The sequence below is a fragment of the Apium graveolens genome, chromosome 9, assembly GCF_009905375.1.
Source record: "Apium graveolens cultivar Ventura chromosome 9, ASM990537v1, whole genome shotgun sequence".
NCBI classification, from domain to species: Eukaryota; Viridiplantae; Streptophyta; class Magnoliopsida; order Apiales; family Apiaceae; genus Apium; species Apium graveolens.
Window position 1 is genome coordinate 132,935,822 of NC_133655.1, and position 71,675 is coordinate 133,007,496.

The 71,675-nt window shown below is 36.5% G+C and overlaps 6 protein-coding genes across 8 annotated transcripts; 2 read left to right on the forward strand and 4 right to left on the reverse strand.

Moving 5' to 3' along the window:
- Positions 1 to 4,630: 4,630 nt before the first annotated feature.
- LOC141685587 (uncharacterized) lies at positions 4,631 to 7,648 on the reverse strand. Its single transcript, XM_074490679.1, has one exon. The coding sequence runs from the start codon at positions 7,646 to 7,648 to the stop codon at positions 4,631 to 4,633; it is 3,018 nt and encodes a 1,005-aa protein (XP_074346780.1).
- Positions 7,649 to 13,351: 5,703 nt separating this feature from the next.
- Positions 13,352 to 15,667, reverse strand: LOC141682947 (caffeoylshikimate esterase-like). Its single transcript, XM_074487635.1, has 2 exons — positions 15,020 to 15,667; positions 13,352 to 13,957 (listed from the first exon to the last, which is right to left on the reverse strand). The coding sequence occupies exons 1-2, from the start codon at positions 15,560 to 15,562 to the stop codon at positions 13,511 to 13,513; spliced, it is 990 nt and encodes a 329-aa protein (XP_074343736.1). The 5' UTR covers positions 15,563 to 15,667; the 3' UTR covers positions 13,352 to 13,510.
- Positions 15,668 to 16,002: 335 nt separating this feature from the next.
- Positions 16,003 to 21,171, reverse strand: LOC141682946 (uncharacterized). The gene is made up of 8 exons (XM_074487634.1): positions 21,079 to 21,171; positions 20,761 to 20,882; positions 19,184 to 19,319; positions 18,873 to 18,954; positions 17,842 to 18,017; positions 17,385 to 17,522; positions 17,136 to 17,275; positions 16,003 to 16,501 (listed from the first exon to the last, which is right to left on the reverse strand). Exons 1-8 carry the CDS (start codon positions 21,102 to 21,104, stop codon positions 16,269 to 16,271), a joined length of 1,053 nt encoding a protein of 350 aa, XP_074343735.1. The 5' UTR covers positions 21,105 to 21,171; the 3' UTR covers positions 16,003 to 16,268.
- A 20,612-nt stretch (positions 21,172 to 41,783) lies between these two features.
- Positions 41,784 to 46,332, forward strand: LOC141687339 (putative cytochrome c oxidase subunit 5b-like). The gene is made up of 6 exons (XM_074492580.1): positions 41,784 to 42,056; positions 42,155 to 42,243; positions 42,327 to 42,377; positions 45,299 to 45,365; positions 45,479 to 45,558; positions 45,846 to 46,332. Exons 1-6 carry the CDS (start codon positions 41,912 to 41,914, stop codon positions 45,921 to 45,923), a joined length of 510 nt encoding a protein of 169 aa, XP_074348681.1. The 5' UTR covers positions 41,784 to 41,911; the 3' UTR covers positions 45,924 to 46,332.
- Positions 46,333 to 48,641: 2,309 nt separating this feature from the next.
- LOC141684494 (uncharacterized) lies at positions 48,642 to 51,942 on the forward strand. Of its 3 annotated transcripts, none has more exons than XM_074489502.1 (9): positions 48,642 to 48,757; positions 48,852 to 48,966; positions 49,894 to 49,936; positions 50,025 to 50,094; positions 50,279 to 50,383; positions 50,609 to 50,759; positions 50,894 to 50,976; positions 51,362 to 51,455; positions 51,573 to 51,942. In XM_074489502.1, the coding sequence occupies exons 1-9, from the start codon at positions 48,727 to 48,729 to the stop codon at positions 51,655 to 51,657; spliced, it is 777 nt and encodes a 258-aa protein (XP_074345603.1). In that variant the 5' UTR covers positions 48,642 to 48,726; the 3' UTR covers positions 51,658 to 51,942. The 3 variants fall into 3 exon arrangements, with proteins under 3 accessions (XP_074345603.1, XP_074345604.1, XP_074345605.1); XM_074489503.1 differs by having other exon boundaries at positions 49,894 to 49,930; XM_074489504.1 differs by having other exon boundaries at positions 48,667 to 48,757; positions 48,864 to 48,966.
- Positions 51,943 to 52,476: 534 nt separating this feature from the next.
- On the reverse strand, positions 52,477 to 57,188 carry LOC141686591 (monothiol glutaredoxin-S15, mitochondrial). The gene is made up of 6 exons (XM_074491616.1): positions 57,024 to 57,188; positions 55,386 to 55,520; positions 55,149 to 55,248; positions 54,416 to 54,482; positions 52,885 to 52,963; positions 52,477 to 52,804 (listed from the first exon to the last, which is right to left on the reverse strand). The coding sequence occupies exons 1-6, from the start codon at positions 57,084 to 57,086 to the stop codon at positions 52,748 to 52,750; spliced, it is 501 nt and encodes a 166-aa protein (XP_074347717.1). The 5' UTR covers positions 57,087 to 57,188; the 3' UTR covers positions 52,477 to 52,747.
- Between the last annotated feature and the right edge of the window lie 14,487 nt (positions 57,189 to 71,675).

A 71,675-nucleotide genomic window follows, 5' to 3' on the forward strand; every position in this document is an offset into this window, starting at 1 on the left:
ACAAGTCTGAGGCCTTTGAAAAGTTCAAAGAATATAAGTATGAAGTGGAGAAACAACCAAACATAGTATTATAACTCTTCGATCAGATCGAGGTGGTGAATACTTTAATGGAGTGTTTCTAGATTATCTCAAAGTAAATGGTATAGTCTCCCAGTGGACTCCTCCAGATTAGTATCTGAAAGGAGAAATCGAACTTTGTTAGACATAGTTCGGTCCATGATGAGCTATGCAAATCTTCCAGTATTCCTATGGGTTATGCATTGGAAACCTCAGCATATTTACTGAATAAGGTGCCTTCCAAAATCTGTTCCTCAAACTTCGTATGAGATATGGAAAGAAAGGAAACCGAGTCTTAAACACGTTAAGATTTGGGGATGTCCAGCTTATGTCATGAAAGTTGACCCAGATAAGCTCGAATATCGATCCGGAAAATGTAGTTTTGTGGGATATCCTAAAGAGACTTTAGGGTATTATTTTTGCACCGATCATCGGGTGTTTGTCTCCAAACATGCTACCTTCTTGGAAAAGGAGTTTATCCTTGAAGGAAATAGTGGGAGCAAAATTGAACTTGATGAAGTTCAAGAAGCACAAACTACTACAGATCGAGTGGAAACACCTGTTCAGACTGAACAACCTTTTGTGGAACAGCCCATTCATAGGTCAGGGAGAGTGTCTCGCCAACCTGAGAGGTAATATGGCCTTGTCATTGAGAATGACAATGAGTTGTCGATCATTAATGATGACGACCCTGTGACCTATAATGAGGCTATGAGTAGTGTTGACTCAGAGAAATGGTATAGTGCCATGAAATCCAGAATGGAATCTATGTATACGGTATACAAAAGATAGATTATAGCAGATGGCCAGGTGGAGACCTTTAAGGCCAGGCTTTTGGGAAAAGGATTCAAACAAAGGCAATGGATTGACTTTGATGAAACCTTTTACCTGTAGCCCTGTTAAAATCAGTTCGGATTTTGCTTGCGAATGCTGCTTACTACGACTATGTGATCTGGCAAATAGCCAGATGGTTTTCTTTCCAAGGGAAATGAAAACCTAGTGTGTAAGCTGCTGCGAACCATATGTGGTTTAAAGCAAGATTCTCGAAAGATGGAACATTCGTTTTGATGAGACAATCAAAGAGTTTGATTTTATCAAAAAAACGTAGATGAACCATGCGTCTACAAAAGGGTTAGTGGGAGCGCGGTAACATTTCTTGTATTGTATTGAATTAGAGTTGACACACATAACAACATAGCAGACCCACTCACAAAGCTACTTTATGAAAGTCACTTTGATCGTCATAAAGACAAGATGGGTATTAGATACCAGAGTGATTGGCTTTAGTACAAGTGGGAGATTGAAAGGAATATGTCCTAAGTCCAATCATGTATAAGAATTTAGGAATAACTTTTATGTAATCTGTTTTGATTTCATTGATATTAATAAAAGACTTGTTTTGTTTTTATTACGGGCTTTATCTATTTAAGTGTTTAAATAAGATATACCATAATTTAGAGTAAAGCTTTTTATGGATTATGATGAGATCATAATAGTGAGACCTAAAAAGATGATAACTCTAAACTTAAATAGTTCCTGGTCATAGGATTACTAACTGGTAATTAATAATCCGCAAAGATCGGTACATACTATGCTTGCTTCATTATGAAGGATGTCTGTTCTCATAGACATTTGTGTGGTGACACTATAGCTAGTATGTAGGTGCTTATTATAGAATAAGTTCACTGAACATGACTCGCACAGCTGAACAACTGATGGAGTTCACTCACGTGTCAGCAGTTGTTCACATAGTGATAGTTGTACAAGTATCCTTAAACTTTAGGTCATCATAGTCATCTTGTGTACACTGAACTATACTTTGGTTTAGTTCTTAGTCTCCAGGGACAATTATTAGGGCTCTTCTGGGTATAGGAATTTGTACATGAAGATAGTGTATGATCAATAAGGGATCTACCCCTTCCAGTGAAGGAAGCAAATGTTCAAGGCTGATCCACTTATGCTAGTTCAGGAATCTCTGGCCAGAGTGAATGAAATTAGAAAGGAATTTCTAATTTGCATAGAACTACGCATAGTAAATGGTAAGCAAGTGATTGAATTAGATAAGCTTGACACGAGATCCATGCCTTGTATTTAATCGGGACATTGTAGGGTAGAAGGAATTTATTGTACGGTAACTATTCACTGAATAGGTTCTTGGTATTCTAAGCAGTGAATTCATATTATCCGGATAGTCGCGATATGCTGAGAAGTATCCCTCACGATGTAGAATAAATGTGATTAATTAATTAATCATATTTAATAAATTAGAGAATTTATATAAATAATGATAAAATAGTTTTATTATTATTTATTTCTACTACCGGCTTAATATTGAACCTACAGGGTCACACCATAAAAAGAGAATGATTTAATGGTGGAGGAATTAATTAATAATGGCTAATAATTATTTATTTATGAAATAAATAATTAATTGGCAAATTTAATAATTGATTAAATGAGATTTAATTGATTATAAATTAATTAAGAAAAGTTCTTAATATTATTAATTAAAGGATTTAATTTTTGGAAATTAAATCAAGAGAGAGAATTATTTCTAAAGTGTTTAGAAAAAGGATTAATGATTAAAAGGTGTTTTAGTTATTAATGAGAATAATAAATGGGATAATAATAATAATAATATTTATGGGAAAATTTCAGCTGAAAATTTTGCCTATAAATACACTATTATAGACCCTAATTTTATTCTAACCCACACAAAACCCAAAAAGTTTGGAAAACCCAATTCTTTCCACCTCCTTCCTCCTCCTTAACATCGTTTTCTTGGTAGATACCGGTGGAGTGCTTCACACTTGAGGAGCAACTGCTAAGGATCTCTGATCGTTGTCTCCGAATTATTTTTAAAGGTTAGATTCGATCCCTCGAATTTTTATTCATGATCTGTATGCTTTTATTTGGATTTTATATGTGTAAAAGTATTTTTCCATGCCCCCGCTGCGTTTAAAATCCAACACGTGCTTCACTACGTCCAGCATGTCCACTTCCTCCAACCTCGGGGTAAAGGGGCATCCCATAAGGGGGTTAGTAGTAACAACAGTTGAATATTCGTACCCGATGGGTCGAGAATTCACAGGTGCATGTACTTGTTGAACTTGAGGATTCGTACCTTGAGTAGCCGAGGGAACCGTCCCTTGTGGCTGAGGTTCAGTTGCCCCTATCTGGGCTTCTCCTTGCGTGGTTGCATAGGTTGAGTGAGGAGGTACCTCCACAGTTGAAGAAATCACTAGGGTTGTCCCCGTTGGTGTTCCTCCTCCAAGGGGTCTAACTGTTCTCCGTGTTTTCACCATGGTTATTGTTGTGCTTTCCCACAGACGGCGCCAAATGTTATAGATAAAAAACTAAGGTTATTATTTGCTGTATTTATTGCTAAGATTCGGGAGCTCAAGGCCTTTAATGGCTGATCTCGTGTTTCGTAGCTTAACTCTGCCTTCACGAGATGCCTACGTATCTCTGTGAATTAGATAATCAAGCCAAAAAACGTAGTTCTGATTTGTGGGGTGAGGCCCCTTATATAGATGTTGGGAGTCCTTGAATTGGACTTGGGTTAGGAGACTTGGTGGGCAAGTCTCTGAATTAGAATGGACTTTGGAGTCCTATATAGTAGGAAACTGATTTCTTATCCTTCTAGGTCCCTTAGAGGCTAATCTGCAAGGATTTATGTCCTTATTGGGACTCTTCTCAGTAGCTGATTTTTCTCTTATTAATTAATTACGAAATTAATTAATATTCAGGGTTTTTGGGCCTTCTTTGTTCCATCAGGACTGATCTGGTCCATCAGGTATGATCAATGTGTTAACCTTTTTGGTCTGAATGTCATACATCTTCTTATTGGGCCTGACAGCCCAAATCATGTATAATTACTGTAATATTTAATTACATAATCAGGATTTATTTATCCCTATTAATATTATTTTTATAATTAGAAATTCTAAATTTTAGTTTAATTTAAAAATAATTAAAATTATTATTTAAATATTTTGCTAAATTTCAATTTTACCCTTCACAATATAAATATTTTTAACAAAATGGTTAAAAGGATCTATATTGTATTTGATGTCTAAAGTTAAGTGTTGCAAACTGTATTTTTGAAAGTAAATATATAGTTTTGTTATTTAATGAAAGGCATGGGTTGCAAACTGTAATTAATTTTTAGATTAAATGCTATTCTTTGTCGTGATGGACAGAGTGTAATTTCCAAATTATTCCATACACTCGTATCCTTCTCAAGGTTAATGAAAAGGCAAACATTGAGCCATCGAGGTTTACAAAAGTCATTCATCTCACATTTTTTTGTCCTAAAAATGTACCAGCATGATTATTTCTTAGAAGATGTGATAACTTAACCAATAGTACATGGCTTAGCTATACACCAGTTAGATTTGTTAATTTGCATTGGAAAGACCGGTAATAAATCTGTTTGTATAGTACAAGTAGTATATTACACAATCGCATGGTACAAGCATTAGAATTTACACTTTCAAAGGACATGCCATGAACTTAAACAAGATCACTAAACATAAACTTAACATTTTGGTAAAATCTAGGGAAAAGGGTACTAAAACTTCAAATGAGCTTGCTGGACATGAACTATGATTGCAAAAGCAACCACAATAACCATAATCACAGAATTCTCAAATTTCGTGAAGAACACTGAGCTAGTGATGGAGTCATACTTGTGGAAGTAAGAACTGAAAATAGGGTCTCTGATGTAATCATAACCTCTAACAACAAACCTTAAACCAGAGAATCCGATGTAGTACACTTTACTCAATGACTTTCCTTGTACTTTCCACTGCAGATTTCCCATTATCTGAGGAAGCAAAAACAAATCTTGAACAATGGCCATGTACTTTTCAAGATCATTCGCCCATTCGGGTACCTTCCCGTAAGTCCTTGAGTTTGTGATGCTCCCTGTGTTCGTCATGTTACTTGTGTAAACAGCAAGAAATCCAAAGATGTGAATCAAGAATGTGAGCAAGAAATTTCTTTGTTCACTAGCAATTTTCTCCCACGATAAAGATTTTTTGTGCTCCTTCCGCGAGTCCCATACCTTCTGAAAGAGTCTAAGAGTGAGTATAAATGCAACCAAGAGGAGACATTTCAAGGCACAGTCTAGCCTTTCAAGCCACAAGCTTTTCCCACTATTAATTACTCGGCTTTCAGGATACTGGTACTCTTTCCATTTAAAGAAAATCTCGGTGTTCATGACTAGGGGAAGTGTATAACCTGTAATCTGTATGCCAAGCATTACTAAGGAAATGATGTGAATGGCTTCAACTTTTTGGTCTACATAGTACAATTGTCTTAGTATAAATGCAATTGTGGATAACAGAATTACCACTCGAAGAATCAATTCGAAGTTTTGGCGAAATGCCACCTCTATGAAGTTGTCTTTGTAATTGTATGTAACGAGAGCAGTTTTTAAGCTGATAGGGCTAAAATAGAGTGGGTTAGTCTCTTTTCTTTGACTGATAATCGAGACCTTAACAGTTGGATTTACCAACCATCTTGTAGTCTTTGATGTATACTCTACCTTCACCTCTATCAAACAATCCGTATCGTTTTCAAGAGTAAGGTTCTCTTTTCCAAACTTCATGGAACTTGGGACACTTCTGCAGCCTATTAGATGCATTTTCCCCTCAAATGGATCATATAAGCCCTCAACAAGTAGCTCTGCAACATGGCTATAGCGCGTTCCAGTGAGGGAAAGTTGTGCTGAGATATTTATATGCAATCCGTATTCAGTAAAAGCAGAAGGTTTGTCAGAATCAGCAGCCGTCACTTCACATGTCTGCACTTTCTGATGTTCCCATTCAAAGTAAAAGCCAAACATGGGTCCTAAAGTTAGAACCTCTAGTTGAACTACCTGCCCCAGAGGGGATCCATTGTACAAAATCTGTGGAAGAACACTGGTGCTGAAACCTAGTTCACTTGATAGAGATGAAAGAGATGTTATGTTGTTTTGATCTTTTAGGAAAGGATACCTGAGGATCGGAAATTTGTTGATGAAAGTCTCATATACAAGCTTCTTGTCTCTCTTAAGAAGTTTGGTCGCCAGTTCAATCTTGGAATACTTGTAAACTAGATTAGACTTGGTGTATTCATTATAGTAATTCCAAAGATCTTGAGGCCGGAGTTCTTTTTTGAAGATTAAAGAAGCATAAGGATCTGTATTGCTCATGCTAGAAATTGTGCCAACGAAAATTTTCCTTTGGGTGATGGAAAATGTCTTTGGGAAATAGATGCAAATTCTGGAGTTGCATTGGTCTGAACCCTTTTCAATTCCCATACAACCAATCATGCAGAGTTTACCGGTTGAGGAATCCCATGTTCCCTCTGCAGAAATTGTCATTCCAGAAAGGCCTGACCTTGACTGAGAAGTGAGACGATTCTCCTGCGAGGAAATTGCTCGAAAAACAGCGAATACCTTTGCAGTTTTCTGCTTTTTTGAATTTTTATTGCCAAGAACACAACGATAATTTGCCACAATTAGCTTAAATTCATCAAGTGTCTGATTTGTCCCTTCCAAATTTCTTTCCAGCACAAATGGACCCAATTTGTTGCAGTACTTGCTGTTGCAATTTGGTTTTACCACCATGATGTCAAAAGCGTCTGAACTAGCAAATCTTTGGAAAACATCGCAAAATTTAAACCCTTTTGAGATATGAATATTATCATCTACCATAGTATCGTGGCAAGAGGAATCCTTGCAAGCACTGGCCACAAGTTCATCTGATGAAAATTGATATTTACTGTCACGACTCATAAGAGAAGAGATATAGACATTATCAAAATACATGGCATCAGTTTTTCTGTGCAAACTCCTCATTTCTCCAATGATTGCTCTGTTGGTTAAGCTGAAGTTCTGAGGATAACGAAGCACAAGCATGATCTGATTATTCTCAAGATTACGAGACTGATCTCTTTTGCAACTATGATGTTGCTCCCAATATTCATAAGAATTAGCATAGATATCCGAGTAAGGAAACAATGAAGTTCCTAACAAGCACATCAATCTCTCACCAGTTTCTTGAGACTCCACATAGAGTCCTTCAAACAGCATCGTAAGATCAGAGTATCCGGGACTCTTGTGAAACCAAGGTGACCAATTTTGAGGAGAGTAAGACATAGTCCTGTTTCTTGTTATCCCTATAGATAACAATCCACAAAGACCAACAGTTGTATCGTTCTGATAAGCAAAATCAATGCCCATAATATAGAAAGATGCCAACTTTAGGAGACTTTCGAAGGCTGAAACGTTGTAATTAGGCATGTCAGTATCGTCAAAAGGCATTAATGGTGAACCGTGAGGTTCCTGCATCCAATCTCCATTCTGGAAAGAAATGTCTCTTGCTGTACGATAAAATTTATCGGATCCAAGTTCAGCTCTGGAAACAACTGAAGATAAAAGAGGACTGCATTCTCTTTCAAGCTCTACAGAGCGTGTTAGTTTGCACATACTTGAGGGATCATCAGGCTCATCATAAGTATCAGAATTTGAAAATGAGGCTGTGACAGTAAACCAAACAATTACAGAGATTGAAATAAACAGGAGACTGTGTACCATAGTCATGGCTAGAACTCTGAGATTTCAAGCAGCGCTTCCTGGTAACAAAATGAGTTGATGGATTGAGTTTGGACCAAGTTCCGGTAGAAATAGCCGATGATCCCTATGTCATATTGTAAAGGCATGACCAAAAACAAAGAGTAATGCTACGGCCACAAAAAAGGTTACAAAAAATTGCCACAAAATGACATGGCATGAGTGATGTGGCATAATAAAATAATTCAATTGGTGCTAATGCTATTAATGTAACTATAGGGAGTTTCATTTATATTTAATCAACAAATATCTGACATGTGGCATTTGTAACTATTTTAATAATTTATTTTATACCTCTAGCATTTTCCAAAAACAAAACCTTCTTAATGCCTTGGATTATTCAAACAGATCTTACTAATTATCACATTGCTTAAAGGCTTAATGACATTTTTAACCTCGATGTTTGCACCATTGTACCCATAAAGCCGTAAATTTTAAAACCATACATTTTCGCCCCTCCGATATCCAAAATATACATTTTTAACCTTGGACCGATTTGATTAAAAAAAGGCCCAAATCGGCAGGGTTATCTAAGTCTTTTAACATTGGAGACAGATAACATACTTATACAGACGTATATATAGGGCTGAACATTCAGGTGGTTCGGTCCAAAACCGAACCGAACCGAACCGAAAAGATCAAAAACCGAAGTTCTGTTTTTCTTCGAACCGAACCGACCAAATTTGTATTATGGACCGAACCAGAACTGAACCGTAATAATTCGGTCGGTTCGGTTCTTAAAAACCGAATTTGTTTAAAAATTTATTATTATTTATGCAATATGTGAGTTAAATTTAAAAAAACCCAAAAATATGCATCCATTGCTAAGTCAAGAATTATCAAAACTTCAGTAATTTTACAAACAATGTAAGAAAGAAATAATTTAAAAGTTTAAACCAAGCCTAATTTCATAACCATTACAAGTTTAGTAAAGTACTATTGGAATAATTACTGAACATAGAATTTTAAAATATATATAATTTTGGTTTAGTAGTCGTATGTAATGTAGGTGCTGAAACTCAATTGTGGTATGTTGTTGTATAGATTAGAGAATAGAGACTGTTCAGTGACTTCGATTACTTTTAGTAATTTAATAATATTCTTAAATCTTAATTTATGATATATTTTAAGATATTATATATATATATATATATTATGTCTAATTCGGTCGGTTCGGTTCTACCCGAATTGTTTTAAAAGGGAACCGAACAGAACCAAACTTAATTTCGGTCTGGACCAAAAAAACCGAACCGGCCAAATTTTTAAAAATTTCGGACCGAACCGAACCGAAATTGAACGGTTCGGTTCGGTTTTTCGGTTCCAGTTCGGTTTTGTTCACCCCTACGTATATACGAACTGTTTAACCCTTCTTTCATCTCCTTTCATCCATTATTTCATCCGGATCAAATTCTTGAGCTTGACAGGGACTCCAGTAGCGTGGATAATCAACTGTCGAAATATGTATTAAAAAACTAGGTAGTAGTGGAGGTTTATGAATCATACCAGCTTGGTGGTTAGGCATACAAAGATGATTGGTTGTGTCTGGGAACATAGAAACTGAAGAAGAAACACCGAAATTCTGCTCATAATTGTAATTTTCTGAAGACGAAGAGCTGTGAATGTGAATATTAGCATTATAATTTTGGATCTCGACAAAAACGGTCTTACTTTTCTTTTTAAGTGCCATATTCCTTCTATTCAAATGCTTTTCACGGATAGAAGGTCTAGTAGTCTTCAATGGATATAGGTTCACTTATATACATACTACAGATTTGTGTGAGTTTTCAAGCAGCTGTGCTGGGGAGAGAGGGGTACCGGCTAGTACTAACCTTTACTTGGCTAAGGTTTGTGTATATTAGGCCATGTCAATTCATCGCATTAATAACAGGTTTATTTTAATATCTTAGAACACGACTTGCATGCAGGCATTGTTCCATAGTTCTGATCCCATGACCAGAAGTCGCCCTTTGAATTAACGTGTACTCAAGTCATACCAATCATTCTTCAAAACTTATAGCGACCGTAGCATCTCTCAAGTTTCGTCTTAAAATCCATGATCATGGATCTACTTTTTGCTATAAAGTGAAGGCATGCAATTATAATAAAAATTGTAGAATGAAATTGTTACACAGTTGTTTTGTTTTTTTTATATATTATGATGATGATCATATGCCCTAATAAACATAACTTATGTTACTAAATTTTTGCAAGAAAAGATATTAACAGAATTCTCAGACAGCATTTGACATGGAAGCAATGAATAATATTATTGCTTCTGCACATGGTATCAATAATTTGCAACTGATTTTACAATTCAAATGGAATTATTATATTTCATTTCCTGACATCCCTAATTAGTTTAATACGTTCATGTCTCCATCAAATTCCTCATCATCTAATTTATGTTAGGAGTTGTCCCACATCTTTTGTGGTAGGGGCAGTTTGCTAAAATATAAGCAGCCAGATAACTCCAATTAGTTAGAGGCCTTTTGGGAGTGACCCAAAAAAATAAGGATTGTTAGGAGTTGTCGCACATCGTTTGTGAGAGGGGCAGTTTGCTAGAATATAAGCAGCCAGATAACTCCAATTAGTATGAGGCCTTTTGGGAGGTGCCCAAAAACAAACCCGTGCGGGCTCGGCCCACAACGGACAATATCATACTAATGTGGAGTTAGGCCTGCTCAGCAAGCCCAACAAGTGGTATCAGAGCAATGGTTGTGACGGTCCATAACAATCTCACGTGGGCTCCAGAAGTGACCTAGGAAGAGGCAGATGGGCTTGCCCCAGAATAGGCTCAAGGAAAAGGCAGACGGGCATTCCAGTATGGGTCTAAGGGAGCAGATAGTCAGATGGACTTTCAGTATGGGTCGAGGGGGAGCCTGGTCACACTGAAGGAGGCAGAATCGACAGATGTCGGGCCCGATGTGTGAAGGGGGAGATTGTTAGGAGTTGTCCCACATCGTTTGTGGGAGGGGCAGTTTGCTAGAATATAAGCAGCCAGATAACTCCAATTAGTATGAGGCCTTTTGGGAGGTGCCCAAAAACAAACCCGTGCGGGCTCGGCCCACAGCGAACAATATCATACTAATGTGGAGTTAGGCCTGCCCAACAAGCCCAACAATTTCAACTCTCCTCGTATGAGTACAGTGGATAATGTGTCTTCTATTGTAAGCATGTTGAAAGATCCGGTGAAGATGTGTCATTGGGCTATTACCATGCTCAAGAGGATCATATGTGATCCTAGTCTGATTCAAGAATAAAAAAGACATATTTAGGAAGCACAAGGAACTTTTCATGATACAACTACTCTCCAAGTTCTAGTTCCTGAGGCCCTAAGAAAAGTTCCTGGTAAGAAGTACACGTTGTGGCCGTGGAGACTTGTACTCGTATCCTGCAGCCACGCATTTGTTATTTTCATTTCTTTAAGGGTTTATGGGTGTAATTCCAAACTTTAAGGCCCAAAAGAAATGTTTTAAACTTATCTAAATATCGGCTGATTAATTACTGAATTAACCTTACCGTTACGTAACGTTTTCTGACTCGGCCTAAAGGTAAAAAAACACATTTTAGAAAACCGAGGACCGAAAACATACGCTTTCAAAACTCAGGGTTTCATAGGTACACTGGTGCAAATATCGAGACTAATAAAGTCATTAAGCCTTGCTTAAATGGTGTGATTATATATACACATTTCGTATAGTGTTCTTGTACCTATTAATCACGACAGAACAAGTCCATTCTACATAAAATTTAGCTCAACACAGCACCTTGTTCTATAATTTCAGGGCACTCAGACAATCTTTGGAGTTGTGGACAAAAATAAGCTATAAAATGGTAGTATATAAAAACCATTCATCAAATTATAAGAAAATAATGACGAGTCTAGAAAGTAACAAGGATGAAAAGGCATAACTATGCATTGATCAAACAAAACTAAGCCATCACTTCTATGAATTCATAGTATCATTTGAATCACTAAATTAATAATAAATATCAAACAGATACCTCAAAATATGTGCTCGAGAATTAAAATTTATTTTATGGAGTTCTAAATATTTTTTTTAAATCTTATTACAACCAAATGAAAAGTTATGAATTCATAGTATTTTAGATGATTTTTTGAGATTTTTAAAAATTTACCTACTAATTACTTTTATTTAAATAAAGCAAATGACTACAAAATTAAAAATAAATAGTAGATAAATTTTAAAAAATCTTATTATATTATAGAAAATACTAGAATTCATCCATTTTCATTTGGTTGTAATAGGATTTAAGAAAAATATATAAAACTCTATAAAATAAATTTTAATTCTCGAGCACATATTTTGAGGTATATGTATGATATTTATTATAACTTTAGTGATTCAAATGATACTCCGTTAACTTTAATGATTAAACTGATATATCGCGTTCAGTTGAGTGATCACTTTGATATTTAACCCAATAATTATTTCAGATAAATTATTTGACATTATTTCTTTGTCTGCATTGTTTTTGTATAAAGACGGTCTTCAACAGGTTCCGATAATGCCTAGCTCTAAAACCTCCGCCAAATAATCACCATAATTTTTGAATGGCTTAACAACATTTTGATCTCTAAAATATATAGCATTTTACTCATAAGTATCAAATGATTGATCTCGTATCTTTTAACCTTTTTACGGTTAGCGAGGGGCTAAAAAGGTACTTTACTCTTCTCTGAGTTGTACCGTTATGGATTAAAAGGTATATTAATAATACTTTGAGGGTAAAAAGGTACTGAATAATATACATTAAGGGCTAACAGATATGTACGGATTATTTTATAAAATTTATAATATTTTTGTATAAGTTAGCATGGAGCTTGGAATAATAACGGGTTAATTATCAACTAGGTCACTTACTCCATTTAAATGTATCAAGTGAGTCACCGATTACAAAACGGACTCAAATGAGTCACTCATTTGAAAATTTGTATCAAAATTATCACTATATCGTTAGTCAAAATTCTTAAAATATTATATTTAGTTTCACACATTTTTAAGAATTATATTACATCCAAATGAAATGTTCTGATTTCTACTATTTTAGATAATATTGTTAGATTTTTAAAATTTTATCAACTATTTATTTTTAATTTTTTGATTGTTTTATTTGATTTAAATAAAAATAAATAGTAGATAAATTTCTAAAAATATAAATATATTATTTAAAATACTAGAACTTAGAATCTTTCATTTGGATGTAATATTATTCATAAAAAATGTGTGAAACTCAATATATAATACTTTTGAGAATTTCGACTAACGATAAAGTGATATTTTTGATACAAATTTTCAAATTAATGACTCATTTGAGTCCGTTTTGTAATCGATGACTCACTTGATACATTTGGACGGAGTAAGTGACCTAATTGATAATTAACCCGAATAATAACAAAAAAATGAAGAATTCGTAATACATGAATTTCTTAAAGTTCTACTACAAATTTGTTTTTGAAATATAGTAGTAGGGTGGAAAGTGCAATTAACCCTTTTATAAATTTAAAAGTTTTGATATTAAAATAGAACTTGTGCGATGAATAATTTCAAAATGACATAAAAAACGTCGAAATACGTCCATTTCAACCCTTAACTGAGTAAACATTTGCATAACCAAATGTCCAAATATCACATTAGGTACACGTTTACATAACCAAATGCCCATGTATAGCTAGACCAAATGTTACATCAAGTAAGAGTTTACATAACCAAATTGAATTTTAAGAAATTACGCATAATCGAGTGAAGCATAGATTAATCTATATCTCAGAATTGAAAATACAGGATGACTAGATGAGATAATTTAAGCTCATGTGTCACGCTTGAGACCATACCTCTGGACTCTCTCATTAATCCAGGCCTTCATATCTCCCAGCACCAGGTTGGCACTCTCATCAGGCTCCCCCTGTATCAATGAATGGTACATTCCTTCATACAGTTTAACTGTTTTATCAACACTTGATGCTTTCTCGTATAACATCTCCGACCCTGTTGGACAAGTAACTCCATCTGAGGTCCCGTGGCATGTCAAAAATGGCACTGTAACCTTATCAAAGTTGTCCTGAATGTAGTTGGTAACCCTAACAACTTCTCTCATCGTTCCTATCCTTGGTCGACCAGAGTATCGTCTCGGATTACCGGCTATGATCTTTAGTTTTTCCATGTCCCTAACGGCCTTGCCCACCATCTTATTGTCCGGCATAGCTGCCCAAGTGTCTGCCACACCAAATAGCAATCCGTATGCAAACAAATGCACCTTCAACAACACGGATATTTTATCAGGAAAAAATTCATATTTTTCGGATTCCAAATTGAAGTTATCCTTCAAACTTGCTTAAATTACTTTCTATATATTGTAAAGAGTATAAATTACATAACAAAATCAGAACAATTAGCTGAGTCAGCTTGGAACATGTAAAAACTGTACACCTAGGAATCCAAACCAACCCAGGTCAATCAAATATTACGGTTGCAGTCTATTTGAATACTCAGCAGAATCAAGAGAACATATACATGTCAACACCTCAGCGGTCATTATATAGTAAACAATGTACTATAGTACATAAAGAAAAAATCTTGAGGATCTTTATAAATATGAGAAAGAAAGAATGAAAAAAAACAAGCAAACAATGCATCTTAATTTAATCAAATCCTATACACATTTTCGTTGTTGTTCTACGCTTAAATCCAACATTAAGAGTAGATTCATCAGCAATGTATTGTAGGTTTGTAAATATTCTAAGCTATTTTAAAGTGGTCTTAAAAGTGAAAATTTGGATTGATGTTATTAATCAAACTTAACAATAATAGCTCTGATTAGTATCTATTCAACCAAAACTCACATGCCTTCAACTAGGGGAGAGAGCAAATTAAACACCTATTAATATTCGTATGATCATATCTACCCCAATTTTTAACTAATTGTTTATGTATTAACACTGGAATTTAATTCGGCTGACTTTAGCGAGCCACGAGCAACTCGATTGATTTTATACTTGTTTAGAGTATAATTGATTAGTAATGACTGGGGAGTCAATATTTTGATCATTTATACAAACTTATCTAACCAGATGCAAACATGAATGAGTGTCGCACAGTTAAGAACTTAAGATTGAAGTATTCAACTCAATACTGAAACAGAGTTGAGATTTATTCAATTTCATACAACATAGGAGTTCTGTTTGTTTTTCAACATATTGGACCGGATAAGTTAGATTGATTTTCCATCCTATCTTAATTTTGTTAGAAAGAAAGGAAAAAAGAGAGAAGGACGAAACATGGGAGCTAATCAAACAACAAAGAAATGAACAGAAAATACCTTAGATGGTATCATCAATTGAGGAATAACAATCAAAGGTGCCGAAAGAATCAAGCCTGTCCACATGTCAGCCTCGGACTGGAAGTACATAACCATACTAATCATACCTCCCATTGACTCCCCAAACAAAAACGCAGGCAAGTCTTTATACTCTTCACTCTTCCGAACACTAACAAAATAAGAAAGCGACGATGCAGCCACCTTGTCAACATTCCCTAGATAACCATGCAGCCCTTCTGAACGTCCATGGCCTAGTAAATCAGCTGCAAAGACAGCGTACCCCCAGGTAGCGTAATTAATGCAAATCTTCTGAAACATCCAGCCTGAATCAGATGCGTAACCGTGTGTCATGAAAACAGTTCCTTTTATCGGACTGTCATTGTTTCTGATCGGCAAGAATGATTGTGTGAAGATTTTTCCATTTGGAGTTTCAAAGTAAGATTTTGAGTTTCTCACACCTTGTGATTCGTAGTATTCGCTTTCCGGCAAGTCCCCCCAGAAGTTGGCTGTCATTGCTATTCTTGCAGAAACTGTGGTGGCCATTTTTTTAGAGCCAATGTGTGAAAACAGGGTGGGGGTGGGGGGTGTTTGTTGATACTTGATATAGAATGGAGGTTTTAGGTTTACCAACTTTTTAAAATACAGCAAGGGGTATTTTATTTTTAAGCAGGTTGGGGTTGGTGAGATGATGACTCGGTTCCACTTAATCCTTTATAAAATTATTTATATTAAATTATAATTCAGTATATCAGATAATTTTCCAATTTCTAAGATGATTCAGAATAGTGATAATTATTATACTACTTGTAATTTGATTCATTATATTGTAACAGGCATCGGGAGAGGTAGGTGAGATGTTGACTGATTTATTGTTAGGCAAAAGTATCCCGTCAGCCATTTTAGACTAAGCAAGATCCACTTGTCTTTTGCACTAGCTTGTCTCTAGCCAGCCAAGTACCAGACTTGATTAGAATTTAAAGGAATTAACAAGAGAAAAGTTTCACTATATTATCTGGTAATGTAATTACTTGCACCTTCTATCTAGCCAGCCTGCAATTTGTTCATAATGCCACGAGATGGAAGATGTAAAGAGTTGATGGGAGAAAGATACAATTAACCGAAAAGATGCAAAGAGTCCTTGATCTAATAAGGATAATTGCTGCAATATGGCTTACAAGTCCAACGGTGTAAGGACCAAATAATAGCTATATCTGAATTTTGACTCAAGACTCCGACTGCTTTTTCCTTCTCACTTTGTCTTCCCCTCGGCAATATGTGTGTCTTCAAATTTTGTAGTGATCTCATCAGCAGAAACCTTTACTTCCTCCGTCGGTCCGTTTGGGATAGAGGACTGATGTTCGATATCTAAAGGGCTCATCTGCCATATCCTTATGGTTCCATCTTCTGATCCTGAAGCATATGATTCCCCTCCAGGTGCGAATCTCACACAGTGAACAGGACCATGGTGACCCTTGTTGCATCCTACGATGCAGATGATTTAAAATGTTTAGAAATGACATCATGTTCGACTGAAATTGCAACTGATTTTCCTTTCCACATAATATAATTGATACGAAGCAAACGATGGTTACCAGCCCTTAAGTAATTTGTACATCTACACTGACCACAAAGGAGCTGACTGAAGAGAGTTGAAGTAATAACTTATATCAAGGGACAAGGGTACAATGTAAAATGAGATTAAAAAAAGTGGTTTATTGAAAGAGCCGTACTACATCAAATATTAATATATAACAAGGCACTTGATCAGGGCCAAACTAGCAATCTATCATTGTTAAGATCAATAGAAACAAAACAAGTAAAAAACTTATACCGGCTCTATCAATTGAGTGGAAGAATACGTATTACACAAACATATTGTAAGAAAAGAAGAGAGTGACAAGCTTTAACTAAGGCCTCTCAATGTGTCAGGTATTTTCCTCTTCCTCTTACCTTTTATTATTTCTTTTAATTTCTTTTTTGCATAAGGTTTTGTACTTCCCACAAGATTTCATTGTTTGCATATTTTTGCAGTAGGAAAAAAAGGTGAAATGGACATACAAAAATATATAAAGGGTTTTTTACTGGCTAGAGCTTCTCAAGTTCAAGAGATACTTACCAATCTCCTTTCCGGTATGGAAATCATATATATGAACCCACATGTCTTCTCCTCCGGCAATGAACTTATAACCAAGCTTTGGTTCCAGTGATGCAGATTCCACACTGAAGGGCATGTCATAACTCTTCACCAATCCAAAACTGAGAAGCCAATATTTCAACAAATCAGAGAACACACAGGCCATGAAGTTTTACAATGTAGCATGTAAGGAAAACTTATCAATTACTTATCTAGGAAAAAGAAACTTACTGATTAGCATCCCAGAATTTGACAGTGGAGCCATCGGCTGTGGTTACATAGCGTCCGTCCTGACTAACTTCTGCACTGGTTACAGATGACTTGGTCTCAAGCATTCGGACAATTTTGTCGCTTCGAACATCCCACAACCTAGTCATTCAAAATATTATCTAATTAATGGTCATTGGGAAGTTCTGTAACAATAATCTTTATATAACGAGAAATGCTTTTAAAACAGTAAAATGTCATCAAAAAAAATTCAACTCTCAATATTGAATAGATTTTAGTATGTTGCAAGACCGGGATGTGCTCCAGATATTTCGAGACCCGGAGAGCAACATCAAAATACAACAAGTTGTACCATAATTTAATTTCAGTACTCCAAAAAAGAAAGGTTAAAACAAATCATTGCTCCAAATTGACCAAACAAAAAATGATTCAGCAAGATAGCATCGAAATGTGTGATTACCTTACTCCCCCTGAATCACTGCAAGAACTTAATATAGTCTGATCATTGTGTAGCCATGCAACTGTCCTAACTGAACCTGGGGAACTGTTGACTACTCTTGGAGGCACATCTGGTCTATTTAAATCAAAAATCCGAAGAATTTTTTCAAAACCACCAGTGAGAAAAAGGTGCTTATTCTGCAACACAAAACAACTTCAAGATTAGTTTTAGTCATACATATCCTGGTAGCATGTGTTATATTGGAACCTAATGAAGGTGTGACCACAACACAATATTTATCTCAATAGCAATGTATACAGACTATCAGCTGCATGAAAGTTAAAAATCATTATACCAATTAAGACAACTCTACTGTGTAAGGGGTCGACAGGAAGGAGTTTGTGTGTATCACTGGTACGTGACTTAAATTAGGTCAGTACTCTGTATTCAGCAGAATTTGAAATGAAAATTCAAATCTAAGAAGAGGGAACTCCCCTGACAATTCTGGGCCTTTCAAATTGGACAAATGCTAATATTGGGCCCAGATATAATCTAAATAAATTTATTATTTTGGTAAGATTTAACATAAACTAAAAGGTAACTTCTAGGAATTTTATAATCTTTCCGTGACAACACATGATTTTAGGTATAAATATTAATCCTATGGGCTTAGACATCAACATATAAACAACAGCTCATTCTTTATGGAAAGTGATTAAATTATTAAAATGATTAAAGAACATAGTCAATTTTAAATAAATATTTGAAATATATCTAGTGACTTAGTTATTAAGGGTCCAATTTTTATCAAATTATAATTTAGGCAATTGTCTTGAACAGAAGTCCCTGTATAAAAAAACAAGAGATTCATCAAGTCTTGGAACATTTATGTGCCTGTAAGCAGCATAATTTAACTAGTAGCATGCAAGTGATACGACACATAAGCAGAATTTGCCATGGTGCTGTGACAGATTCATGGGTAATAATCTAATCGTAAATACAGAAAAACCATCATAAATATGTGTGTGCTGCCATAAATTTAGTGAAAATACCTCTGCAAATGCACAGGCCCGGACAATGTGTTTGTGTTCAAATGAATGCAATACATCCCCGGTCAATGCATCCCATATTTTCCTGTTAAAGAATAAGAATAAGTCTCGGATTATCAGCAGACTAATATTTGTAACAGCTTGAGAATGTCAATGTGCCAAATTAGATTAACTCGCAGTTACTACGTGACCGCCCCTGATGTACAAGTAGCATGGGAGATATTTAGCATTTAATTCTTTTAAGATCATTAGAATCCAAGCTACTATATTTAACATGTTTCAAGATGGGAAAACGAAAAGTCTCGATCAAGTACGCAGAAAAATCAGCTGATGCAGATGCAGCCCGTAATGCATTGCTATCAAGGCAGCAGCTCCATACTGCACCTTTATGCCCTTCAAATGTCCCAATCCAATCTCCAGTCTCTCCATTTCTTAGCATCGGTGTAGAATCTACAAACAAGCAATATAACCATGATTTTTAATCTTAAAAACATGCAGCAAATAGATGACATACATATAGAGGAAACCCGATTGAGAATTTTAATTTTTTTTGATATACATGTATGATAAATACAAAAGTTATTAAAACTGGCATCTGTAGACTTAAGTTCTCTTTCAGACTAATGACAGAATCATTTGTTACCCAAAAAGAGAGGAACATTTTAAGACAATTACAAGCAACCTCAGAACCAACACTTCAAAAGAATCTTCACAGAAACAGATAAGGTGATGTCAATTTATATATCTACTAATTTAGTTCTACTATATATATGATCAAGCTTTACCCAAACTTAGGGCTTCTATCTTAATATTAAAGGAGATGCACTAAATAGGACTTCTTCAATCTTTATTATCGTGACGTGATCTAAATAATTCCTATTACCAGAGGTCTTCCTTGTATTAATATCAAACAAATTGGTTTGTTTTTTTGTCAGGAACAAATTTGGTATGTTAATTGAGTTGAAATTGTGTAAATAGCATTTTATGTAAACTTAGTTTCAATATGATACTGCCAGGAATAAGTGTGTAGGCGTGTAGCATAAACGTACAACCATACATCAAACTTAAGTTAGTTGAATAAATGTCTAGTTGAAATAACTTCCACGTAGAACCACAAATAACCGTCATTGTAATTAAAGTAGTATATAATTTTTATGAGAAAGAAAGAAAGAAAGAAAGTGTTCCAGGGCACAAGGTATTTTCACATAACTTACGCCTTGTCTGACCGATTGATCAACCGCCTAGGCCGACTTTTCGAACATTAAATGAACTGGCTATATTTACAAACTAGCTAAAGTGGACATTATATAAACACATGATTAGGTAAATCCCTAACTAATACAACTACGTAGAAGCTTCAGCCATTTACATCTAGAACTATCCCACTGTAACTTATAGCTTTATCATATCATAACACATTATGTCACATAGAGTATGACCAAGAATCAGAATATCTTGTAACACTTCAGCTCAAGAAAAGAACTGCATATAAATAACGTCTTACACCTAATGAATGATGATCCTGGGTTATTTCTAATCCCAAATATACAGGATCACAGCAATCAACAGATTATTATCAGCACTTACGAAGCAATATTTAACCTTATCTAACTTGCAAGTAGAAACTCTATCTAACAAAACAAGTAGGCTCTCCAACCTAATACACATTAAGCTCGAAAATCGAAATCCAATGGTATTTTTACAGCCAATCACATAGAAGCAAGGTCCACGACTACATTACAAGCTACTAAAACGATTCAAATCAATAAATTAAAGACACGGACCAACACGAAACAGCTAATACACAGTAATAACATGAAATTAACATTTAAAAGGAAAGAGAAGAAATTAAAAAAAAAAAAAAAGGAAGGGGGTAGAATAAAGAGGGTACCTTTGCTAGCACTAATGAGAAAGTAACCGTCAGGCGTGACAGGACTGTAAAACAAATCAACCACAGGTCGAGAGTGGCCATGACACACAAGCGGCACTGCAGCTTTCTTCTTCTCCATGTATCTAAATATTTATTAAATTGAAATCCTAAATTAACAAATTGGATTGTAATAAAGCTTTAAAGCAGGAAAGTGAAGAGAAGCATGATTATGTATTTATGTTTAATTGTGTGTGTCGATATATGGGGAAGCCCTAAGATAAAGTAGTTTGATCCTGGTTGGATAAAATGTAAGCTGTTATTGCACAAGATCAAACATACGAGAATGCCAAGGGGCAGATCGCCATTTTATTTATTGTCAAGTGGATGGATATTGGATAGTATACATAGGCTCAGAACCGAAAAGATTACAGAGACTACACACAACTTACATGATTTAAAAAAAAACTTATTAATTCATGTGTGATTAGATAACTTAGATGGTTAAAAAAAAATCAGATTTTGGGTTTCATCCTCACTCTACCTGAAAATTTTCGAAAGCGATTACTTATTTATAAGGGTATAAATCACATTTATAAAAAAAATGATTTAAATCAATACTATTTTATGAGCACATTTGGATAACTCAAGTAATTATGAGTTTATCCTTTATCGTCCCATGTGCGGGATTCGATCCTTACTCATCCCGAAAATTTACGAGAACAAAAATTCATTTATAAGACTATAAGTCATATTTGTCGAAAGAAAAAAAAAACAATATTATTTCATACTTATTTGTTTTGTTGGTCGTAAACCCTTACATGTTGAAACCGCCTCCACTAAGAATGACAACGGGTCGGATCGGTCGGATTTCATAAGTTCCAAATTTAATCTGTTACGTTTCGGGTCGGTTCGGGTTCGAGTCTGGATATTAAAAATAAAGATCCAGATCTGATCTTTCGAATTTTTTCGACTTTCAAGTCGGTTTCGAGTTTAATTCATATATTTTAAAAGTAATTAATTAAAAATAAATAAATTTATATTATTATACAAATATGTTACATAACACATTGTCATTGAATGGTAAAATACAAAAGTAATACTTTATATATTTCAAAAAAAATGACTAATGCAATGGTTGAGGTCTTATTTTCTTAAATGTAGGTTAAATGTCCGACTCAAGTTGCGTGTTCTTTTGTTAACTAAAAAATAATACTTTATGTATTTATTTAATTCAACATTAGCGTCAAATATAACAAATTTAACTATATATAATTATCCAACATATTGATTATAAAATAAAATAAAATTTAACTATAAATAAAATGAGTAATTATTATCAACATTACTTACATATAAAAAATTAAATATTTGACCAAAACATATGTTATTGTATTAGAATTTTATAAATTTAGTTAACAGAAAAATAACTTTGTTACACTTAATATTACATAACAATATTATTTTATAAATAAAAATACAAGCATTAGACTTAATATTACATAACAATATTGTTTTATAAATAAAAATACAAGCATTATATCTATACATCTATATATAATAATTATGAAGATATATACATCATTTATATATTAAAATATTATATATTTAAACCTTAAATATTTTATAAAAAATATAAAAATAAAATTTAAAATAAAATTTAGACTATATTAGGGTTAAAGGCAGGATATGGCCTGATGTTCGACATACTATTAATCACTAGTGCTTTATGTTTTTTATATCAAGGAAGTATGAAGTGATTAGATAGAACATTTTAGTATTTTTTTATCGTTGGTAATTCGTAGTCGCTATCTTTCGGGTGCGCACTGGGTAAACCCTACGGGCTCACGCAATAGCCTGCAAATCACGTGAACCTAGATAAACCGTATTTAAGCGACATGCTCTAACTCATGAGGCATAATCATAAATTCTCTTCCCATGGGATTTGAAACTCTGACCAAGAGGATCAATTGAAATCCAAGAAAATCCTCCATGTCTGTATCTTAATCTTCCGAAGATATTCAATTGTCCTTGTTATTTGCAAGGATTAGGGCGGCCCATATAATCAACTCTTTAATGGGTTATTGTTTTAATATTTTGGATCCATTACCAGAGAGATGGTGATTTGCTTAATGCTTATTGAGGTCATTTTGAAAAGCTAGATCGTTTTAGTAGATATTCAAGATTTTTCAATATTCAAATCAGTTATCTTCTTCCTCATTGTAGTTGATAGGTCATAAAGTAATCAGGCCCAAGTAAAATAATACAAAAGCCCAAGTAGTGAGCAACCCAGTCCCAAACTCGAGTGGTCCTCGGTACACGTGGCAATGACAAAATTGTCTATTGTCTCATGTTACCAAAAATGGAACAACAACATCCCAACCGTCCAGGTGTATCCCAAGTCACCCCAGCTGCAAAAGGATATATGGGCCCCACTTGCCATCTGATCCATCCAATTACTCACCAACCAAGAATGATCAAGGGCTAGGATGAAGAGGTACAAACCCCTAAAACCCTAAATCTTGACGCCTATAAAAGGCCCCAAGAAAAGGGTTTTAGGGGTTAGAAAAAAACTGTCTGCTACACACCTATACACACACCACTATACATATATTTTTGAATAGTTCTTTCTTCTCCCTTCTTCTTCTTCTTCGAGAAACCCCATTCTCATTCTCACACTGGAGTGGCCACGGGGATCGGTGATTCACCGGCCACTAGATCCAGGGATCTAGCCCCTTTCTTTATAGTTCGACTAAGTTCGTGAACAGCCGCCTCATATCATAAATAGTGTAAATTTACTTTGCCCAGCCCCCCCTCTGGTTCTGTTTTGCAGAGTCCCCTTAAATCACAGCTTCACCACACATCATCTGCCACGTGGACGGGACTCGAGCTTACGTGAGAGAGGAGAAGACCTGGGAAGAAATATAGTTATCATTGGCGCTAGAAGGAGGGGTCGAACCTCCGGTGTAGTGGTTCTGGTTCCAGTCACGCTATACAGTTTCAAGAACCAAGAAAACCCCTCCCAAGTAAGGACGGTGCCCTCACTCTCTTACTAACCAACTCTTCGTATCTTTCTTTCCGTACAGCCACACACATTGTTGCACTCGTAATTCTTTTTCCATACTCTGTTTTGAAAAAATGGCCACGAGGAAGAGTAAAACGTCGGTCTCGGGAACTATTCAGCCCACCGTTATCCAACCCAGGGATGGCGAGATGGAAGAGATAGAATAGGAGTCCCTCATAACTCGTGCTTCATCTCAACTCCAGCCCGGAGACCAGAGACTAATCATTGAGAAAGCAGCCCACAAGTATGCAGAGACTTCTGCGAACCCTTGGGGAAGCATGACCCCGGAGCAAATCCAAACAATTGTGGACCTATGAAAAGAAAAGAATCACAAGAACCCTGAAACCCGTCTGGGAGACCAAGAGGAGCACTCCGGAGAATCTCGAGGCTCGGTCTTGGACCGAATTGGTAAAACCAAGAGGCCGTCTGAAGACGTCCGGGACGAAATTAAGAGAGCCGAGCTCCGAGCTGTATCGGGAAGGAAGAGGAGGCCAAGGCCAAAGCTAACATTGAAAAAAGGATCCAAGAGGAGGAGGCGAAACAAAAGAAAAAGACACGCAGAGTTCATGTCTCCTCAGAATTCGAGCAAGAAAAAGAGTCTGAACAGTAGCAGATGGCCTGGGCTCTCCGGGACGTCAAGAGAAAGGTAGAGGGAGACATTGAAGTCGGAGCAGCGACCACGCCCTTTACCAGAAAATTGGAATCCACCCCCAGGGAACCCAGCCTTAAACACTTTAACTTTGATTCTTTCGACGGAGTTGCCGACCCCGAAGAGCATCTAAACTACTTTGAGCATTGACTCTTGGAAAGACTTTCGGGAAATGTTTTTAAAGAGATTTCGGGCAAACTGCATGAACGAGCTTCAGATGTGTCACTTGGAAATCATTCAATAAAGACGCATAAAAACACTGTCCGAGTTCATCAAGAGATTTCAGGAAGCGGTCAACCACCTCTCCAATCTCAAGGAGAAGGAAGCCGCCAATATCTTCTGACGAAACCTCCACCTAGTCTCATGCGAAGGTTACGTCAAAGACTTGATTCACAGAGAGCCCCAAAGCCTTGCTTCTTCCTATGCATTGGCTTCAAAATTTATCAAGGAAAATGACTTCCTCACTTCCATGAAGATGAATTGACAAATCCGAGATGATGATGAGTCTCCGGAGTGCCGCTCCTTCTACAAGAAAGAGAAAAGGTTCAAACAGATTGGCAGGATAACTACATACAGCAGTCTCAGGGAACCCCACCCCCGGACAACTACTCCAGACCCCAGAAGATTGAAAGGAAACCAAAGACAAGAAATAGCCCAAACCAGAGCCCGAATGAATACCCCTCAACAGACCCCAAGCTGATATCTTAAGGGAGGTCAAAGGGAAACCCTTCTATTACCCACCAAAGCCCTTACTGGCACCTCCGAAAAACAGGGCACGCGATAAATATTGTGGGTACCATGAGGATCATGGTCATACCACGAAAAACTGCTTCTCCTTCAAAATGTTTATTGAAGACCAGATCAAGAAGGGTAACATGAACCAGTACCTGCAAAGGAGACTAAGTGGCAAAGACAAGGCCTCTAATAGTGGTAAACACATGGTCAACATGATCTTCGGAGGAGTCGCCTCTCCGCCCCAGAGCCCAGACATGAACATCGATGTCATGATGATCCAACCCTTCAAAGATGAACCCGAATATTTCTTCAATGCTGATTATGAGGGCCTAGATCCCGGACACAATCAAGCCCTAGTCATGACTCTCAACATCGCCGACAATGAGGTAAAAAGAATTTGGTTGATAACGACTCCTCGGCTAACATTGTTTTTTAGCACACACTTAATAAGATAAAACTGGGACACCTTCGTATGGATCCTTGCCTTGAAGACCCCCTCTACGGATTCGGGAATAATATGATCCTGATCCGAGGGGTAATATATCTCTGCATAGTCTTTGGTTCTGCACCCCATCAAGTCTCTCATGTCATGAAATTCTATGTGATAAGTGCAACATCCTCTTACAACATGATCCTGGGAAGGCACACCATCACCAAGCTCCGGGCCATCCCTTCAACAATTCACCTGAAGCTAAAATTTCCCACCCTGGGAGGCATCAGAGAACTCAAAGGGGATCGGGACGTATCCGGGAGATGTTATGGGCAGGCTCTGGTGATGGTTGAAACTGAACCTGAGAACAGGAAAAAGGAAATGGCCTTACCTAAAGGCCAAAGCCGCAAAAAACATCACGAACATCTCAGCAAAAGGCCAAAGTTGGATGTCAACATGATAGAGGATTCGGGGTACAGTGTAACCAACGCTGATGCCCTAATACAGAAATTCGTGGAAGTAAAGGAAAAGACCAAAGTGGAACCTGCCACATAGACTGTTGAGATAGAGCTAGAGCCCGGGAACCCCACCCGGAAGTTGAAGATTAGAAAAGGTTTAGAAACATCCTTCCAACAAGAACTCATTCAACTGCTAAAGGAGTACACGGACGTGTCTGCGTGGGCACCAGATGACATGTCCGGGATAGACCGGTCTGTGGCGATGCACAGTTTGGATGTAGATCCGCGGAAGAAGCCGATCAAACAGAAGCGGAGAAACTTTGCCCCAGAGCAACAACTGGCTATGGACGAAGAAGTAGAAAATTGCTCAAGGCCGATATCATCTGTGAAATCAAATACCCCGACTAGCTCGCCAATGTGGTATTAGTCAAGAAACCGAATGGGAAATGGAGAATGTGTGTGGATTACACAAGCCTCAACGCCGCATGCCCAAAAGATTCTTATCCCCTCCCCAATATTAATCAAATAATCGATGCAACCTCTGGTCACACTATGCTCAGCTTTATGGATGCCTTCTCGGGGTATAATCAAGTCCACATGAATCCAGAAGGCATCACTAAAACATCCTTCATTACTCATCGGGCAGTCTACGCTTTTATCATGATGCCTTTCGGGCTCATCAACGTCGGGGCCACTTACGAGAAAATGATGAACACCATCTTCAAGGATCAGCTGGGGTGCAACATGGAGTCATACGTCGATGACATGATCTCTAAATCGGTATTGGCCCCGGATCACATAAAAGACCTCAAGAAATACTTCGAAAATCTGCGCAAATACTATATGAAGCTTAATCCGGAGAAATGCGCGTTCGGAGTACCTTCAGGCAAATTCCTGGGCTTCCTAGTCAGTAAAAGAGGGATCGAAGCATACCCGGAGAAAATCAACGTCATAATGAAAATGAAGATACCCCGCACTCCAAAAGACATTCAGAAGTTGGCAGGGTGTCTGGCGGCCCTGCGCAGGTTTATCCCAAAGCTTGCAGAAAGATGTCTCCCATTCTTCGAAATACTAAAAGGTGCTTGAAACAGGAAATTGGTAGATTGGACTCCTGAATGTAATACAGCCTTTGAGGAGGTTAAACAACATTTAATGAACCCCCCGGTGCTATCAAAAGCCAAGCTCAGAGAGCCTTTCTCTCTTTACGTTGTCGCTGGCCCCAAAGCCGTCTCTTCTGCTCTCGTCTGGGAAGAAGGAGGAATCCAGAACCTCATCTACTATATTAACCAAGTCCTTAAAGATGTTGAGACTCGGTACCTAAACTTGGAAAAATTCGCCTTGGCCCTCGTGCACTCTAGCAGGTTGTTAAGACAATATTTTCAAGGCCGACAAATTAGAGTAGTCACGGATCAACAACTCAGGAAAATCATTCACAAGCCGGATGCATCCAGGAGGCTAGTTAACTGGGACATCGAATTAAGCCAGTTTAACATCAAATTTATACTGTGGACGGTGATAAAGGCCCAGGCCCTAGCAGAATTTGTTATGGAATGCACCTTCCCGGAGCAGCAACAACCTGCTCCCAGCGGGACTGCCTATGAAGAGGCCAACCCAGGCACTGACTCCTGGAAGCTCTATGTGGATGGGTCATCAATAGCCGAGAGGTCCGGGACTGGCCTCATTCTGATTAGCCCGGAAGGGTTCAGCATTCAACAAGCAATAACCTTCGCCTTCAAAGCAACAAACAATCAAGCTGAATATGAGGCGCTTCTCTCCGGACTCAGGTTAGAAAAATCTCTCAGGGTAACCAAGATGCTCATCTATAGTGATTCTCAGATTGTAGTCAAACAAACCAGTGGGGAATATATTGCGAAAGATCCCAAATTGGCACAATATCAAGAAATGGTACGCGGTATCCTGGAAACCATCTCAGATACCACCATCCTCCAGATAAACAGAGAAGAAAACTCCAAGGCAAATGAGCTATCCAAGCTCATGCAGAACACTTCGGATCTCAGCAGTTCGGTCTATTTTTAAGAGCTCGGGGCACCTAGCCCGGAACGAGCCGAGATCTTATGCATCAGCAGCCCGGACAACTGGATGACTCCCTACATAGCCTACCTGAGGGACGAAACGCTCCCGGAAGACCAGAACAAATCCAAATACCTGAAGCACAAGGCTGCCCATTTCTTCCTGGAAAATGATCAGTTGTATAGAAGAACATTCTCGGCACCCACTCTGAAGTGTGTAGACCCATAGGAAGCAGACTACTGCCTCCGGGAAGTCCATGAAGGTATCTACGGAGATCACTTGACAGCCAAAGCTCTGGACTACAAAATCATCAGACAAGGATACTACTGGCCCACAGTCCACTCCGACTCTGTGTCCTATGTCAAGAAATGTCCTCAATGCCAGAAATTCAGCAATATTCCCAGGAAAAGTCTGAGCCTGCCAGCATCAGTGTTATCTCCAATCCCACTTGCCGTTTGGGGCATAGACATCATGGGCCCTTTCCCCCGAGCAAAAGGAGACCTCCGCTACGTTCTTGTAGCCATTGACTATATGACTAAATGGGCAGAAGCCAAGGCAATGAGGACAATCAATCAACAAGATTATATCAAATTTATGAATTCAATCGTTATGCGGTTCGGGATCCCTGTGGTTTTAGTCTCAGATAATGGCCCACAGTTTGTTGGATCTGATTTTGAAGCATATTTAAAAGAACTCGGAATCAAGCACGAAAGGGCATTTATGGCACACCCTTAGGGAAATGGACAAGTCGAGGTAACCAACAGGACCATACTCTGGGGTCTAGAGAAAAGGTTGGAAGAATCCAAGAAAATATGACCAGATGAACTCCCAAAAGTCCTATTATCCTACAGGACCACCCCCATGGCGGGGACTAGAGAAACCCCTTTCAAACTTGCTTACGGCACCGAAGCCCGATTACCCGTCAAAACAGGATCACCCTCTCATAGAGTTGCTAAATTTGATGAAATCTCCAATATCGAAGGTCTCAAAACCAATCTGGAACTTCTGGACGAGGTGAGGGATCGGGCGGTGCTAAAAAGGGAGGCTTACAAAGAAAAAACAAAGCTCTATTTCGGGAAGAAAGCCAAGATAAGGTAACACGAAGCGGGCGACCTGTGAAAGGAATATGTCCTAAGTCCAATCATGTATTAGGATTTAGGAATAACTTTTTATGTAATCTGTTTTGATTTTATTGATATTAATAAAAGACTTGTTTTGTTTTTATTACGGGCTCTATCTATTTAAGTGTTTAAATAAGATATATCATAATTTAGAGTAAAACTTTTTATGGATTATGATGAGATCATAATAGTGAGACCTAAAAGATGATAACTCTAAACTTAAATAGTTCCTGATCATAGGATTTCTAACTAATAATTAATAATCCGCAAAGATCGGTACATACTATGTTTACTTCATTATGAAGGATGTCTGTTCTCATAAACATTTGTGTGGTGACACTATAGCTAGTATGTAGGTGCTTATTATAGAATAAGTTCACTGAACATGACTCGAACAGCTGAACAACTGATGGAGTTCACTCACGTGTCAGCAGTTGTTCACATAGTGATAGTTGTACAAGTATCCTTAGACTTGAGGTCATCATAGTCATCTTGTGTACACTGAACTATGCTTTGGTTTAGTTCTTAGTCTCCAAGGACAATTATTAAGGCTCTACTGGGTATAGGAATTTGTACACGAAGATAGTGTATGATCAATATAGGATCTACCCCTTCCAGTGAAGGAAGTGAATATTCAAGGCTGATCCACTTATGCTAGTTTAGGAATCTCTGGCTAGAGTGAATGAAATTAGAAAGGAGTTTCTAATTTGCATAGAACTACGCATAGTAAATGGTAAGCAAGTGATTAAATTAGATAGGCTTGACACGAGATCCATGCCTTGTATTTAATCAGAACATTGTAGGGTAGAAGGAGTTTATTGTACGGTAACTATTCACTGAATAGGTTCTTGGTATTCTAAGCAGTGAATTCATATTATCCGGATAGTCGCGATATGCTGAGAAGTATCCCTCACGATGTAGAATAAATGTGATTAATTAATTAATCATATTTAATAAATTAGAGAATTTCTATAAATAATGATAAAATAGTTTTATTATTATTTATTTCTACTACCGGCTTAATATTAAACCTACAGGGTCACACCATAAAAATAGAATGATTTAATGGTGGAGGAATTAATTAATAATGGCTAATAATTATTTATTTGTGAAATAAATAATTAATTGGCAAATTTAATAATTGATTAAATGAGATTTAATTGATTATAAATTAATTAAGAAAAGTTCTTAATATTATTAATTAAGGATTTAATTTTTGGAAATTAAATCAAGAGGGAGAATTATTTCTAAAGTGTTTAGAAAAAGGATTAATAATTAAAAGGTGTTTTAATTATTAATGAGAATAATAAATGGGATAATAATAATAATATTTATGGGAAAATTTCAGCTGAAAATTTTGCCTATAAATATACTATTATAGACCCTATTTTGATTCGAACCCAAAAACCCAAAAGTTTTAGAAAAACAAATTCTCTCCACCTCCTCCTCCTCCTTAACGTCGTTTTCTTGGTGGATACCGGTGGAGTGCTTACGTTTGAGGAGCAGCTGCTAAGGATCTCCGAACGTTGCTTTTGGATCGCATATTAAAGGTTAGTAATCGATCCCTACGTTTTTACCACGATTTATATGCTTTTATTTGGATTTTGTATGTGTAAAAGTGTTTTACCATGCCCCCGCTGCGATTAAAATCCAACAATGGTATCAGAGCATAGGTTGTATGCATATAGATATGTGGTAAAAATTTCAGAATTTTATGTGCTTGTATGAATTAATTATGATTTTTACAAGTTATATCATGGATTAATTTTGTCTGATGAGAAATCGTTTCTCAGAATAATTTTGAATGTTGATCTGGGTTCTACAAATGTTGTAAATCGTCTAGGTATTTTTTCATAATTTTATGATGTATAGATTTTTTATTATGAATTTTTGAAATTCTTATAATTAAATTCGTAATTAAATAATCATATATATATATATTGTAAGTATATATATATATATATATATATTACAAACCTGCTGCTGTTCTGTTACTACTGTTGTATGCACGGAAGAAAAGTACAGGTACGGCGACTCGCTAATCGAGGAAAGCTGTCGGCTGCTGCAGAAGAAAAAAAAAAGGGGTGTCGCGCATTCCGGGAATGCGTTATACCCTGTGGCGCATTCACGGAATGCGTTACACCTTTTAATGGCTTAAAAGGGTTGTAACGCATCACCGGAATGCGTTATAGGGCTTGTAACGCGTTCCTGTAATGCGTTACAGCCCGACTGTCCACATTAAAATTGATTTTCTGGGAGTTTCGTAACTCCGTTTTGGGCGTGCAATATATCGTTGGATTCGTTTTTCCGAGACGGATCTAATGGTGTGATCAAATTTTAGTTTATATAAAAGTTTTGAACTGTTTATATTTCCGAAAGTGTTTTAAAGCTATTTTTGACTGTTTTAATTGCTTTTAAATGCTTCATGTGATACATAGAGATGTATAATGCTTAGACCAATATGCTAGATGATGTAACATGCCTAACTTGATGTTTATTCATGTTTATATATGTGATATATGCTTAGTTTATCATGCGATGATAGATTTAGGTGAACTTAAATGAACATAAGGCGTTTGTTAGACAACCTAGTATAGTGAAATTGTTTCATAACCTTAATAACAATATTATGAATACAATCATGAGATTCTTGTGTTTGTTAAACACGTAATTGAATATGAATTTTTAATATGAGAGACAGGATGATTCTGTCAATAACAGATTTCTATCTGTAAGAAAGGGTTATTAAGTGACGCCTCTTGACAATGCTCCACCCGATCTGGGAATCATCTGATTATCGATTATTGATTTGAAATATTTAATTTAAAAGGAAGAATCTCTTTATAATATGATTATGATTGTAACGTAATATAATCCCTCTAAAATTAAATATTATCAAGTAGTAATTGGCCAATGATACAACGGGCTTGTGTCGGTCATAGCCTTCCAACATGATAGAAAAGTAGTTCTTATTTTTGAATCATTGTCGGTTCGTGCTACAGCCGAGGGCTTTGATTTCGAAATAAGAAATACTTGTCTATTACATAGAGATTTGTACATTGAATAAGAATCTAAAGGTCGGTACGTGCCACAGCCGTGGGCCTTTGGGGACTGATTCAATTGTACGGAATGTTGGGTTAGACTTGACTTAGAATATTGAGTTTGTCGTGCCACAGCCGTGACTCAATTATTCAAGAGGCTAAAGTTTGATTAGGGAATAACATAAGATGTAATTGACAAGAGTTGTCTGCCTATTGAACATTACATGGCGGTTCGTGCCACAGCCGGGGTTGTGTAATGGAATGTAGGATCCCTATTCCCACTAGCATTATGAATGCTTAATTTTTCACGTAGGGGGTTGAATAAATTAGATAAACTAGTGGGAGCCACTTATGAATAAAGACCCGATTCATATAGTATTTTAAAATGAAATCGAATATTTGCTAAGTGTTGTTATGTGTTTATCATTTACAGATTTACTTTGTACGTTATGTCTTCTGCACTATCACTCAAGAGCATACTAGATGCTCACAAATTGACTGGTCCTAATTATGCTGACTAGCTTCAAAACTTGAGAATTGTTCTCAGGATTGAGAAGCTGGAATACGTGATTGACTCACCTAAGCCTACTGAACCTGCTAGTGATGCACATAATGATGAACATGTTGTGTATCGTAAGTGGATAGATGATGCAAATGTTGCTCAATGCATCATGCTAGCTTCCATGAACATTGAGCTACAGAAGCAACATGAGCATATGGATGCTCACACTATCCTCATGCATCTACAAGAGTTGTATGATGTGGCGGGGAGGACAGCTCGATATGAGATATTGAAGGAGCTGTTCGGTTGTAGGATGTCTGAGGGATCATCTATGAATGACCATGTACTTAAGATGATCAATTTGATTGAACGTCTTGGACAACTTGGTTTTGCCATGGATGGGGAGCTGAGCCAAGACTTGGTCTTGCAATCGCTTCCGAGTTCGTTCTCGCAGTTTGTTGTGAACTTTCACATGAATAAGTTGGATGTCAGCCTGCCTGAACTTCACAACATGTTGAAGACTGCGGAATCGAATTTCCCCCCTAAGAAGAGTTCTGTTCTTCTAATTGGTGAAGGTTCCAATCCTAAGAAAAGGAAGAGGAACTCTTCGAAGAAGAAGAAAGTAGGTGAGAAAATGCCGGTTCCACCAAAAGCTGAAGACCCCAAGAGCAAAGTTGTTTGTTTTCACTGTAACAAGGTGGGGCACTGGAAGAGGAACTGCAAGGTTTACCTTACAGAATTGAAGAAGAAGAAGGGTAGTGAGACTACCGCTTCTGATTCAGGTATGTTCATGATAGAAGTAAATATGCCATTAAATCAAATTTCTACTTGGGTATTAGATACCGCCTGTGGTTCTCATATCTGCAATTTGTTGCAGGGACTAAGGAGAAGTAGGACTCTTGAGGAAGAGGAGGTGATTCTACTGATGGGAAATGGAGCAAGAGTTGCTGCTGTAGATGTAGAATCATTTCATTTACATATGCCTACGGGCAAGACTATTGTTTTAAATAATTGTTATTTTGTTCCCTCGATTGTGAGGAATATTATTCCCATGTTAGACTTGGCTGGATTTTCATTTATTATTGAGAATAATGAATGTTCTATTCTTTGAGATAATATTCTTTATGGACGTGGTGCTTTAAATAATGGTCTGTATATATGTGACATAATTTACTTCAGATTGAACAAACTAATAAAAGAAAAGGGATGATGAAAATCTCACTTTATAGTGGCACTGCAGTCTCCATTTAGTAGACATGGAGAGAGGACTGCAAATTTGCTAGGAATGGTACACACAGATGTATGTGGACCAATGTCTAAGAAAGCCATGGGTGGATTTTCATACTTCATTACTTTCATAGATGATAGATCTAGATTCGTATATGTGTTTGATGAAACACAAGTCTGAGGCCTTTGAAAAGTTCAAAGAATATAAGTATGAAGTGGAGAAACAAACCAAACATAGTATTATAATTCTTCGATTAGATCGAGGTGGTGAATACTTTAATGGAGTGTTTCTAGATTATCTCAAAGTAAATGGTATAGTCTCCCAGTGGACTCCTCCAGATTGGTATCTGAAAGGAGAAATCGAACTTTGTTAGACATAGTTCGGTCCATGATGAGCTATGCAAATCTTCCAGTATTCCTATGGGGTTATGCATTGGAAACCTCAGCATATTTACTGAATAAGGTGCCTTCCAAATATGTTCCTCAGACTCCATATGAGATATGGAAAGAAAGGAAACCGAGACTTAAACACGTTAAGATTTGGGGATGTCCAGCTTATGTCAAGAAAGTTGACCCAAATAAGCTGGAATCTTGATCCGTAAAATGTAGTTTTGTGGGATATCCTAAAGAGACTTCAGGTTATTACTTTTACACCGATCATCGGGTGTTTGTCTCCAGACATGCTACCTTCTTGGAAAAGGAGTTTATCCTTGAAGGAAACAGTGGGAGCAAAATTGAATTTGATGAAGTTCAAGAAGCACAAACTACTACGGTTCAAGTGGAAACAGATGTTCTGACTGAACAACCTTTTGTGGAACAGCCCATTCATAGAACAGGGAGAGTGTCTCGCCAACCTGAGAGGTATTATGGCCTTGTCATTGAGAATGACAATGAGTTGTCAATCATTGATGAAGACGACCCTGTGACCTATAATGAGGCTATGAGTAGTGTTGACTCAGAGAAATGGCATAGTGCCATGAAATCCAGAATGGAATCTATGTATACGGTATACAAAAGATAGATTATAGCAGATGGCCAGGTGGAGACCTATAAGGCCAGGCTTGTGGCAAAAGGATTCAAACAAAGGCAATGAATTGACTTTGATGAAACCTTTTACCTGTAGCCCTGTTAAAATCAGTTCGGATTTTGCTCGCGATTGCTGCTTACTACGACTATGAGATCTGGCAATTAGCCAGATGGTTTTCTTTCCAAGAGAAATGAAAACCTAGTGTGTAAGCTGCTGCGAACCATATATGGTTTAAGGCAAGCTTCTCGTAGATGGAACACCCGTTTTGATGAGACAATCAAAGAGTTTGATTTTATCAAAAATGTAGATGAACCATGCGTCTACAAAAGGGTTAGTGGGAGCGCGGTAACATTTCTTATGTTGTATTGAATTAGAATTGACACACATAACAACATAGCAGACCCACTCACAAAGCTACTTAATGAAAGTCACGTTGATCGTCATAAAGACAAGATGGGTATTAGATACCAGAGTGATTGGCTTTAGTACAAGTGGGAGATTGAAAGGAATATGTCCTAAGTCCAATCATGTATTAGGATTTAGGAATAACTTTTTATGTAATCTGTTTTGATTTCATTGATATTAATAAAAGACTTGTTTTGTTTTTATTACGGGCTCTATCTATTTAAGTGTTTAAATAAGATATACCATAGTTTAGAGTAAAGCTTTTTATGGATTATGATGAGATCATAATAGTGAGACCTAAAAGATGATAACTCTAAACTTAAATAGTTCCTGATCATAGGATTACTAACTGGTAATTAATAATCCGCAAAGATCGGTACATACTATGTTTGCTTCATTATGAAGGATGTCTGTTCTCATAGACATTTGTGTGGTGACACTATAGCTAGTATGTATATGCTTATTATAGAATAAGTTCACTGAACATGACTCGCACAGCTGAACAACTGATGGAGTTCACTCACGTGTCAGCAGTTGTTCACATAGTGATAGTTGTACAAGTATCCTTAGACTTGAGGTCATCATAGTCATCTTGTGTACACTGAACTATGCTTTGGTTTAGTTCTTAGTCTCCAGGGATAATTATTAGGGCTCTACTGGGCATAGGAATTTGTACACGAAGATAGTGTATGATCAATATAGGATCTACCCCCTTCCAGTGAAGGAAGTGAATGTTCAAGGCTGATCCACTTATGCTAGTTCAGGAATCTCCGGCCAGAGTGAATGAAATTAGAAAGGAGTTTCTAATTTGCATAGAACTACGCATAGTAAATGGTAAGCAAGTGATTAAATTAGATAGGCTTGACACGAGATCCATGTCTTGTATTTAATCAGGACATTGTAGGGTAGAAGGAGTTTATTGTACGGTAACTATTCACTGAATAGGTTCTTGGTATTCTAAGCAGTGAATTCATATTATCCGGATAGTCGCGATATGCTGAGAAGTATCCCTCACGATGTAGAATAAATATGATTAATTAATTAATCATATTTAATAAATTAGAGAATTTATATAAATATTGATAAAATAGTTTTATTATTATTTATTTCTACTACCGGCTTAATATTGAACCTACAGGGTCACACCATAAAAAGAGAATGATTTAATGGTGGTGGAATTAATTAATAATGGCTAATAATTATTTATTTGTGAAATAAATAATTAATTGGCAAATTTAATAATTGATTAAATGAGATTTAATTGATTATAAATTAATTAAGAAAAGTTCTTAATATTATTAATTAAGGATTTAATTTTTGGAAATTAAATCAAGAGAGAGAATTATTTCTAAAGTGTTTAGAAAAAGGATTAATAATTAAAAGGTGTTTTAATTATTAATGAGAATAATAAATGGGATAATAATAATAATATTTATGGGAAAATTTCAGCTAAAAATTTTGCCTATAAATATACTATTATAGACCCTATTTTGATTCGAACCCAAAAACCCAAAAGTTTTAGAAAAACAAATTCTCTCCACCTCCTCCTCCTCCTTAACGTCGTTTTCTTGGTGGATACCGGTGGAGTGCTTCACGTTTGAGGAGCAGCTGCTAAGGATCTCCGAACGTTGCTTTTGGATCGCATATTAAAGGTTAGTAATCGATCCCTACGTTTTTATCACGATTTATATGCTTTTATTTGGATTTTGTATGTGTAAAAGTGTTTTACCATGCCCCCGCTGCGATTGAAATCCAACAACCTGGTACTCCGGCACACCGAGGCCTCAGACCCAACCAACCAAGGAAAATTATAGCCCAACTGGGAAGGGCCCTACGTAGTCAAAGAGGTGCTCCGTCCGGGAACCTACAAGCTAAACTACCTCAACAGAACAGAGGTCCCGAACACCTGGCACGAAGTTCATCTCATGAAATTCTATCATTAGAAAGGTTCGCATGGCTATATAGTTTTTGTTGAATAATAAGAAATACAAATTTGTATTTTCCCCATCTATAATGTAATCGACACTCGATATCTATTTTGAAATGAAATATGTCGTGCTTATTCAGACCAAAATGATGATGTTATTATGATTACATTATAATTATCGGTCGCACTCCCACACGCGCAAATTTTTATTCATTTAAAAGTTTTAACCCCATTCCGGGGACGAATTCACAAACCATGTGTACTTAGAAAATTTTTATTCATTTAAAATTTTTAACCTCATCCCGGGGACGAATACACAAACCATGTGTACTTAGAACATTTTTATTCAGTTAAAAATTTTAACCCCATCCCGGGGACGAATATACAAACCATGTGTACTTAGAAAATTTTTATTCAGTTAAAAGTTTTAACCTCATTCCGGGGGCGAATACACAAACCATGTGTACTTAGAAAATTTTTATTCATTTAAAAGTTTTAACCCCATCCCGGGGACGAATTCACAAACCATGTGTACTTAATTTTTTTTTATTCATTTAAATGTTTTAACCCCATCCCAGGGATGAATACACAAACCATGTGTACTTAAAAAAAATTTATTCAGTTAAAAATTTTAACCCCATCCCGAGGGCGAATACACAAACCATGTGTACTTAAAAAAAATTTATTCAGTTAAAAGTTTTAACCCCATCCCGGGGACGAATACACAAACCATGTGTACTTAGAAATTTTTTATTCATTTAAAAGCATTAACCCCATCCCGGGGACTAATACACAAACCATGTGTACTTAGAAATTTTTTATTCATATAAAAGTTTTAACCCCATCCCGAGGACGAATTCACAAACCATGTGTACCTAGAAAATTTTTGTTCAGTTAACCCATCCCAGGGCCTAATACGCAAACCATGTCTACTTAGAAAATAAACAAACACCCAATAAACCAACTAAAACAAGTACAAGGAAAGGGAAATTTATTTACATGCTTATCCGGGCAAACCAGCTCCGGACCAAGTTTAAACCAAAGTCATACGGTAAATTAAAAGCAAACAACGAGTCTGAAAGCCACAAGGGCTATGTCTTGAACATAAACAAACTGAGAAAGCAATTACAAGGCACGAAGCCTGGGTCTTCATCCATCAGTTCTCGGGAGGAGGAAGAGTCTTCTCACGGCCCTCTTCGGGAGGAGGAGGTGGCTGCGCCCCGGAGGTGCCCTCTCCAGCAGCCTTAGCCTCCTCACGGTGAAACTCCTCCGTAAGGTACAGCTCTATGAACCCGTCCATGTCACCACCCGGGTTCTCAACCAAGTAAGCAGAAGCGATGTCCCAACAGATATTCACTTTCTCAAAAATCTTGTTGTTCGATTCCTCATAGTAGGCAAGGGTACCTCAGAAACCTTCCAAGACCTCCTCCGCCCGATGTCGAGCAGCAAGTTCCTTCTTTAAATTCTCCACCTCCACCCGGAGGGATCCCACAACCTGCTCAGCAGCCTCCCGAGCCTTTACCTCCTCCACAAGCACCTTTTTGTGCTCCCGAGACTCCCTTTCCTTCACCTCCCAGTACTTGGTGAACTTTTCCTTCTCATCGGCCAACTCTTTCGCCACAGTCTTCGCCTTAGCCACTCTCACATGATAGTTGTGTGTGATGGTGTAGCAGCCGTTGATCTGGGAATTGGCCTGAAAAAGGAATATGAAAAAACTCAACGTAGATGCAAAAGAAAAGCAAAATGGACAATAACGAAGTACAAACACCTCCGAAACATCCCGCACAAGGTGATCCAGGAAAGTGTCTACATCCTCCTTAGCATAGCACTCAAAGTATGCATGAGTGGCATAATTCTCAAACATCTCGCTCTGGCTGTTATCAAGGCTCATCTAATCCAAGAGATTCTTCAGAGCCTCATCTTCCACCAGCTTCTGGCTCTCCTCCTCCTTCGGACCTGGAGTGATCACCCTCCTCCGCTACGATGTTTCAGAGCCACCAGCAACATCCTCCGCAGCCTTCCTCTTGCGAGGGTTCAAAGTACCAACTTCCTCTTCCTCCAACTCCAGCACTTCTACCTCCTCGGGCTCAGGAACAACAGAAGCAGTCCTCTCCGGAACACTCTTCATTACGCTGTTCCCCGAGGAACCGGTGTCCCGGACCTGTGAACCACTTCCAACACCAACTTTCTTCTTCCCCGAATCCAGCTGCACTGCACTACCGATTTTCTTAAACCTACCAGCCAAATCCTTAAACTACTGCGACATCGCATGATGAAAAGGGTTGAGCAACGGAAGACCTGCACATAGAAACAATAGTTTAGAAAATGGTCACCTGAGAACAAATACATGTTAAGAGAAAATATAAGGGAAAATGGGGTAAGAACCCACTAACTGCTGCACAATCCAGTCCGTTGGACTAGGACACGTGGCACGATCTTGTGCGTATGAATAATAATCGCAGCTAGTTAATGATTACATCACTGTAATTATTTAACAGGCGCGACTTTTGAGGAGAAAAGAGGTGGAAAACTACAACATTTCGTATATATGTATATAAGTATACATATATTTCTACAGGGAACTCAACCGCCGCCTTACACCCCGGGAAAAATGCCAAAACACTACACCTGTCACATTTGTACCCAACAGCCCAATAATGGGGCCTACCTAAACACAACCCCGGGAACTTGTACCCAACAACACCCCGGGGTTAGGGGGCACAAATCAAAGGAAAAATGTAAAAAAAATTCCAAGTTACAAAAAATCAAAGGGCCTAACCAAACACAACCCCGGGAACTTGTACCCAACAACACCCCGGGGTTAGGGGCACAAATCAAAGGAAAAATGCAAAAAAAATCCAAGATACAAAAAATCAAAGGACCTAACCAAACACAACCCCGAGAACTTGTACCCAACAACACCCCGGGGTTAGGGGCATAAATCAAAGGAAAAATGCAAAAAAATTTCCAAGTTACAAAAAATTAAAGGGCCTAACCAAACACAACCCCGGGAACTTGTACCCAACAACTCCCCGGGGTTAGGGGCATAAATCAAAGGAAAAATGCAAAAAAAAATCCCAATTTACAAAAAAACAAAGGGCCTAACCAAATACAACCCCGGGGACGTGTACCCAACAAAACCCCGGGTTAGTGGTACAAATCAAAGAAAAATGCAAATCTTTTTCAAGTTACAAAATTCAACACGTAAGAAGCACACTACTCCCCCATCCGGAAAAACCCGCATATGGGAGTGGGAGGCAAATGATAGGCCATAAAGTAATCAGGCCCAAGTAAAATGATACCCAAGTAGTGAGCAGCCCAGTCCCAAACTGGAGTGGTCCCCCGTACACGTGGCAATGACATAAATGTATATTACCTCATCTTACCAAAAATGGAACAACAACATCCCAACCGTCCAGGTGTATGACCCCCAAGTCACCCCAGCTGCAAAAGGACATCTGGGCCCCACTTGCCATCTGATCCATCAAATCACTCACCAACCAAGAGTGATCAAGGGTTAGGATGAAGAGGTACAACCCCCTAAAACCCTAAATCTTGAGGCCTATAAAAGGCCCCAAGAAAAGGGTTTTAGAGGTTAGAAAAAAACTGTCTGCTACACACCTATACACACACCACTATACATATATTTTTGAATAGCTTTTTCTCCTTCCTTCCTTCCTTCTTCTTCTTCTTCTTCGAGAAGGCCCATTCTCATTCTCACAGCGGAGTGGCCGCGGGGATACAACCCCCCCTCCGGTTCTGTTTTGCAGAGTCCCTTACATCACAGCTTCACCACACATCATCCGCCACGTGGACGAGACTCGAGCTTACGTGAGAGAGGAGAAGACCTGGGAAGAAAAAGAGTTATCAGTAGTTATATCCAGGTATTTGAAAAATGTTAAATGCATTGGGAATTAGGTAAGTCCTATGTGAATAATGCTATAGGCTCATGTTTGTCTCGACCTAATTTTTTGAATTATGCCATCAAATTTTATTTTTTTAGTTAAAATTTTTATACTTTATATATTGTGCACATACACACACAAGATGGGGGTCTTTCGGAAAATAGCTTCTTCATTCTTATGAATGAAGGGAAAGCTGCGTACATCTTACCCTCCCCAAACCCTGTGAAAGCGGGATATACCGGATATGTTTGGTTTGATTTGGTTTATTGATTATAAATATTAAATATAATTACATCATATATATAAATCATTTATTATTGTTATAAAGTTATTTAAGATATGAATAAATTAAAATCCAAATTCAAATCCAAACTCTTTCAAATTTAAAAAAAATCTAAATTCGGATTCAAATTTAAAAAATTAAATTAAAATAAATTCAAACAGATCGGAACGGGCGTGCCTAGCCCCACGATGGGTCTGTCCGGTCATTTGGCCCCAAGCCCCCAACTAAACAAAACAATGACCACGTAAGGCTGGCGCGGGGCCCTTTAGACATGAACACGTGCTGGGAAGTTGCTTCACCGCCATTGCCACCGTTCTCGCTCCGATACGATTCGTAAACAAGAACAAGACCTTGTGGCTACTTGGAAACTATGTGGAGAAGAAGCCTCTCTACCCACCTCGCTACTCTTTCTCTTCGCCGCTCTCTCCCCTTCCTTGCCGCCGTCTCTTCTTCTCCTTCTTCTTCTACGTTGTCGCTTTGCCCTAAGTTCTCTCGTCATTTCACCGCTCCCTCTGGTACCTCTCTCTCTCTCCCTTCCCCTATCTCTCTCTCTCTCTCTCTCCCTCTCTCTCTCTCTCTATAATGTATGTTGAATTAGTTTAATTATATGCAGCCGCAGAGAATGAAGTTTCTAGTAAAGTTGAAGATGTAATGCCAATTCCCACCAATCCCTGCAAAGAGGAGCTTGAAGCCTTGCTTGATGTCAGTTTCAATGATCTTATCAATTCATATTACTCGTTACTTTATTTACCTTGTATGTATTTCATTTTTCCGATTTTTGTCAGGGACGCCAGGTTCGGGATGTAGACTATCCTGAAGGTCCTTTCGGTACAAAGGTTACTATTGCTTTCTCAATCACTGTTAATATTTCTTAGAACTGTGTCTCAAGTTTCAGTTTTCATGTCCACATCATACAAAATATAAACTCAAGTCTGTGCGCAAACACTTTTTGATAACACACTCTTTAATGCAAGACGAAAGTAATGAAATTTTATGCATGCTATTTCTGAGCTTATATATATAGTGTGGAAGGAATTGAAGATATTTATTTATATGTTTTAATGCGGGGCTAGTAGGTTTTATAAAGTTTAGTTTATTTAAAATAAGCTCAACTGTTTACGCATTTTCATCCATTATTTTTCATTAGGAATTCCATTATCTATCTATAATGATGTAATCGTCACATATCAAATTAGACTCGATGGTTAGGATATGAATATTGATATGAGTCTCGCATTTGGGTTGCAATCCTATTAACTTCTTTTGGCTGTTGGGAAACCCTTAGGGTAGTGAATTTTCTTTGGCTAATGCACCCAATCATATCGTTTTCGTGTTTGCCATCATACATCATTGTTCTACATAATTAATTAAAGATTAAATTTATTCTCCATCAACAATTTTCTAAATTTAAGTAACATGGTAAGCTTATCTATTACAAATCTAGGAGCAAATTTTTAATCTAGAATGTGGTTTACCTGTATAATGAGATGTAAGCATCCTATCGAGAAAATTCGATAGATGTGATGATTTTTTTGTGTGTTTACCAGTGTTTATTCAGAAATTCTGTAGATATTGCAGTCTAGCATTTTACCACTCTTCAAGCTAAAAATGAAGTTTGTCCTTAGCACCAGCAAACAACAATCAAAAGAATATATACCATCAATCTTCGTAGACTTCTATTTACTGATAACAACGCCAAATCCATAACCACCGCATACTTCTGAATCCCATAGTTTAGACTCTGCAACAAGATTGGAAACAGGTATTTTTTTTATGTTATTTCCATACTCAAAGCTCAAATTCGCAACTTAATGGATTATTGAGTGCTCTGAGGGTTATCCTTAAACAATACGTATATTTAAGTATTTGACTCCAATTGATCGAATGACTTATGAGGGAATTCCAATTTCCAACAATTATATGACGAATATGAGTATGCCAAGAAGCATCAATTGAAGCTATCAATGATCTGCCCACCTATAATGATGAAACCTACATGACTTCTCTAGTCCTCCATCCATCTGGGAATTAATGGGATTCAAAAGTAGTTCAAAGACAGGGAAAGGCGAACTCTTCTTCTTTATTTTATCGTATTATTCAAGAATTCCCAATTCCAAGGCTGTTCCCCCCGACCGCCAAAGACTGCTCTTGCCCAGCGGGTCGACCAAGAGCAGTTCTTTATTTTTATTCAACAGTCTAATGAGTCAATTCCTTCAAAGCTTCCACCGGTAAAGAGCCAAGCAGCCGCTAGCCGTTCAATTCGCTATTTCGGAATAGAATACAATAATCCAACTGTTGAATCAATTGGGACCTGTAATAATTGTTAGCAGAAAAAAAAGAAGTATTTCCTAAAAAATTGTTCAGTGAAGCCAATGATTTGAAGCCTCTCCTTGAATATGTCAGAGGGGCTTCCATTGTTGTATACGTTGACTTTTTTATTCCATAAAGCCTGAACAAAGTCAAGTTAGAAATGATATCTAATATTAGCCTCTGCGAGTTCATTTTATCCATATTTCAACGGAGCATGTAAATCTTTTGTTTAAAGTTACCTTGTTCGAGCCTTGTAGATTCTTCATTTGAAACTCGAGGCCAGATTTATCATTAGATGTGAGAATGATGCGGAGCAGGACAGAATTAAATTAAATCTCTTATATAATTATGTATATATAAGTGTATTTGTAATCAAGTAATTGTATTATTTATTAAGAATATATATAGAATTTTTTTATACAATAATAGTTACTCCCTCTGTTTCTTTTTACTTGTCATTTTAGAAAAAAAAAACCCATATACCAAGAATAGTCATCAACACATTACAACACATTAAATACAGTCTTTTATTTACTTTCTTAAATCTTACCTTTCAGTTTAAAGAATAAAATAAGAGAGGAATGATTAAAGTAGGGGTAATTGATGTAAAACTGATCATTATACACCTTGAAAACCTAAAACGGCTAAGAAAAGAAACAAGTGAAGAAGTCTGAAACGACTGATAAAAAGAAACAGAGAGGGTATTAATTGGGAATCGAGATAATAACTAAGATTAATTTTTCTATTATTTAAGATAGAGTTATATGTATATAATAAGATGTAATATTGATGAATATTTGATAAATGTGCGTATTTATTTGTGTTTCTATCTATGTTACTCGGACTCTTCATTTTACCTTCGAGTACCCGTGTCGGATACTCGACACTTGGACATGGACACTCGGACTCAGACACTTATTTCGGGCAAAAAATATGTATATTTTTCAAACCGAGTCCGATACTTGGACACGTGTCCATGTCGGACACTTCTAGCCGAGTCCGAGTAACATAGGTTTCTATTGATTCCTTTTCCTTGCAGAGATAGTTTCTGTCCCAGTTTCTAAATCTTGCTTAACCTTGTCTTGTATTCCCATGATTTCATGTTTTCTCGAATGCAACAATTTATAAAATTTATAGTTTGTTGTTTTCTGTACAACCAATTTGGCATGGATTCCATTGGCAAAACTCAAAAGCACATTAGTTAACTATGCGGATATGTTGAGTGTGTTTGAACTGTTTCAGTTTGTCCAATCTACCAAACTTTAAGGTCACTTTGCCAGTATTCAGATATCCTTGCTCATGCAAGGGGAAAATTGAAATGAGTAGTTTAAGTTGTGTAACCGTCCTCGTATTACCATAGTTTTCACATGCTCAGGCTTGACTGCTTGAGTGACAAGTTTTATATCAGAAGAATAAAGTGTTCTTGTCACATATATTTTGACTGCAGGAATCACCCGCTGTAATTAAATCCTACTATGATAAAAGAATTATTGGATGCCCTGGACCTGAAGGAGGTGAATAAAATATTGTCTTGGTTCATGGCATATAAATTAAATGTCTTAAGTGTTGCCTTTCGTTTCCTAATATAGTAATACTAATTATTTGCTCATTTTGCTGTTCCAAATAGATGACGAGCATGATATTGCTTGGTTCTGGTTAGAAAAGGGAAAGACCCACGAGTGCCCAGTATGTTCACAGTGTTTTATAGTAAGTGTTTTTCACTCTCTGAGTTGGGTGGCACAGTTTTTGGACCAAATTTAATCGTACACAATATCGATACTTTAGAGAGGGTTCTTTATTTTGAGATCATCTTAATTTTATAGTTGTGAGTGAGTAGTTACCTACTCATCTTGGCTCTATACAGTGGTGGACAAATAGTTGGGATTAGTTTAACTTGAGGTTTTTTTTTCCAAATCCAACCATCACATAGGACCTTTGGTTAATCCAGTTAGTCTGCAATTTTACTGTTTGAGTGATGTATTTTGTTTTCACAGTTGGAAGTTGTTGGCCCCGGAGGAGATCCGGATGAGCATGGGGATGACGATCAACACATTACCCAAGTCTCTTATTGATGGAAAATCTGGTGAGATAGAGGAAAGTCTAGTACAAAAAGCTTCATAATTTAAATACTTGATGAACGATTGCTGGTTGATGATGGGCTCTTCAATCTTGTAGTTATAACCATAGTGAATATTACTATATATTATGATTTTTTGATGTGCATTTTAAGCAAGGGGCAGTTACTTATCTACGGCCTACGGGTAAAAATAACTTTGGCTTTTCTAGTGCATCATTTGTAAGTGATGGCCACTAGTTGGTTTATTCATCAATCCAATTCTGTCTAGTATAAGCAGGATTTGATGCAAAAGACAAACTCCCTTGTTAAGTATCAACTCCCATAGTGTTTCTCTGCAAATTGTCCATAATCATGTACATGCTGATATATATTTTAAAATATGAAACAAGGAAATATTATTGCCATTCATCAAAGATTATGTTGCAATTTTGTAAATATTTACGATCTATTGGTTCCTAAATTATAAGAAACGGGTAGAAAGATAGATGTAGTGTGCTTTTATGTCAGCTCAACTGCTCAAGTGTATCCGCATTTTGCGGGACAAACACAAATATCATGCATATATAGATTGGAGATTTATAAATCAGACCTGGGATGCTAGCATGCTTTGTCTAAGCAATCCACAAAGGCAAAAATTTGCTACCACCTGCAATTTTATCATATAGGATGATTGATATAGAGTATAATATTACTTGACTGAGAAAATTACAACAAAAAAATAAAACTAGCAAAGTATAAATGATACTAGCTATATCAATATCTATCTTCATTTTTTTTTTTATCTATATGGCATTACTCATAGTCGTACAGTAATTCATATTTATCAGTAGTGCTCAAAAGTTGTATCTGATCCCAGTATCAGCTGCTTCTAAAGCAAAGTACCTAATCGTAAAACAAAGATAAAACCCTAGCTAATATGAATTCAAAATCAGGATATACAAACATATTACTGCTTTTGCGAAAACGAGTGAATAGATGAGATAAATTAAAGAAATCAAATCAAATGTGTTTTTTGTTTATAGGTTTTTATTCGCATGACAATGTGGATGTAAAAAAGCAGGTAAAAGAGTCACACAATGCAGTGTGTGTGTTTATTTCATAAAGGAGAATCAAAATAGAACTGATTAGGTACTTGATGTATACTTGAGAAAAGAACGAAGAGAACAAAAAGGAGAAAGAAATTGATGTTACACTTGTAAGTTATAACATATATTTTGGAATATTATTGTGGAGAAAGTAGAGAGGAACAACTGGTTATAGAAACCACCGTTGTTATAAAATTCTTATTCTAGATTAACGGTCTTTATTATAATACTCCATTCACACACAATACTTGTTTATTACCTTGAACTAACATTTAACAATGGTCATACAATTTCCTTACTTAAAATTACTGATCCAAAACCAAGAGATACACCCACAACTACAGTCCATTTCTGTTTAAAAAAACGAAAGTGTGCCTAATTTTTAGTATAATTTTTCTAAAATTACTAGTATTCTATGTCCCACACTAAACTTCCTTGGGTCCTTTCTGCATGCAAGTAGTTTCATCACCGATGAAGTGGTAGTGCCCAAAGCATATATACACCGGACAGGGTTGACAATCATCAAAGTCTCAGTGGGATAAGGGGAACAATGCTAAAGTATGATTCATACTCTTAACAAATTCAGATGCTTTAGTATTAAGTCAACTTAATTATATATTATATATTTTATTGCTTGTAAGCTGCAATCCAGTCCATGTTTTCTAATCAGGTGTATAGGCCGATTCTTGCTTATACGGCGAATAATTTGACACAGGGTATATGTGTTAGTTAGTTTTAAGGTCCATAACCAGATATGTAATGGCAATGTAATTTAGTTCCCAGCAGGAAATCGATAAGCACACTTATTCTTATTCATTAATGTATTTATATTTTAATATCATTGTTATAGTAAACTTTAAATATGAACAACTAAAAGGTTTAGTTTTGGATTCTATTACATTTGGAAATATGGAAAACAAAATTAAAAATGAATGAGAGACAAGATAAAACCGAGGTTGATTACATGATTGTTATGTTACTCCTGTCAAGAATTCCAGGTTGCTGAAACATGCACCCTTTCATTATGCATGTATGTCTAACTTTGTATGGTATAAGCATAAATAAATTATCAAAGATTTCAAGAGAAAGAAGCAAAATTTCAGTTTCCATAGTCCTGTCAAGTTCTTCATTATTATTCCCAGGTTGACATATTTTTGCCATAATGGTCAGTTGGGCACTCACAACTCCTCTTTCAGATTAATGGGCATCCATCAATCAACACAAAAATGCATTAAAAAATTTGATCGAACGAAAGGTTTTTCCTGTTTACCATATTGGATTGTTCTTTATCGGTTTCAGTAATGTTCTCAATTTCTGGATGTGGGTTTTATTTTTTTTAGCCACTTCTACCAAGCATAAATGCTTTTTATATCTTTTATAATTGTAGCTCTAGAAAGAACGGGCTCGTAGTTTCTATTCTGCATTGATTCTTTCTGCTCATGAAATATATTTTTTTGCTTTTGTCTTGTCTTTCCTTTTCATAGATGCTTTCCCTTCTTTTTTTTTTGAACTCGAGATCGTTTTTCACACAATGTGCAGCTGTTTCACACATACAATATGCTTGAATATTCACTTGTTCTTATTCCATTTTCCAGCTAGCTACATAGTATAAATAGAGATAATCTGTATGAGGTTTCTTCATTGCACATTCAAATATATATCACTTGTTATACTTGCTGGTCTTACATTAGTGCAGGTTCTTGGTTTGTGAAGATGAGCTATTCTAGTTCTTCTATGGGTTCTGGTTAGTTCTAATAACTTTCTTTTTTAGTTTTTCTTTTCCCATTCTGGATAACTCATTTTGTGTTGTGACTTCACTAATAAGATTTTTTTTCAAGGGAGCCAAACAGTTAGAAGACAACTCGAATTTGGAAGGACCTATGTCGTGAAACCCAAGGGTAAACACCAAGCAACAATAGTTTGGCTACATGGTCTCGGTGATAACGGCTCAAGGTAATAATCACAATATTACTTTAGTATATTAAACTTTCTTATGGATACTAAAGGAGCTACTTGCATCCTCTTTCTTTCCCCTATTTAGTCTTTAATACATTTTTCTTTCTGCAAATGAACTTCTTCAGCCGTTTCAGTTCTCTACTAGATGAAATCTCTTGAAGTCAGTATGTAGTTCTCGGTCAAACTTCAGATAGAATATTATAAACTAGAATACAAAAACAATGACTTAGCATGGCCAGTCCAAATGTTCATAGAAATTACTCTCTTTGAATGTGCACTTTGCACTATTTCTTTGGGGGGTTATAAAGTGTTTGGATTGGTGTCTAAACAGTCGTCCCATTAAGTATTAAAGTTGAATCCTTTTGAGATCCATATTTTGGTTATATGAAAAGAAAGAATCTTAAAACTATGTCTTTTTTTGCTTAAATTTATCTGTCTTGCCAGGCTTAAATATGGGACAATGCACTAGGGGAAATATATAAAATGGGACAATGCAACGGAAATTAAAATAACTGCATTATGGTCTACTAAGCTAATTCACATAATTCTATTTATAGTCTAGCAAATTCATACTAGTCTAAACAATAAGCTACTAGAATTTCTGTAAAAAAAATGCTCTATCTTCACAAGATTGGCACCATTTAGGCATCTCGAATTCCTCGTGAATAATGTTCTTGTCTTCTACTTCTTCACACTCTAATTTTCTCTAAAATAATTTGCTTTTCATTTGTCATCCTTATGAGTTTTAAAGGCTTCACTGACTCTTTATATTTGACAAAAATTTTGTGATCACGTGCTTTAAGGTCTAGGTCCTCACGCCATACAACGAAATTATAACTCAGAGAACATATTTTCCACCTAAGCACTCTTAACCTGTTCGCATATCTGTAGTCTCGCTTACTATATCTTTCTTTCTTATTGCAGCTCGTCCCAACTACTGGAAAATCTACCCCTTCCAAATGTACACGTACATATTTCACTTTACTATAGTTGCTCCAATCATCATAGGTCTTTCTCTTATATTATACTGATGATTGGATGTTAATATGATTCAGATTAAATGGATATGCCCTACTGCTCCTACTCGCCCGGTAGCTCTACTTGGGGGATTCCCTCGCACTGCATGTAAGAATAAAATGCCACCGTACTTTTTATTTTGCTAATTAATTACACACGCACATACTAGGAGTCGAACTCTGGACCTTCCGCAAGGGGACAAGAGCTCAACCACTGCGCCAACCCTTGTTGGCCACCAGACATGTTGATGTTGTTACAATGGTCATTTAATTATTACTTTTTGCTGTATCAGGGTTTGATGTAGCAGAACTTTCTGAAGATGGTCCAGATGATGTAGAGGGTTTAGACTCTTCAGTAGCACATATTGCCAAGTTATTATCAACAGAGCCTTCTGACGGTAAGTTTCTCTAATGAATAACTTTGATATCTTAACACTGCATCGCTACTGGCACCTCAATTTTTTCTTTACCAGAGGTTTTCCTACCTCAAACATTCACTTCCTTTGTTTTGCCTATTTATTTGTTGAAATCATGTTCTCTATTTAAAAAATTATTTTGTTTAGGCTACTATATCTAGATTGTTTTCCTACGAAGCTAAGACATATTTCGATGTCTCATAACAGTTACTCTTGGTATTGGGGGCTTCAATATGGGTGCTGCCGCTGCCCTCTACTCAGCCTCTTGCTATGCTCAGGGGAGATATGGAAATGGAAATCCTTACCCTATAAACCTAAGAGCTATTGTAGGTCTAAGTGGATGGCTTCCATGCTCAGGGTATAATTTGAAAAAATTCCCGACTCTCTTTTCTTTGTCTATAAAAGTTGGTACGAACATGCAGTATTAAATGTATGATCTAACTTTCGAACTCCATTACATACATTCTTATGCTATTTAGTCACTATTTTCAGGAGCTTGAGGAACAAGATACAATCTTCACATGAGGCTGCAAGGCGTGCTGCATTCTTGCCAATATTACTGTGCCATGGAACCTGTATGCTTTCTCCATTCATTAACTTTGAAGAGTTGATATATCAAAAATTCCCTAAACCTCTTAAATCCAACATCCAACTTTATTTTTTTAGTTAAAATATTCTTTAAGACTACTACATATATACAGACAGAACTAATAAATGAATTCAGATGATTGGAACTATCACCTACTTGTTTATCACACTTTCCCTTCACAGGTATACTATAGTAAATTAATATATATGCATTCTGCTAACAAATCGGCCTATAATTGCTATTGCCCTGATACTTTTTAAGTCTAGTAATGACTTAGTGAGTGAATTTTCTTGTAGCTTATATCATTAATAAAAGAAAAGAAGGGCTTCTGATTGTTTAAAGTCTCACTCCAGTGTTCTTTTATATGTCAGCTGACGATATAGTTCCATTCAAGCATGGAGAAAACTCAAGCTACTTTTTGAGCTCTGCTGGATTTCGATACCTTACATTCAAAACTTATGAAGGGTATGAAGAAATTATAGTATTGTTATATGTTAACGCGATATCATTCCTTGCTCTTGGTATCACTATCACACTCTCACATAATTAATGTGCACTAAGAGGCTTGGTCTCACTCTGCAGGCTTGGACATTACACAGTCCCTAAGGAAATGGAAGAGGTCTGCAATTGGCTACACAGCATGCTGGGGCTCAAAGGGTCACGCTAATTACCATGGCATTTTGGTTCAAATTTATATTCAGATGCGAAGTTGAGAGAGGGAAACAATATCAGGAAAGAAATGCATTTTTAAAAAAATACAGATAAATGGTAGATTGTGAACGAGGGGTGGTGGTATAGAGACGAGTTACTAATCTTTAAGATAACGAGTTTTTTTGTTATTACCAAAATAAAAGATTTTCTATATGTTCATGTATAATTTGAATTGGCTTGTAGGCACCTATCTAGAGTTGTTTTAAGTGGATTCCACGTCTGTGTTAACAGATTTTTCTGATATTCACTGTACTATGTAATACTGAACCATAAATTAAACTGTTTATATAGACCTCTGTAGCTGACAAGAGGAGATTCGTGTATTGGTCTTTCACTTTGTAGTATGCTAGTTTGTTGTCGAAGAAGAGAAAAAGGCAAAACTTAAATTGTTTCAAATGCACGAGCGAAGTAATGTTGGGTGCACAAAATTGACTACCGAAAATATACAAAATGAGAATGACAAATATTCTACGGAAAGTATACAAAATGAGAATGACATGACAACAACTGTCTACCACCTTAACTGTGATGCTCCGAAATCAAAGAGAACACTGTATTTAAAACCAAGGGATGCCGGGGCCATTTTGCATATACTCGCTTACTGTTCGTTTAGAAGGTACAACACAAAAGAAATGATGAAAAGCTTAGACCCACAAATACAATCTCTTATTATCAACTTTCTCTGCTTTTTCCATAAACATTTTAGCCTTCCTATAAAATTTTATATTAACATTTCCTTCCAATTAACTTTTCAATATTTAACACACTGAAAACCTAGTAAATCATGTAGCATTATTGTAATTTGAAAGTTTTACTCAAGTACAACCATACATACCATCTTATTCTACCATAAATAAATTTAAAAAGTATCCCGCTAATTACTTTTGTTCTTTTTCTGCTGACGTTTAAAAGTAAAAACACAATTGTACACTTTGAGCTATCCAAAAATCAGTACAAATAGTTCTATTGTGAAGTGGATTCTAAAATCTAAACTTCGACTTTATGTTTGAACTCTGCATTGATTTGGCCCAGAGAAGCACAGAGAGTTACTTAGATTCTGATTGAGCAACTATGTCTTTGAGCTTTTCCTTCAGTTCACCATTCTGTAAAATTTACACCCAATAAGCCAAATATAGAAACACGGGTGAACAAGAAATGTTAAAAAAAGGGATTGAAAATTTGCCTGATGCATATTAAGGATGATGTCTGATCCTCCAATGAACTCCCCCTTAATGAATATCTGTGGAAAGGTGGGCCAATGGCTGCATAGCAATAAGATAAACATATAATTAAGCCAAACAAACTATTACGATCGATACACATCCTAACAAAATCAATGTATTCTACTATTCGGAATATAAGCATGAGCTGGTCAAAATAAAAGAACTATTATTGTCAGCACAAGATAAATGATTCGAATCAGAAATTACTTGTTATATTAATTCAGGATACAAACTAAAACTTACCATGTAACAGGTAAGACAAGTAAATGCAACCTTTGCGAAACTTCTCAATACATTTTTTTCTAGAACATGCAAACCTTACACTACTTGATCTAAAGCTCATTCCAGCCAAACCACCATATTCGACACGAGTTCACTTCTATATAGGAAAAAGCCCTTAAACTAACATATAGCATTAGTAGCATAGTTATACAGTCTTGTCAATGTGCCAAAAAAGATATGACCATGACTTGGTGGATATTCTGCCTGAGATCACATATATATGATCTGATCCAGCAGATAACAAAGCATGATTTGACACACTACAAATGCATTAAAAAGGACATCTAATCAATTCATTTCATAATATTAAAGTATTAAACTAAAGTAATTAAGAGTAGATGACAAGATGGTTACCAATTAATGCAAGTCATAAATATATATTCTCTGCATCATACCCTATACTATATTGTAGATAAAATGGTGGCAATCATCACCACTGTTATGATTGAAGACTTAAGGACTGTTCAGCTTTGCTTGGAGCAAAAAATTTTAGGGAGGACCATCTATGTTTTTATAACTTAAAAGGGTAACTTTATGAAAGCCCCAATCCACACTTGACAACCATCGTACTATCATACTAATAACACAGGAAAACTCAATGATAAACCACCACCATCAGAGTTCCAAGCCCATACATTCATTGCTACCATCATCACCACCCATTTCCTCCAAAACAATTTAGGACATACTATATAAAATAGAAAGAAAAAAAATCTCAGAAAGGAACAAACTAGAGGTGCGAAAATAGGGATTTAATTAGAAAAGACGATGAGAGATGAAAAAATTATTGTCATGATTAGAGAAATGAAGGAACTCTACTCTTTAATTAATAATATAATCAGCTGGATATTTGGATAGAGAACAGTCCTTTAGATCCCACAATGAAGCATGGTCTTTATTATTATAGATTTCCTTCAAAAAAAAATATTTGGTCTACTGGACCAAATTAAATCAAAACATCAAATCATGATCTGTTTCCACTTTTCAGTCACTTGACATGTTCCAATAAGGAATTTCTACTTTGTCGACAAAAGATTGTGAATCATCTGATCTAAATAGAGTGCTTTGAAGTTTGAACTGCTGATCTAGGTTGTTTCAATACACATTTAAATTTTCCTCAGACACATACACAAAGCTGGAGTAATAGGAACTAGATGTTTTGAGATCTCACTATCGATTTAATCTACAGACCAATTAAAAAATATTTACCTGAAATCTCTTACAGCAAGCTTAAGTTCAGGATCTTCTAATATATTTCTTGAAGCAATTGGAATTCCTGCATAGCGCAAATAGAAGATTAAGGATGGCATCACTACTTATTTACAAACATAAAATATGACAAAAAGACAATTCACACTAATAAAGTGTTAACACAATAAATATTATTCTATTAAGCTGCAAGGCACAAAACCAGATTTACATGTGATGGGAAAAGATAAACACTCAAAAATCTACATCTTGAGAGCTTGTCTAGCACATACTGCAATATGAGTTGTTAAACCTTCAATGCAGCCAAATTATACAAGGACTAGATGATTGACAAAGCTTCAGTATTAACAGCTTATCCCGATACTAATCAATAACCTAAAAGACCAGGATACAAACAACACCAAGCCCCTAATAGCCAATAACTTGAGCCAATTTTTGCTTTCATGTGCTTCATTCTATACAATTGATCACCATCATTAAAGCACCGACTAGAAATCAAGTACTTAAAACTTCATATTGTGCTTTAAAATTTGAGAAAAAAATCTATATATTCGGATTATTAGCTCATCTTCCTCTGCGAAATTTTCAGATCTATAACTGCTGAATTTACTATAAATGAATAGAATTTGCAACCCATTGTTCCTTCGTTGTGCAAGTATTAAAACAATTCATAAATATCTATTAAGCTTCAGTTTTGAAAGTAGAAAATATATAAAGGGACTTAAAAACATACTGTACTCCTGAAGCACTCTCACTGCAAGAGAGCTAAATCCGCAACGTGGAATTTCAGGATCCCCTTTCATGTAAAGCATCACTGGATTGTCCTTGACATCCTACAGTACCAACGAGGAGAAAATTAATACAATTAAGAAATTATCTGAAAAAACCAAACTTCGGTTTCACTAATCAATTAACAAGCAAGGAATGTATCATTATCTTATTACAAGATCTAAAAGCTTTGGTTACTTACCTGTTCAACAATGTCCTTCACTGAGATGTCAGCATTCTCAAGCTTATTTTTGGGTTTAAAATCATCATGTGTATCAGGATCATTTGGCACAGAAGTTGAGAATTGCATTCCATGTAAGTAAGTAGATCGGGATGCCTATTAATTTTGAAAACAATGATATAAAATGAATCAACATTAGTGTAGTTAATAGCTTCAATATATGCCATAGAATTTTGACAGCAGTAAAGCAAATAAAATATTCAATTTTCCTTCACGATTAAGGTTTTATAAGCACATCTGTCAATATACGTCTTGATATTGCATAATGCAAGACATTTCACAAGCCAACCGAAGTTCCACTCTCAATGTAATTGACCAAAACCCAATGTCAGCTACAAGAGGAAAACGGTTAAACTAAAACCAATCGAGTTCATCGTAAATATCCTTTGAATAATCAAGACTTTATCATCTTAACCACAACACTGTTAACAGTAATACCTGACAGTGCCCAAGCTACAAAATTACTTTATTTCAAATACAGCAGAAAGAAATAATTAAAATATGAACTAATACGCATCTTAGCATTTAAGATCAACATTGCAGTAGATGTCATATTTGCTTATTTAAATGGCACACTGACTTTGCCAAGCCCAGTGGAGGAGGCAGAAACTATATATGGTGGAGGGGCAAACCTGTTTGAATTACAGAGACCATTGATTCAGTTGTATAATAATGAATTTATGTTATTGGCATGATATTTTTCCAACCAAAACTTTTAATGTTATACTAATGGTAATTACCGAGAATGAATTAAACAAACATAAAAGTTATAGATCTAGATGCATTACTTTGAAAAAGTATAATATTTCTTAATTATTCTTTTATTACTAATCTCATTATAATCGTCTAAAATAGTAAACAATTTAATAATCTTGTTTTACAGTAAGATAAAAACACCACTAATATCAGGTTCCCTAAGAAATGACAAGAAAGAATTGAAGAGGACAAAACGAAAAGAAGCCGTAAACATTTTGGAATAAAAAATATTAATGAACACTTGTACAACAAAAGCACTTCAATTGAAGATACACAGCTACAATCGAAACATGTAATGGTAACTTGAGAAATTCCAGTTGGGAGAACAGCCCTGGCCTGGGAGAAGCTCCTTCTCTGTCCAAGCTATCCTAAACACAGTTAAGTACATAGCTCTAAAAGTTCAGTCACGAAAAATCCACACTACTATAAGGCTATTTAACGACCATTTACGAGACAGACCGTGACACAATTCTGATCAAGGATACAGTCAATATTTGCTGAAAACCTAGAAGATATGACACTTCTTTATTCAAAGGATCAGACCCTAAACGAAAACAATAGAGAAGTAACAGTAACGGAAAACATAAAAGAATTCATATTTTCGCTGAAGCATTAGCTTGTTGGAAATCAAATTAAAGTTTCGAGTAGTTTGACAATTAACACGAAAGACAAAGTCCTGAAAAGTAATTAAGCTACAAACAAAAGGACTAGTCTACTAATTAGTATTGTCAACAACATAACCAGAAATCATACCAATAAAAATAGTAAATATTATCGAAAATCTTACTATACGATATTAAATGATAATTACCCTAAAATATTTGAAAGGGGGTAGATTAATACCAGTGACATAGAACGAGTAGACGAAAGGCCCTTGAAGAGTAAATTAGATAATGATTTCGCCATCTTCAAAGAGAATAGATACAGGATACACAATAAGCTAGGTTTTTGCTTCCCCCTTTTGACAAGGACAGGACGAGTCCTCGATGTTTGTTTTGTACCTTTGCCTCAATTTTTTCTTGGGTTAATTATCGTGGACTTAGGTGCGTGCAAATGTATCGTGTATTAAGTGAAAACCGACTCAAATGAGTCACTTATTTGAAAATTTGTATAAAAATATTAATTTATAGTTAGTCGAAATTCTTAAAAGTATTATATATTGAATTTCGCATATTTTTTATAAATGATATTGCATACAAATGAAAGATTCTGGTATTTTAGATAATATTTTAGATTTTTAAAAATTTGTCTACTATTTATTTTTATTTACATCAAATAAAACAATTAAAAACTAAATATAAATAGTCGAAGAGTGAGGAAAAAAACCAATGAGAAACTTCCCACTTTTGATGTTCCACGATTCTGCTAGTTTAGAAACTAAGGAAAAGGACAGGGTCGCTAGGTCAGAAAAGCGAGAACTATAAATTCTCCCCAAGTAGGATTTGAACCTATGACCAACAGCCGACCGCTCTACCACTGAGTTACTGAGGAACAACGGACTTAAGGATGCCGGCTCTCGTTCTTTGGACCAACCTATGACCGAACAAAAAGGAGTTCGTCGCTCTTTTTCACATACACAGGGAGAAAGAGTTACGATAACAAGCCCATCCCTGACCGGAATGCCTCCAGAACAAGGAGGCGACGATCAACCATCCGCTCTCGAGATTCATATTGATCAATCGATCTCCGTGTCCTGTCAGTTCGCTAAGTAGACTCACTCTACCGAGGGGTAACAAAGGCTGAAACTCTTCCTGCCAAAAACAAGGGACCTACTTCTCATCCTAGGAGTTAGTAGGTATGAAAGAGTCCCTCTCTGTCTGTCTCTTCGAGTTTATACTACTAAGTAGCACTTATGCTATTCAATCATAGAATCAATTCCGATCAAGCGGAAACTATATATGTTATTAGTCAAGCACTAACGCCCTATCTAGAGTCTATAGTAAGGGGCCTCGTTAGCGCGCCCATTTTCTTTCTCAAAGTCAAGTTTCTCGCTTGTTAGTAAAGTTTTGAAGCCCCTACTTTTATGTTATATGAAATATTTGAAGAAGTGCGGGTTTGGAACCCTATGGGCTGGTCTCGATCTCACTTGATGGTTGGTGCCCCTCTCGATGATTGATTGTTGACTCAACATTTATTTCGTGCTTGAGTTGGAGGGCTCTCCCTCCATCCATCGAGTCAAGTAATTCGCTATCGGAAATTTTTCCGCCGCCTATTGTTAGGTCACACACACTGTAGAGGGGGGTGAATACAGTGTATAATACAATCAAATCGATATTAAGTAACAGAAAACAAATTTTATTGAAACAATAAACTCTGTTACAGTGTGGAACTGTTACCTCTCAGTGATGAACAAATATCACGAGAGCTGCTAGGGTTACAATGAATAATCTTCTCTAATATGATAACACTTTTAGTGTAAACCCTATGTCTGTGTTTATATACTACACAGTTACAAGATAATCGCTAATTGATATGGAATATAATTCTGCTTCCTAGAACATATCAATCAGATATCTTTTCATCCAAGTATTCCATTCTTCACGGAACTCCTTCTTCATGCATATCTCTTCTTATGTTTATCTTGATCTTCTTTCCTTTAATCAGCTACTGTCCTTATCTGATCGTCCTTCAGCACTTAAGTTCTGATATCTAACTTCTGATGATTATCTCCTGATAATATAAGTACTGATATCCTTAAGTCCTAACTTCCAGTATAAGTATTGATCAACAGTTAAGTACTGATTTGTCCTGTTAAGTAAGATCTGAAATCTAAACATAAATTATATTAGCCATGACATTATCAAATATATCTAACAATCTCCCCCAACTTGTAAATTAGCATAATATACAAGTTTAACAGATATTTGATGATGTCAAAAACATTCAGTACAAATGCATGAGAATTAGACTAGATAACTACAACTTACAGTCCTTAAAGCTTTACCAATATTCAACTTCTGATAACAACTTCAGTCTGTACAAATATCAGAATTTAAGCAGTTGTAGATCTTCGACTTGGCTTCATCATCTGATCTCTCTGATGTCAGGAGTTGTTCTGAGATAGTTCTTCAACAAACATTTTTCAGCATATCTGAGTTCATCAATCATTCTCCTTTTGGCATCTTTAAGCTCTGCAGTATCTTCACCAGTTTGAAAGATTGCAGCTCTGAGATCATTGATCTTTGCTTTTCTCAACTCCTGATCTAGTCTTATGACATAGGCTTTGTCAGACTCCAGATTGAATTCAAGTCCCTTAATACCAAGATATGTTCTGATCTGTGCAGTATTAGCTTTCATATCAAAAATATCACCATTGTGATCTCTGTACTTTGGAACATATGTGCTGTCAGACTTAACAGAATAAAGCCTTTTCTGTCTCTGAATCTGTTCTTTTAAGTAGTTTGCAGCAGTTCATGTTATTCTGTCATCCACTTGAAGTAAGAAAAGTACATGCTCCAATTCTTCAAAATACTTCAATAGAATGGCATTTTGTCTTATATGATAAACCCTACCATCTGTCATGAAATACAACATGATGTATTCTTTCAAGTAGGTATGGTAAACCATCTGTACAGATTCCAGTTGATTCAATCTCTCAAGAGTTGCTCCAATACCTGGTTCACTCAAGGAAGTTGGATCATTGGTAGTGTTATGTATTCTCCTTTCATCAGCACTTCCCAATCCAGTTTTATCTCTTGCTTCCTTTCCAGTAACTACTCTTGCTTCAAAACCACTTGCAGTAGTCTTCAAAGGTTGAGTCTGTTTTGTTTTAGTGAATCCCGGTGGGAGTGTCTTTGGTCTATTTTTTGATATCAAGTTAACTTGAGCTATGTCAGAGGTTACTTGCTTCTTCTGAATATCAGAACTTATAATTTCTTGACTCTGAACAACTTGAGCCATGTCAGAGGTTGTTTTAAGAACTTTTCTTGAAGTCAGAGCAAGATTATCCTTTTCATCAGTAATTTCTTCATCCTCAGGAGGCACATAAACCTTGATAGGTTCACCAACTTTTTCTTTACCCTTGGATCTTGGATCTATCTGCGGTTGTGATCTAGCCAATGTTGCTTCAGTAAGTGTCCTTTCTTTGATCACAATGCCTTTGAGTTTTGGAAGTGACTTTTTACCAGAAGCTTCAGATTTAGATGTGACTTTCTCTGATTTAAGCCTGGCTTCTTCTTTCATTAAACTCTCCAAGTCCATTCCTGGATTTTCCTGAAAAAATAACTGTCTTGACATTTCCTCATCAAGATCTAAAAGTTCATCAGAACTTATCCTTTTACCAGTAGCAGAACTTATTCTCTTCCCAGTATCAGAACTTGTCCTGTGACTAGCTTGTCTTGATGTGAATCCTCTACCTTGACTATGACCTCTACCCATTCCAGAGTTTCCTTGATCATCTTTTTCATTATCCTTTCCTGTCAGTGTCTTGTCAGTCTTGCATTTGGACTTAATTACTTTCTCCCCCTTTTTGGCATCAGCAGGTAGTAGAAGAGAGATAAGCAATTCCACTGAGGATTGGATTTCAGTTAATTGTGATTGCTGAGAAGCTTGATTTTTCAGAATTTCATTAATCTGAGCTTGTTGATGATCTTGAGTCTTCTCAATATAAGCAATCCTGTCAATGGTAGGTTGGAAGAACTTTTTCTTATCAATTTTCCAAACTTGTTCATGTTTGATAAAGTTCTCCTGAATCTTGTGTAGCTCTGCATGAGTAGTTGAATGAAGATCTTGTAGATGTTTAGTACTCAATGCAGTGACTCTAAGCTGGGTTTTGAAATCATCAGAATTTAACATTTCATCAGCTTTAGTCAAGTGATCAGCAAGATGCTTTTCAGTTGGAACACATGAAACTGAGTTCCATTCCTTAGTCCACTCCTGACCTGCAGGAGTTTCACTCCAAGGTACTGGTGCTTCTCCGGTAACAAACTTCTTAACCAGTTCAGACTTTAGAATAGTCTGTTGAGGAGCATGTCCTGAAGGACCTGCTGTATCAGCATCAGCAGTTGGAGCAACATCACCAGTATCTCCAGCATTTGCAGCATCAGAACTTAAAGAATCAGTATCTTCTGATAAGACAACAGTGTGAGTAGCAATAGAGGCTTCAGCATCCTCTAATTGCTGATCTTGTTCTAAGTTCTGATCAACAGCCAAATCCTGATGCTTACCTAAAGTCTGATCATCAGCATCATGATTCAGAGAAGATGTTGTTGATAACTCTGGAGTTTGAACAACATCAGGAACAAGTGTTGTAGAAGGATTAGTTGCTGGTGGAGCTTCTAAGAAAAGTATGTCAGGCACAACCAGGTTCTAAATATCAATTTTAGCACTTAGTCCTGGATCACCAGGAGAGACAGACTTTTGAACAGGAGACACAGATGGTGTGTTGGCCTTTTCAGTAGCAGCTTCCTTAGATGGAGTTGATGGAGGAGAAGTGACTGGAGCAAATTCCTTGTCTTGTGAGATCAGAGATTTCTGATCCCCTTCCTTAGCTGCTTCCTCTTCATCATCTGAAACTGGCCTTTTTGCCCTCTGTTTCTGGTATCTCTTTGTTGATTTGGATTCCTTGGGAGTTTCAGAAACTGTCATTCTTCTAAGCCTTTTGAGAAGCCTAGATCCCCCAATTCCAGAATCCTTCTGAGAAGTCTTTTTCTCAGCTTCACTTACAACAGGCTCTGAAGAAGGAACCTGTTCCTCAGTATCAGATTCATCTCTCAAGGTAATCCTCCTTCTCTTTTGAGGTGTTTGAGGAACAGTTTTTGTCCTCTTTGGCTTGGAGGAAGAAGGCTTCACAGTAGGTGCTGAGGCTGAGGGTTGATCAGTCTGTGAAGTGGAGAGATAGGATTTGAGATATGTCCTGAGGGTAGGTTGAGTAGAATGAGTGGTAGGTGCTGAGGATGATGGTTTTTGGGTGTTTGTGGTTGGTTGGACATCAGAGTAAACAGATCTTTAAGTATGAGGATCAGCATTTACTAAGATTTGTTTTACAGACTGAGGAATCTGTAATGGTCTAACCACTGATTTCTTGGTATCAGCATTTACCAGGTCATTAAAGTATCGTTTTGCAACTCTAAAAGGTGGGGTTGAGGAACTGATTAATTGAGGTTCATCAGTACAAAAAGTGTATATAAGTTGACAGAATCTAGCAAAATAGACAACATTCCTATCCTCTGTCATCCTATCCCCAATAAAACCAATTATACCAGTTGTAAAATCAAAATGAGTTTGATGGATAATAGCATACCCTATGTGCTGACTCAGAATTGGGATAACATCAAAATTCGAACATTTGTTCCCAAAAGCTTTGGTGATGCAGTCGAAGAAGAAGCTCCATTCTCTTCTGATATGAGCCCGTTTCAACTGCCCAAGTTTTGCCAAACTCCTTTCATACCCCAAATTTTCCATTAACTCCTGAAGAGCTGATTCTTCTGGAATTGAAAAGGTACAATCTTCTGGGAGATGTAGAGCTTTGCGTATTGTACCAGGAGTGACTGCATAAGATGAATCACCCACTTCGAAAACAATACTGGGAGTGCCATGTCTACCACCATCATCAAAGTGCCCAGTCCGCCAAAACGTCAGAACTTGTTGGCTCGAAAAGACTGAAGGCTGGGTCAGTGCATACCCAATCTCACTGTGTGTAAGAAGATCTTGCACAAAATACAATTCAGATGGAGCTTCAGCATGATCAAGAATTGCAGCATAGTTGTTTGGAACAAACTTAGCTCCATCAATGATTAAATCCTTAGGTGCCATGTGAAAAATTGAGATTTAGCTTGTTAGGTGTTTGATAAAATGTCTGTATGAAAAACCAACGTGAGAGAAAGAGAGAGTAAAAGCAAGTAGAGAGAAAAATTATGAAGGAAATAAAAGATTAACGAAATCCTTTCTCTGTCGTACTTATACTCTAAAAAAAATGTTACCGTTGGACACCTGTCAGACATGCAGTAATAACGGATAGTTACTGAGCGCAAGAAAACAGGAATCATTACTTGCCCACTTGCCTGTTTTCAAGGAAAAACCGTTCCATTTACCCAGATATTCCATTAATCAAGGTGAAACAGTTTTAATTCAAAATTGAAACCGTTCCCACTGATTTAATTATTTTTCACTGCATCATTAATATTCTGAAAAGAAATCAAGTTAAAATGACCAAGATAAATCAAATGAGTAAGTACTGATAAAGGAAAGTCATAACTTAAATTAAAACAGAATTTATATGGTCATCAGAATATCAATCAGGATTTTATCAATGCATTACAAAATAACTTAGAGACAAAATCTTGAAATAAAGACAGATTTCATTAATATATCAAGAGAATACATTCATGAAATGGAAATTACATCAGTACTTATACAAGATTTCCCTAAGCTACGAAACCTAACATCAACAGCTTTAGTCCTAGCTAAGAAGCCTGACAAAGCTGATGATGAAGAAAAACAGGAAGAAGACGAGATTAAATCATTTCTTCTTCCTACTCTCGACAAACAGAATGGTGAGTCGGATGATTCGCTCTTGCTGGCGGAGAGCTTCCAGCCTTTCCTCCTCCAATCGCTCCAGATGGCGATGGTAGTCCATATAGAAGAACAATAGGTGTGTCAGTACCTCCTGTGGGACAGAGTCCCATATCTCCTCAGGAATGGCCGTGACGTGCCATTCCTGCTGCCAGTCGGCACAACTTAGCTCCATATTGAAGTTTGGTAGTTTAAAAACATGTTGTATCTGACCATTGTATTTTTGAAAGAAAAAGTATGAAGGTAAGTTTGTGAGAAAGAATTTTATGGGAAGGCTGATGTGAAGAGGCTGTTTATATAGGCAAGAGAATGCCAGGAGACATAAAGGTTTTTAATGCTGACAGGTAGAATTAATTCTACCTCGTCTCCCCAGACTTGGAAAAAGAATAACATTCATTGGAAAGAGAAAACATGGTTAAATGCGCACAAGACACAAGTAAAAGTTGACTGTTCAAGTACGAGTACCATTAATCCTAACCATAGTGACTATTAATCTTCTACTTCACATGTTCTAGATTGTACCGAGACTGTTATCAAATTTTATCCACAGATAAGTCAAGTAAAGAATTTAGACTGTAATATCAGAACTTAGACTTATTTCAGAACTTAACAGTCATCAGAACATAATTTCTTAACTCGAAAAAGGAATGCCTATCTTAGTAAATCCTCATACAAGTGCTGAGATATACTCTTCAGAACTTAATCGTCAGAATATGCAACCAGAACTTGGCCTCAGAGTTAGTGCAAAATGACACAATGACTGGTTATCTAAAATAACATAGACCACTACAGTAATTTTCATCATTCAGATGGAGTGATTAGTGTGTGCATCAAGCTAAATAGCAGACAAAGAGTAAAGTCTGATTCACTTCAGTATATCTTAGAAATAAGGCATAACTAAAATTTTGCTAAAGAGCTGTCATTATCCTGAAACCTACTGATGAATGAGTTCATGCTTGAGTCCACCTCAACTGTTTTGTGCTAATTTTATGCATCTTTTTAAATTCTATTTTACAGTGGCTCCTCAGTGTAAGTGAGTCACGACTACTTATCAGAATTTATGCTATTATCAGAGTATTTCTCCAGTAATCATAGAGTGTGAAAAGTCACCAAGAAAATATTTTACTTTTCTAATGCATATTTACTTAATACCAGCAATGCACTTGGGTCTTCCCTTCCACATTTTTACTCTAGAGTACCTGATTTTATTCTTTGATCCTTTTAATTTTTCTTTTTATAAGTGAGGTTTATCAGCACTTAGTACATTCAGCAGTTTTACTAGTATCAGAACTTAACAGATGAGTAGCATTATTCTAATTTGTGACTTAGTAATAAGATAAACAAAGTAAACTCAACTAAGCTGAATTATCAGAATTTGCTAGTGTCATAAGATTTCCATAGAAATAATTACTTCTTACATGGGATCATTTGTTTATTGAAGACTAGTAAGTCAGTATCTAGCACAGTTGTCCTCATAGGATTGAATTTTTACTTAGACAGACAAATCACTTATCAGAGTTTAGAAATATATATCAGACAACAGTCAGTACTTGAAAACATTTATCAATTAATCACAGAAAGAGATTAAATTCTGTAAATACTGATCATAAAGTCTGATAATACAGAACAAGACTAAGCAGATTTAGAGAAAGAACCTGAAATCATTCCAAGTTCATTTACCAATCTTGTAAAAGTGGCTTCACACAGTGGTTTTGTGAAGATATCTGCTAGTTGTTGATTTGTTGGAACAAAGTGCAATTCCACTGTACCTTCATCCACATGTTCCCTTATGAAGTGGTACCTGATGCTGATGTGCTTTGTCATAGAGTGTTGAACTGGATTACCTGTCATAGCAATAGCACTTTGATTATCACAGTAAATAGGGATTTTGAAATATGTTAACCCATAATCCAGTAACTGATTCTTCATCCAAAGAATTTGTGCACAACAGCTTCCTGCAGCAATATACTCTGCTTCTGCAGTTAATGTGGAAATTGACTTTTGTTTCTTGCTGAACCAAGAAACCAATCTGCCTCCAAGAAATTGGCAGCTTCCACTTGTGCTTTTCCTGTCAATTTTGCAACCTACAAAATCTGCATCTGAGTAACCTATTAGTTTAAAATCTGATTCTCTAGGATACCACAATCCCAGATCAGCTGTTCCTTTAAGATACTTAAAGATTCTTTTCACAACTGTTAAGTGAGGTTCTCTTGGATCTGCTTGAAATCTTGCACAAAGACAGGTAGCATACATGATATCTGGCCTACTAGCAGTTAGATAGAGTAGAGAGCCAATCATACCTCTGTAGTCAGTAATATCTACTGATTTACCAGTATCCTTATCCAGTTTTGTTGCAATGGCCATGGGAGTGGATGCACTAGAACAATCTTGCATTCCAAATTTCTTCAGCAAGTTTCTGGTGTACTTGGTTTGACAAATAAAAGTGCCTTCTTCATTCTGCTTGACTTGAAGGCCCAGAAAATAGCTAAGTTCCCCCATCATACTCATCTGATATCTTGACTGCATTAGTTTGGCAAACTTCTTGCAAAGTTTGTCATTTGTAGACCCAAAAATGATATCATCAACATAAATCTGGACCAGAAGTAAGTCCTTTCCATGGTTGAGGTAGAACAGTATTTTGTCTATTGTTCCTCTGTTGAATCCACTTTCCAGAAGAAACTGAGCTAAAGTCTCATATCATGCTCTAGGAGCTTGCTTAAGTCCATAAAGTGCTTTATCAAGCCTGTAGACATAATCTGGATGTTTAGAATCTACAAAGCCTGGAGGTTGTTCAACATATACCTCCTCCTCCAATTCTCCACTGAGAAAAGCACTTTTCACATCCATTTGAAAGACAGTAAACTTTTTGTGAGCAGCATAAGCCAAAAATATCCTTATGGCTTCTAACCTAGCAACTGGTGCAAATGTTTCATCATAATCAATTCCCTCTTGTTGAGAATATCCTTTTGCAACCAGCCTTGCCTTATTCCCTGTAATTATGCCATCACTGTCAGTTTTGTTTCTGAATACCCACTTTGTACCAACAACAGATCTATTCTTTGATCTTGGCACTAGGGTCCAGACTTTATTTCTTTCAAATTCATTTAACTCTTCCTGTATTGCTTGCACCCAATCAGCATCTTGAAGAGCTTCTTCCACTTTCTTTGGCTCAGTCTGAGAGAGAAAAGAATTGTAGAGACATTCATTTGAAGTACCTGTTCTAGTTCTGACACCTGCATCAGGATTTCCAATTATCAAATCAGGTGTATGTGATTTTGTCCACTTCCTTGCAGATGGAAGGTTTTCTCTAGAACTGGATGCTCCCCCATGATCCATGTTGTCTTCATTTTCATTTTCTGATGCTCCCCCTGAAATTATGCTCTCTGAGTTGGATTCTTCAGTATTTAGATTTTCAGCACTATCAGAACTTGGCTTATCAGAACTTGACGAATCAGAACTTGAAGAGCCAGATGTATGTTCTGATGTTTCTTGAGATGTGGTAGGATCTTGAGTATGCTCCCCCTGCATAGGTGCATCTTCCTTTGACGTAGTCACCACAGTTTCAATAACATCAGAGTTTAATCCATCAGAGTTTACAGTATCAGGATTTAGACTGTCACGATTTTCAGTATCAGAATTTGAGTCTTCATTTTCAAATCTCAGCTGATCATGGTCAATGAAATCTTCAAGACCAGTAATCTTCTTGTCATCAAAAGAGACATTGATAGATTCCATGACCACTTTTGTTCTCAAATTATAGACTCTAAAGGCTTTTGTGGAAAGTGGATATCCAACAAAGATTCATTCATCAACTTTTAGATCAAACTTGGATAGCTGTTCATGATGAGTCTTGAGAACAAAACACTTGCATCCAAATACATGAAAGTATTTCAGATTTGGCTTCTTTTTCTTCACCATCTCATATGGTGTTTTTCCATGCTTGTTAATGAGTGTTGCATTTTGAGTAAAACAAGCAGTCTGCACAGCTTCAGCCCAGAAATAGGTTGGAAGCTTTGCTTCTTCAAGCATTGTTCGTGCAGCTTCAATGAGAGTTCTATTCTTCCTTTCAACAACTCCATTTTGCTGTGGAGTTCCAGGAGCAGAAAATTCCTGCTTTATTCCATGGTTTTTACAGAACTCTTCCATTATCAAATTCTTGAACTCAGTGCCATTATCACTCTTTAAAATTTTCACAGAATCTTTGACCATTTTATCCAAATGTTTGACATGATCAATCAAGATAGATGCAGTTTCACTTTTTGTGTGCAAGAAATACACCCATGTGTATCTGGTGAACTCATCCACTATGACCAACGCATATTTCTTCTTTGCAATAGACATGACATTTACTGGACTAAATAGATCAACATGTAGTAGATGATAAGGCTCAAGAATTGATGATTCAGTCTTGCTCTTGAATGAAGATTTTCTTTGTTTGGCCTTCTGACAAGAGTCATAAAGGCCATCAGGAGCAAATACTGACTTTGGCAGTCCTCTCACAAGATCTCTCTTAACTAGTTCATTTATATTGTTGAAATTTAAATGAGAGAGTTTCTTGTGCCAATTCCAGCTTTCTTCAATTGATGCTCTACTCATCAGACAGATTGCAGAACCATCAGTACTTGTTGAAAGCTTAGCTTCATAAATGTTACCACGCCTGTATCCTTTCAGAACAACTTTGCCTTTAGATTTATTCACAACTTCACAGTGTTCTTCAAAGAAATCAACATGATAACCTCTGTCACAGATTTGACTTATACTCAGTAGATTGTGTTTAAGTCCTGAGACCAGAGCTACTTTTTTTAATTATGACATTTCCAAGATTGATATTGCCATATCCCAATGTTTTTCCAATGTTGCCATCTCCATAAGAAACACTTGGGCCAACTTTCTCCACAAAGTCTGATAGCAGGGCCTTATTTCAAGTCATATGTCCTGAACATCCACTGTCCAGAACTAGAATATTTTTCCTGTTGCCCTGCAATCACAAAGACCACTAATTATTAGTTTTAAGGACCCAGACTTGCTTGGATCCTTTGGCCTTATTAAGTTTGTTAACATTTGCAGCGGATTTAGCATCAGAATTTATGTTAACATTTTTCTTATCAGAACTTACACTATCAGACTTTGAATCAGAATTTACACTAGAAGGAACAATGGAAACTTTCTTCAAAGAAGGTTTTATTTGATAATAATCATAGTACAAACTATGATATTCCTTACAAGTATAAATGGAATGCCATAAACTACCACAATGAAAACAAGGATTTTATGGTTTATATCTAACAGACTGACTCTTAACTCCTGATTTTGAAGGTAAGGAGTTAATATTCTTATTCTTCCTGCAAAAAGAAGCCAGATGGTTAGAACTTCCACAGTTATGACATGTTTTCCTAGGAGCATCAGGAACAGGTTTATAATCATTGTTTTTATTCACACCTTCCTTTCCATTCCTATTTTTCCTAGGTGATTTCACCTTGTTTACATTCTTAACATCTTTCAGCTTATGCTTAAGCTGCTTCTTTATCATTAAGCCTATGTTCACTTCAGCTGTCTTTTCCTATTTTAGTTTGTCAGAAGTTGATTCCTCTTTAACTTCTGATTTCTCATTTTCAGACTTTACAGTTACAAACTTAACAGGTTTTAACTTTGGCTTTTGCTTAACAACAGACTTAATTTCTTCAGTTCCTTTATCATTCTTATCTTCTCCATAACCTAAGCCTTCTTTCCAGTTTCCACTACTTAGCAAATTTTGAGTTGTTTTGCCAGAGTTAGTCCAAGTCCTGATAATCTCTCTTTCCTTTTCTAACTCAGTTTTTAGAGATTCATTCATTTTTAGCACTTCATCCCTAACATAAAAAGCATCATCTCTATCCTTCTGAGTTTGATGGAACATGACTAACTCTTTTTCGAAGAAATCATTTCTTTTCTTAAACGCAAGATTTTCAGAAGTTAATCTTTCACATGTTAAAGTTTGATCTCTATAACTCACAAACATGGTTTTAAGATATCTTCTCAACTCATTAATATCATCAGTATGAAAAGCATAAGTAGTCTGAGGTACCTTTGTTTCAGCAGCTTCAGAACTGCTATCAGCACTTTCTTTATCAGCACTGGCCATCAATGCATAGTTCTCCTCACTTTCAGAGTCTGCGGTGTCTGTCCAGTTTTTCCGCTTTGTGACAAGAGCCTTGCCTTTGTCACCCTTTGCCTTCTTGTAATCAGGAGATATGTGGCCTTTCTCACCACAGTTATAGCATTTAACATTGGTATAATCTCCTCTGTCAGACTTTCCTCCTCTGCTTTCAGATCTTCTGAAATTCTTCTTGTTAGAACTTGTGCCTTTCTTGGAAAACTTCTTTCCCTTCCTGAACTTCCTATATGCAATCTTTGTGATTCCTTTCACCATAAGAGCACACAGCTTCATCATCTCCTCATCAACATCAGTCTCAGGCAAGCTTTCAGAATCTGAGTCATCATCACTTTCAGAACTTGATGACTCAGTTTCAGACTTTATGACAAGAGCTTTACCCTTGTCTTTCCTTGAGGAGGCTGTTTTGGGGGATTCTTCTTCAGCCTTAAGAGCAACTGTCCTTGACTTTCCTCGTTTCCTCTTGCTTCTTTGTTCCATCTCAAGCTCATGAGTCTTGAGCATTCCATAGATTTCATCAAGAGTTGTTTCATCAAGATTGTAGTTGTCTCTTATTGTCGTTGCCTTCAAATCCCAGCATTCAGGAAGAGCTAACAGGAATTTAAGGTTTGAATCTTCAAGATCATACTCTTTATCAACCAATGACAAATCATTCAAAAGATTGACAAATCTATCATATAAATCATTCAATGACTCATTAGTCTTTGAGTCAAAATGTTCATACTCTTGAGTGAGTATTGTCTTCCTGTTCTTCTTAATTGTGTCAGTTCCCTGACACCTTGTTTCCAGAGCATCCCATATCTCCTTAGCAGTCTTGCAGTTGATTACCCTGTTTGACATTACATTATCAATGGCACTATGCAGTAAGTGTCGTACTCTAGCATCCTTAGCAATTTATGCTATATCTTCAGCAGTATAATCACTCTTCTCCTTTGGTACGGTCTTTGCTGCTTCACCTGCAACTGCAACAGCGAGCTTGGTTGGTTTGTGAGGCCCTTCCTTGATTCTATCAAGGTATTCTGGATCTGTTGCTTCCAGGAACATGGTCATCCTTACCTTCCATATGGGATATTCAGATGGTCTCAGTATGGGAACTCTGATGGTCTCATACCGACTCTGAATTTGTGTCTTTGGTGGTTCCTCAGTTTTGGTAGGCTTAGTTGGAGATTCTGTGTCCGACATGATTGTGTTTGGATCTTTAACTGTATGTGTGTTAACAGATAGGCTCTGATACCACTTGTTAAGTCACACACACTGTAGAGGGGGGTGAATACAGTGTATAATACAATCAAATCGATATTAAGTAACAGAAAACAAACTTTATTGAAACAATAAACTCTGTTATAGTGTGGAACTGTTACCTCTCAATGATGAACAAATATCACGAGAGCTGCTAGGGTTACAATGAATAATCTTCTCTAATATGATAACACTTTTAGTGTAAACTCTATGTCTGTGTTTATATACTACACAGTTACAAGATAATCGCTAATTGATATGGAATATAATTCTGCTTCCTAAAACATATCAATCAGATATCTTTTCATCCAAGTATTCCATTCTTCACGGAACTCCTTCTTCATGCATATCTCTTCTTATGTTTATCTTGATCTTCTTTCCTTTAATCAGCTACTGTCCTTATCTGATCGTCCTTCAGCACTTAAGTTCTGATATCTAACTTCTGATGATTATCTCATGATAATATAAGTACTGATATCCTTAAGTCCTGACTTCCAGTATAAGTACTGATCAACAGTTAAGTACTGATTTGTCCTGTTAAGTAATATCTGAAATCTAAACATAAATTATATTAGCCATGACATTATCAAATA

What these genes read in the sequence shown, in the direction of transcription:
- LOC141685587 (XM_074490679.1), bottom strand. Translation starts at nt 7,648, where the DNA reads ATGACTATGGTACACAGTCTCCTGTTTATTTCAATCTCTGTAATTGTT.
- LOC141682947 (XM_074487635.1), bottom strand. Translation starts at nt 15,562, where the DNA reads ATGGCCACCACAGTTTCTGCAAGAATAGCAATGACAGCCAACTTCTGG. An exon ending in AATTGATGATACCATCTAAG is followed by an intron (nt 13,958 to 15,019) that starts GTATTTTCTGTT and finishes GTGTTGTTGAAG; the next exon opens with GTGCATTTGTTTGCATACGG.
- LOC141682946 (XM_074487634.1), bottom strand. Translation starts at nt 21,104, where the DNA reads ATGGCGATCTGCCCCTTGGCATTCTC. An exon ending in GCATCAGCTGATTTTTCTGC is followed by an intron (nt 18,955 to 19,183) that starts GTACTTGATCGA and finishes ATTCTTTAACAG; the next exon opens with GAAAATATGGGATGCATTGA. An exon ending in GGGCCTGTGCATTTGCAGAG is followed by an intron (nt 18,018 to 18,872) that starts GTATTTTCACTA and finishes TTTGTGTTGCAG; the next exon opens with AATAAGCACCTTTTTCTCAC.
- LOC141687339 (XM_074492580.1), top strand. Translation starts at nt 41,912, where the DNA reads ATGTGGAGAAGAAGCCTCTCTACCCACCTCGCTACTCTTTCTCTTCGC. An exon ending in AGCTTGAAGCCTTGCTTGAT is followed by an intron (nt 42,244 to 42,326) that starts GTCAGTTTCAAT and finishes GATTTTTGTCAG; the next exon opens with GGACGCCAGGTTCGGGATGT. An exon ending in ATGCCCTGGACCTGAAGGAG is followed by an intron (nt 45,366 to 45,478) that starts GTGAATAAAATA and finishes TGTTCCAAATAG; the next exon opens with ATGACGAGCATGATATTGCT.
- LOC141684494 (XM_074489502.1), top strand. Translation starts at nt 48,727, where the DNA reads ATGAGCTATTCTAGTTCTTCTATGGGTTCTG. An exon ending in TACCCCTTCCAAATGTACAC is followed by an intron (nt 49,937 to 50,024) that starts GTACATATTTCA and finishes AATATGATTCAG; the next exon opens with ATTAAATGGATATGCCCTAC. An exon ending in ACATTCAAAACTTATGAAGG is followed by an intron (nt 51,456 to 51,572) that starts GTATGAAGAAAT and finishes CTCACTCTGCAG; the next exon opens with GCTTGGACATTACACAGTCC.
- LOC141686591 (XM_074491616.1), bottom strand. Translation starts at nt 57,086, where the DNA reads ATGGCGAAATCATTATCTAATTTACTCTTCAAGGGCCTTTCGTCTACT. An exon ending in GAGAGTGCTTCAGGAGTACA is followed by an intron (nt 54,483 to 55,148) that starts GTATGTTTTTAA and finishes TGCGCTATGCAG; the next exon opens with GAATTCCAATTGCTTCAAGA. An exon ending in CTTGCTGTAAGAGATTTCAG is followed by an intron (nt 52,964 to 54,415) that starts GTAAATATTTTT and finishes ATTGCTATGCAG; the next exon opens with CCATTGGCCCACCTTTCCAC.